Here is a 72,089-nt window from a genome sequence, read left to right as displayed (position 1 = left end):
CCCCAGTCATATCTGCACCAGTCATATCTGCACCAGTTATATCTGCACCAGTCATATCTGCTCCAGTTATATCTGCTCCAGTCATATCTGCACCAGTCATATCTGCTCCAGTCATATCTGCACCAGTCATGTCTGCTCCAGTCATATCTGCACCAGTCATGTCTGCTCCAGTCATGTCTGCACCAGTCATATCTGCACCAGTTATATCTGCACCAGTCATATCTGCACCAGTTATATCTGCACCAGTCATATCTCCTCCAGTCATATCTGCACCAGTCATATCTGCTCCAGTCATATCTGCTCCAGTTATATCTGCACCAGTCATATCTGCACCAGTTATATCTGCACCAGTCATATCTCCTCCAGTCATATCTGCACCAGTCATATCTGCTCCAGTCATATCTGCTCCAGTTATATCTGCACCAGTCATATCTGCACCAGTTATATCTGCACCAGTCATATCTCCTCCAGTCATATCTGCACCAGTCATATCTGCTCCAGTCATATCTGCTCCAGTCATATCTGCACCAGTCATATCTGCACCAGTCATATCTGCTCCAGTCATATCTGCTCCAGTCATATCTGCTCCAGTCATATCTGCTCCAGTCATATCTGCACCAGTCTTGTCTGCTCCAGTTATATCTGCTCCAGTCATATCTGCACCAGTCATATCTGCTCCAGTCATATCTGCACCAGTCATATCTGCTCCAGTCATATCTGCTCCAGTTATATCTGCACCAGTCATATCTGCACCAGTCATATCTGCACCAGTCATATCTGCTCCAGTCATATCTGCTCCAGTTATATCTGCACCAGTCATATCTGCACCAGTCATATCTACCCCAGTCATATCTGCACCAGTCATATCTGCACCAGTCATATCTGCACCAGTCATATCTGCACCAGTCATATCTGCACCAGTCATATCTGCTCCAGTCATATCTGCTCCAGTCATATCTGCTCCAGTCATATCTGCACCAGTCATATCTGCACCAGTCATATCTACCCCAGTCATATCTGCACCAGTCATATCTGCACCAGTTATATCTGCACCAGTCATATCTGCTCCAGTTATATCTGCTCCAGTCATATCTGCACCAGTCATATCTGCTCCAGTCATATCTGCACCAGTCATATCTGCTCCAGTCATGTCTGCACCAGTTATATCGACACCAGTCATATCTGCACCAGTTATATCTGCTCCAGTCATATCTGCACCAGTTATATCTGCACCAGTTATATCTGCACCAGTTATATCAGCACCAGTTATATCAGCACCAGTTATATCAGCACCAGTTATATCTGCACCAGTTATATCTGCACCAGTCATATCTGCACCAGTCATATCTGCACCAGTCATATCTGCACCAGTCATATCTGCACCAGTTATATCTGCTCCAGATCCAGAGCGGCTCCAGGTTTTCGTGGGCCCCTGTAACACATACCACGATACATTATGCACAGATAAGAAATATCGGTATAGTACAGTGGTCCCCAACTCCAGGCCTTGAGGGCCGCCAACAGTGCAGGTTTTCAGGATTTCCTTAGTATTGCACAGGGGTTGGAATCATCACCTGTGCAGATGATCACATTACCACCGATGCAATACTAAAGAAATCCTGAAAACCTGCACTGTTGGCGGCCCTCGAGGCCTGGAGTTGGGGACCACTGGTATAGTACAATGCCAAAGTTTTCACTTCTTATATTACATGAGTCATATCTATTGTAAATTTTACAATAGGTCAGTGTGTGCGAGGGGAGGGGGATGTAAAAGTCTGCTGTCATACAGAGTGACTACAAACCTTACATTTTAGATCAGACAGTATAGTCCACCATATAGTGTAATGAGCACCATATATTGCTCCATACAGTATAATGAGCTCCATAAATTGCTCCAAACAAAATAATGAGCCCCATATATTTCTCCACACAGAAAAATGGGCCCCATGTAATTCTCCATACAGTATATGATGTACACCATATAATGCTCCATATATATAGGGCCCCATATAGTGCTTAATAGGTAATTGTAAACAAAAACCACTGATACATCCTAAACATCCACATAAGCTGGCACTACCGATCTAAAAAAACCCAGCACAGAGTGTATAAGGACAATATGTAATTGGGCCCCATACACTGCTCCATATATAATGGGCCCCATATACTGCTCCATATATAATGGGCCCCGTACACTGCTCCATATATAATGGGCCCCATACACTGCTCCATATATAATGGGCCCCATATACTGCTCCATATATAATGGGCCTCATACACTGCTCCATATATAATGGGCCCCATACACTGCTCCATATATAATGGGCCCCATATACTGCTCCATATATAATGGGCCCCGTACACTGCTCCATATATAATGGGCCCCATATACTGCTCCATATATAATGGGCCCCGTACACTGCTCCATATATAATGGGCCCCGTACACTGCTCCATATATAATGGGCCCCATATACTGCTCCATATATAATGTGCCCCATATACTGCTCCATATATAATGGGCCCCGTACACTGCTCCATATATAATGGGCCCCATACACTGCTCCATATATAATGGGCCTCATACACTGCTCCATATATAATGGGCCCCATATACTGCTCCATATATAATGGGCCAAATATACTGCTCCATATATAATGGGCCCCATATACTGCTCCATATATAATGGGCCTCATACACTGCTCCATATATAATGGGCCCCGTACACTGCTCCATATATAATGGGCCTCATACACTGCTCCATATATAATGGGCCCCGTACACTGCTCCATATATAATGGGCCTCATACACTGCTCCATATATAATGGGCCTCATACACTGCTCCATATATAATGGGCCCCGTACACTGCTCCATATATAATGGGCCTCATACACTGCTCCATATATAATGGGCCCCGTACACTGCTCCATATATAATGGGCCCCATACACTGCTCCATATATAATGGGCCTCATACACTGCTCCATATATAATGGGCCCCGTACACTGCTCCATATATAATGGGCCTCATACACTGCTCCATATATAATGGGCCCCGTACACTGCTCCATATATAATGGGCCCCGTACACTGCTCCATATATAATGGGCCTCATACACTGCTCCATATATAATGGGCCCCGTACACTGCTCCATATATAATGGGCCTCATATACTGCTCCATATATAATGGGCCCCGTACACTGCTCCATATATAATGGGCCCCATACACTGCTCCATATATAATGGGCCTCATACACTGCTCCATATATAATGGGCCCCATATACTGCTCCATATATAATGGGCCCCGTACACTGCTCCATATATAATGGGCCCCATATACTGCTCCATATATAATGGGCCTCATACACTGCTCCATATATAATGGGCCCCGTACACTGCTCCATATATAATGGGCCTCATACACTGCTCCATATATAATGGGCCCCGTACACTGCTCCATATATAATGGGCCCCATATACTGCTCCATATATAATGGGCCCCATATACTGCTCCATATATAATGGGCCCCATACATTGCTCCATATATAGTGGGCCCCATATACTGCTCCATATATAATGGGCCCCATATACTGCTCCATATATAGTGGGCCCCATATACTGCTCCATATATAGTGGGCCCCATACACTGCTCCATATATAGTGGGCCCCATATACTGCTCCATATATAATGTGCCCCATATACTGCTCCATATATAGTGGGCCCCATACACTGCTCCATATATAATGGGCCCTAGTGGGCCCCATACACTGCTCCATATATAATGGGCCCCATATACTGCTCCATATATAATGGGCCCCGTACACTGCTCCATATATAATGGGCCCCATACACTGCTCCATATATAATGTGCCCCATATACTGCTCCATATATAATGGGCCCCATATACTGCTCCATATATAATGGGCCCCATATACTGCTCCATATATAGTGGGCCCCATATACTGCTCCATATATAATGGGCCCCATACACTGCTCCATATATAATGGGCCCTAGTGGGCCCCATACACTGCTCCATATATAATGGGCCCCATATACTGCTCCATATATAATGGGCCCCGTACACTGCTCCATATATAATGGGCCCCATACACTGCTCCATATATAATGGGCCCCATATACTGCTCCATATATAATGGGCCCCATATACTGCTCCATATATAATGGGCCCCGTACACTGCTCCATATATAGTGGGCCCCATACACTGCTCCATATATAATGGGCCCTAGTGGGCCCCATACACTGCTCCATATATAATGGGCCCCATATACTGCTCCATATATAATGGGCCCCATATACTGCTCCATATATAATGGGCCCCATATACTGCTCCATATATAGTGGGCCCCATACACTGCTCCATATATAATGGGCCCCATATACTGCTCCATATATAATGGGCCCCATATACTGCTCCATATATAGTGGGCCCCATACACTGCTCCATATATAATGGGCCCTAGTGGGCCCCATACACTGCTCCATATATAATGGGCCCCATATACTGCTCCATATATAATGGGCCCCGTACACTGCTCCATATATAATGGGCCCCATATACTGCTCCATATATAATGGGCCCCATATACTGCTCCATATATAATGGGCCCCGTATACTGCTCCATATATAATGGGCCCCATATACTGCTCCATATATAATGGGCCCTAGTGGGCCCCATACACTGCTCCATATATAATGGGCCCCATATACTGCTCCATATATAATGGGCCCCGTACACTGCTCCATATATAATGGGCCCCATACACTGCTCCATATATAATGGGCCCCGTACACTGCTCCATATATAGTGGGCCCCATATACTGCTCCATATATAGTGGGCCCCATACACTGCTCCATATATAGTGGGCCCCATATACTGCTCCATATATAGTGGGCCCCATACACTGCTCCATATATAATGGGCCCCGTACACTGCTCCATATATAATGGGCCCCATACACTGCTCCATATATAATGGGCCCCATATACTGCTCCATATATAATGGGCCCCATATACTGCTCCATATATAATGTGCCCTATAAGATGCTCCAAACATTAATAAAAATCTGAACTCCTCCGCTCTCCTCATCCTCCTCCGTCTCTCTGCACTGACTGCTCAGGCGGAGGACTCACAGACATGACATTATCGGCAGTCAGGAGATGGTGGAACAGGGAGAGGTGCCGAGGCCCGGAGTAAGCAGGGGACCCTCTTGTTGGTGCCGGCACTGGCACAGGCACCGGGCCCCCATAGCTTGTGTCACCAACAGCAAGTGGCCCCCGCCTCCTTAGGGCCCCGGCACTTGTCCAGATGCGCCCGATGCTGACGCCAGTCCTGTCCATGGGCTATATATCCATTGTGACCTAGTCTTGCTGCAGTCTGTAGGGATGAGTGGACCCGTGGAAGTTTGGACCCAAAATGCATTTTAAAGTTCGATTCAGGTACCAGAACTGTACCCGAACGTGAACCTGAACCTGAACCCCATTGAACACAATGGAGACCCGAACTTTGTAGCTGAAAAAGCAAAATCTCTCTGCCCCTGGAAGTCCAAACATTGCAATAGACCTCCAGGAGAAGTCCGGGTTCAGCGTTTAGCACACTGACTGTCCAGTACGAACCTCGAACTTCTAAGTTGGGCTTCGCTCATGTGTCGCACTGGCCAAGCCTCTAGTCTTAGGACCCACGGAGTGTGCACATTGGGGCCGGTTCACATTCTGCAGTTTTCTACGTCTCCGTTTTGCATCCGTGTTTGTGCTGGATTAGCGAGGAGCCTCGTTCTTCACAGTCGGTGAGTTTTCATGTTGGGGCGTAGGCTGAACCTGTCGCCCCGAATCTCCTCTACCAGGTGAGATCTCTGGAACGTGTCCTGCTCCTCACAGCGAATTCCTCCTGTTCAAGGGAGAATCCCATTATCAGCAGCCATGAGCACAATGGACGAGAGCCAGACTGGTGCTGCAGAAAGTGGCAGTGAGGATGAGGCTGCTTCTGCCACCGTCATCCACCACCAGGGACGGCACAAAGACGCCTGCGCCATTGTTAGACGTGTCTGCAGTGAGAACCGCACGGAGCATCCAGGAATCTGAGACAAGTCTTCAGTAAACGTCACTACAGCTGCAGCGCCACAGCATTGCGGTAAAACGGAGGCAATACTGCAACTCGCAGCTACACTGCATTCTGATCTGCAGGAAAGTTATGGCAGGCGCGGTACGGCATAAGGAACGTGCCTCTGACTCTGGAGCCCATATGACAAAACGCCAATAAAATACGTCAGTGCCCAGTTCCCCACCACTGGGGATGCCCTGCCGGCCAATGGTTCTTAAAGGGGAAGGGTCCTATGGACACACCTCTAGGGGTTAAATTCAGGTGTCCGGGCCGGTAACTTCCTCTTTCCCCAGGCGGACACCTGGAAGCTTGTTTGGTGGATAGATGTAAACGTGTTAAAAAAAAAAATAGTAATAGACTTAATGATTATGTGTATATAACTAACCATTGTTAACGTTACTAAGTCACAGCGGAAGAAGCGGAGGAGGGCAAAGATTCGTAACCGCTCGATGGCCAACTCGCCTGTCGATCGGGGACAGGAGCTCAGCGACGAGCAGCTCGTTACCAAATGTAATTGCCTTTCCTCTGCTGATGTAATTAATAAACTGTGACCGACCTGTTCTACCCACCGAGGACTGTGTGTGTTTCATGGCAGGATTGGCGGGAGGGGGGAAGGCGCTGGTCACGACACCCAGGTCTCCACAGTCTGAGGTCCCCTGCAGATTATCGAATATCAAACTGCAGCACGAGCAGCAATAGCATGGCGATACTACAGCGGCTCCACGACAGCGCCATGCCTGGTGTCCTGCATAGCATGCTGCTGCCTGGCACTGAGCTCTGTATTGAGGTGCGTAATAATAATAATTATTATTTATATAGCGCCGACATATTCCGCAGCGCTTTCCAGTTTCACAGTTCATACACAAGTCATAAGTTACAACGATAAAGATAATACAATGATTACAGCACAGTAAGCCGCCCCTGAGAGCTTACAATCTACAATGAGGTGGGGACGCACAGTGCAGGGGCTTATTTACAGTGGTGGTCCGGCCATGGTGGGGGATAGAGGCTGCAGGCGGTGGTCGCCGGCCACGATGTGTGGTGCTGTTGGGCGCGGTGGAGTTTGATGGAGGGTAATTCTCAGATAGATAGTGAATGGGCCACACACACACAAAAAGACTTTGGTTAGCAAATGTGATAGCCCTCTCTCAACAGATGTGTTTTGAGGGAGAGCCTGACACTGTGCACGTTGTGGATGGTCCTAATTTCTTGGGGTAGAGAATTCCAGAGGATTGGTGCAGCGCGGGAGAAGTTTTAGAGCCGGTAGTGGGAGGTACGGATTACTGCAGAGGTTAGTCAAAAGTCATTTGCAGAGCGTAACGAGCGGGTAGGCCGATAAACAGAATAGAGGGAGGAGATGAGGGGGGCCGCACTATGGAGAGGACGGGTAGGATGATAGACAGAAATGAGGGAGGAGATGTAGGGGGGCCACACTGTGGAGAGGATGGGTAGGTGGTAGACAGATGAGGAGGAGATGTAGGGGGCAGCACTGTGGAGAGGATGGGTAGGTGGTAGACAGATGAGGAGGAGATGTAGGGGGGCCACACTATGGAGAGGACAGGTAGGATGATAGACAGAAATGAGGGAGGAGATGTAGGGGGGCCACACTGTGGAGAAGATGGGTAGGTGGTAGACAGATGAGGAGGAGATGTAGGGCCGTACTGTGGAGAGGACGGGTAGGATGATAGACAGAAATGAGGGAGGAGATGTAGGGAGGTCCAGCACTGTGGAGAGGATGGGTAGGGTGATAGACAGAAATGAGGAGGAGATGTAAGGGGGCTGCACTGTGGAGAGGATGGGTAGGTGGTAGACAGATGAGGAGATGTAGGGGGCCACACTGTGGAGAGGATGGGTAGGTGGTAGACAGATGAGGAGGAGATGTAGGGGGCCGCACTGTGGAGAGGACGGGTAGGATGATAGACAGAAATGAGGGGGGAGATGTAAGGGGGTGCCGCACTGTGGAGAGCTTTGTGGGTAAGAACAAGTACTTTGAATTGTATCCTGTAATGAATGGGCAGCCAGTGTAACGACTGGCGAAGAGTGGACACGTCTGAGTAACGATTAGCCAGATGGACGACCCTGGCTGCTGCATTAAGGATGGACTGGAGAGGGGAAAGTCGAGTGAGGCAGAGGCCAATTAATAGAGCTTTACAGTAGTCCAGGCGGGAGTGGATTAGGGCGACAGTGAGGGTTTTTGTTGTTTCCATGGTGAGAAAAGGGCGGATTCTAGAGATGTTCTTTAGGTGTAAGCGGCACGAGCGGGCAAGAGATTGTATATGGGGGGTGAAGGAGAGATCGGAGTCAAACATAACACCCAGACAGCGCGCCTGCTGCCGGGGTGTTATTATGGTGCCACCCACGGAGAGGGAAATGTCAGATTTAGGGAGGTTAGTAGATGGCGGGAGCAGAAGAAGTTCAGTTTTGGAGAGGTTGAGTTTCAGATAGAGAGCGGACATGATGTTGGAGACTGCAGACAGACAGTCAGTGGTGTTCTGTAGTACAGCGGGGGTAAGGTCAGGGGATGACGTATATAGTTGTGTGCATTGAGTCCTGCTTTGAGTCCTGCATTTAGTTCTGCGTCGACTTCTGCATTAAGTTCAGCATTGAGTTCTGCTTTTAGTTCTGTATCAAGTTCTGCATTGAGTTCTGAATTTAGTGCCGCATTGACTTCTGCACTTAGGTCTGCATATAGTTCTGTGTTTAGTTCTGCGTTTAGTTCTCCTTTGGTTATGCGTTGAGTTCTGAATTGAGTTCCGAATTGAGTTCTGAATTGAGTTCTGAATTGAGTTCTGAATTGAGTTCTGAATTGAGTTCTGAATTGAGTTCTGCACTTAGGTCTGCATATAGCTCTGCGTTTAGTTCTGCATTGACTTCTGCATTGACTTCTGCATTGACTTCTGCATTGACTTCTGCATTGACTTCTGCATTGACTTCTGCACTTAGGTCTGCGTTTAGTTCTGCTTTTAGTTCCGCGTTTAGTTCCGTGTTTAGTTCTGCGTTTAGTTCTGCTTTTAGTTCCGCGTTTAGTTCCGTGTTTAGTTCTGCGTTTAGTTCTGCGTTTAGTTCTGCGTTTAGTTCCGTGTTTAGTTCCGTGTTTAGTTCTGCGTTTAGTTCTGCGTTTAGTTCCGTGTTTAGTTCCGTGTTTAGTTCCGCGTTTAGTTCTGCGTTTAGTTCTGCGTTTAGTTCCGCGTTTAGTTCTGCGTTTAGTTCTGCTTTTAGTTCCGCGTTTAGTTCCGTGTTTAGTTCTGCGTTTAGTTCTGCGTTTAGTTCTGCGTTTAGTTCCGTGTTTAGTTCCGTGTTTAGTTCTGCGTTTAGTTCTGCGTTTAGTTCCGTGTTTAGTTCCGTGTTTAGTTCCGCGTTTAGTTCTGCGTTTAGTTCTGCGTTTAGTTCCGCGTTTAGTTCTGCGTTTAGTTCTGTGTTTAGTTCCGTGTTTAGTTCCGTGTTTAGTTCCGTGTTTAGTTCCGCGTTTAGTTCCGCGTTTAGTTCCGCGTTTAGTTCTGCGTTTAGTTCCGTGTTTAGTTCCGTGTTTAGTTCTGCGTTTAGTTCCGTGTTTAGTTCTGCGTTTAGTTCCGTGTTTAGTTCTGCGTTTAGTTCCGCGTTTAGTTCTGCGTTTAGTTATGCGTTTAGTTCTGCATTTAGTTCCGCGTTTAGTTCTGCGTTTAGTTCCGTGTTTAGTTCCGTGTTTAGTTCTGCGTTTAGTTCCGTGTTTAGTTCCGTGTTTAGTTCCGTGTTTAGTTCTGCGTTTAGTTCCGTGTTTAGTTCCGCGTTTAGTTCTGCGTTTAGTTCCGTGTTTAGTTCCGTGTTTAGTTCTGCGTTTAGTTCCGTGTTTAGTTCCGTGTTTAGTTCCGTGTTTAGTTCTGCGTTTAGTTCCGTGTTTAGTTCCGCGTTTAGTTCTGCGTTTAGTTCTGCGTTTAGTTCCGTGTTTAGTTCCGTGTTTAGTTCCGTGTTTAGTTCTGCGTTTAGTTCCGTGTTTAGTTCTGCGTTTAGTTCCGTGTTTAGTTCCGCGTTTAGTTCTGCGTTTAGTTCCGTGTTTAGTTCCGTGTTTAGTTCTGCGTTTAGTTCTGCGTTTAGTTCTGCGTTTAGTTCCGTGTTTAGTTCCGTGTTTAGTTCCGTGTTTAGTTCCGTGTTTAGTTCCGTGTTTAGTTCCGCGTTGAGTTCTGCTTTTATTTCTGCATTGAGTTCTGCGTTGAGTTCTGTGTTTAGTTCTGCGTTTAGTTCCGTGTTTAGTTCCGTGTTTAGTTCTGCGTTTAGTTCCGTGTTTAGTTCCGCGTTTAGTTCTGCGTTTAGTTCTGCGTTTAGTTCCGTGTTTAGTTCCGTGTTTAGTTCCGTGTTTAGTTCTGCGTTTAGTTCTGCGTTTAGTTCCGCGTTTAGTTCCGTGTTTAGTTCCGTGTTTAGTTCCGTGTTTAGTTCCGTGTTTAGTTCCGTGTTTAGTTCCGCGTTGAGTTCTGCTTTTATTTCTGCATTGAGTTCTGCGTTGAGTTCTGTGTTTAGTTCTGCGTTTAGTTCCGTGTTTAGTTCTGCGTTTAGTTCCGTGTTTAGTTCTGTCTTTAGTTCCGTGTTTAGTTCTGCGTTGAGTTCTGCTTTTATTTCTGCATTGAGTTCTGCGTTGAGTTCTGCTTTTATTTCTGCATTGAGTTCTGCGTTGAGTTCTGTGTTTAGTTCTGCGTTTTTTTTTCTGCATTGAGTTCTGCATTGAGTTCTGCAATGAGTTCTGCAATGAGCTCTGCAAAGTCTCTGCCTATAGCTTCTTACTGTGTCATTTATTCCTACCGGTATTACTAGACATGGGTTGTTGTCTTTAGCACTGAAGAGCCCTGATACCTTATCAGACACATCTTTGATTTGGGCTTCTGGTACTCTCAGTAGGAAATCCCCCATGACCACCACTCTCCTTTTCTTCTTCACCACAGTGCTTCTTTTTCTCTTTTCTAGAGGCTTCTGATTCTTACTATGGTGTTCTTTTTGGGTAAAGCACTTTTTTGATGTTCGCCTTCATAGTTGTCCTGTGTGAGAGCCTGGTAGCGGTTCTTCAGCGGTATGGCTGCTGACGGCCTTATCCTCCTCCTGGTTCTTTGGTCGCAGGCTTCCATTTCTCTTCTTCTGCAGGTACATAGAAAGCTGCTTCTCTCCTGACATTATGAATAGTTATTTCTGCTCTGTCATTATCTTCTGCAGGAACAATGAGACGTTCCTCTCTTGGAACATTCTGACGAGATTCTTCTGCTCTGTCAGGAAATTCTCATCTTCTGTGATGAGCGTCAGTGTCACTCTTCTCTCCTGAAGACTTTGCCCCTTTTCCTCTAGCGGAGTCACAATCTGCATTTCTGGCAGTAAAGTTTGTCCTTTTCCTCTGACAAGTCAGTATTCATATAGCGCACATTGCAGCACCATGTCTCCGAAAGACATAAAGTTATGTGATGATCAGTAGTGTCCATCATACTGTACAAAGATCTACGGCAAGTCCAAGGGCAAAGCAAACAATTCACTCGGTCACAGAAGAATTATCCAATGTAAAGCGGAATAAATTAGTAATGGTCTGTGCATGTAGGAAGCGTCGCAGGGCGGCATGTTCAGGTCCAATGAGGGGGCAATTAGTGATGTCGGGGGCTGCGCTTGCCAGAACACGGCGTGAGCGTTTCATAATTAACCAAAGTAAAAATGAAGACAAAGCTATAAGTAGGAGCAAGATGTTATCTGCCGTGATCCCCTACAATGGCCAGAGTCGGAGAGTGCCCGAGGGCTCAGGCCATTTACATAATGACCCCAGTACTGAAGAAGCTGAGCGGGGGCTTTTGTCCGGACCCTCCTCTGCGGCCTCAGCGGCTCCAGCTCAGTCTATAAAATGGAGAATTCAGATCCCCACTAAAGGATGATGATAGGTGTGCGCCCCAGGCCACGGCCATGAATGATGCGATTATGAGCTGAGAACCCCACATGACCCCACAAGTGCCCATCATGGGCCGCACCAGGACAATGCATCCTCCTCATGTGAGGGCACACGGACAGAAGCTATGAAGGGTTAATAGGACCGCGTTCTACTCTGAATACTCATAGACAAAAATGGAGATATGGTCCTAAAGGGGTGATGGCATTCCACATACCACATGGTGGCGGCACTGAGCACCTTCCTATGTGCGCACGAGACGCTAGCGGGCACCTATCTGGGGATCACAATGAGGCATAAACATGGAGCCAGCGCCCCATGTAGCATCCCACACATGGAAGAACCTGCTCACCTGATTTAGAGATGGAAGAAGAGATGATGTGACATGTGTGCAGCTTTCTACCATTTGTGTTCTGCCCATCCTGATCCACCTGGTTCATAAACACAATGCAGAAAACTGGGTGACAGCAGCCACTAGATGTCAGCACCTCTAAATGGTCAGAACCAATGCTGCATCTTGCCCTGAATGCAAAGAAATATTATATTACGTATTGTCTGTATTATGATTAAGGTAATGACTGGTGCTGATATGACTAGACCCAATATGATTGGTGTAGATATGACTGGTGCAGATACACTACCGTTCAAAAGTTTAGGGTCACTTAGAAATTTCCTTATTTTTGAAAGAAAAGCACAGTTTTTTTCCAGTGAAGCTAACATTAAATGATTCAGAAATACACTCTATACATTGTTAATGTGATAAATGACTATTCTAGCTGCAGACGTCTGGTTTGTGATGCAATATCTTCATAGGTGTATAGAGGTCCATTTCCAGCAACCATCACTCCAGTGTTCTTATGGTACTTTGTGTTTGCTAACTGTGTAAGAAGGCTAATGGGTGGTTAGAATACCCTTGAATACCCTTGGGCAAGTATTTTAGCACAGCTGAAAACAGTTTGGCTGATTAGAGAACCTATAAACCTGACCTTCCTTTGAGCTAGTTGAGAATCTGGAGCATTACATTTGTTGGTTCCATTAAACTCTCAAAATGGCCAGAAAAAAAGAACTTTCATGTGAAACTCGACAGTCCATTGTTGTACTTAGAAATGAAGACTATTCCATGTGAGAAATTGCCAAGAAACTGAGGATTTCCTACAACGGTGTGTACTACTCCCTTCAGAGGAGAGCACAAACCGGCTCTAACCAGAGTAGAAGGAGAAGTGGGAGGCCCCGCTGCACAACTGAGCAACAAGACAAGTACATTAGAGTCTGTAGTGAGAAATCGACACCTCACAGGTCCTCAACGGGAAGCTTCATTAAATAGTAGACGCAAAACACCAGTGTCAACGTCTACAGTGAACAGGCGACTACGGGATGCTGGCCTTCAGGGCAGAGTGGCCAAGAAAAAGCCATATCTGAGACTGGCTAATAACAGGAGAAGATTAATATGGGCAAAAGAACACAGACATTGGACAGAGGAAGATTGGAAAAAAGTGTTATGGACAGACGAATCCACATTTGAGATGTTTGGATCACACAGAAGAACATTTGTGAGACGCAGAACAACTGAAAAGATGCTGGAAGAGTGTGACGCCATCTGTCAAGCATGGTGGAGGTAATGTGATGGTCTGGGGTTGCTTTGGTGCTGGAAAAGTGGGAGATTTGTACAAGGTAAAAGGGATATTGAATAAGGAAGGCTATCACTCCATTTTGTAACGCCATGCCATACCCTGTGGACAGCGCTTCATTGGAGCCAATTTCATCCTACAACAGGACAATGACCCAAAGCTACCTCCAAATTATGGAAGAACTATTTAGGGAAGAAGCAGCAGCTGGTATCTATGTGTAATGGTGTGGCCAGCACAGTCACCAGATCTCAGCACCATTGAGCTGTTGTGGGAGCAGCTTGACCATATGGTGAAGAAAGTGCCCATCACCCAAACCAACTTGTGGAGGGGCTTCTGGAAGCATGGGGGAAATTTCTCCAGATTAAAGGCTAGTTTCACACTAGCATTTTGCTGAGCTGCGGAGGGCTGCGGACTTCCTCTGTGAAGTCCCGCCCATGGCCGCACCTCCGCTGCTCATCTCCGCCCTCTTCCGCATGCGACCTGCGTACGTATCTTTAGCATTAGGTATGCAGGTCGTGCGGATGTATGCAGATGCCTCCGCATGCGTCGTTTTGACACTGCAGAGAAAAAAACAAATTCCAACCAGCTGCGCTTTACGCGGGTCGCCGCATCGTCAAAATGCACTGGTGCAGATATGATTGGTGCAAATCTAACTGGTACAGATATAACTGGTGCAGATATGACTGGAACAGATATGACTGGAGCAGATATTACTGGTGCAGATATGACTGGTGCAGATATGACTGGTGCAGATATGACTGGAACAGATATAACTGGTGCAGATATAACAGGTGCAGATATGACTGGTGCAGATATGACTGGAGCAGATATGACTGGAGCAGATATGACTGGAGCAGATATGACTGGAGCAGATATGACTGGAGCAGATATGACTGGAGCAGATATGACTGGAACAGATATTACTGGTGCAGATATAACAGGTGCAGATATGACTGGTGCAGATATGACTGGTGCAGATATGACTGGTGCAGATATAACTGGAGCAGATATGACTGGAACAGATATTACTGGTGCAGATATAACAGGTGCAGATATAACTGGAGCAGATATGACTGGAACAGATATGACTGGTGCAGATATAACAGGTGCAGATATAACTGGAGCAGATATGACTGGTGCAGATATAACAGGTGCAGATATGACTGGTGCAGATATGACTGGAGCAGATATGACTGGAGCAGATATAACTGGAACAGATATTACTGGTGCAGATATAACAGGTGCAGATATCACTGGAGCAGATATGACTGGTGCAGATATGACTGGTGCAGATATGACTGGTGCAGATATAACTGGAGCAGATATGACTGGAACAGATATTACTGGTGCAGATATAACAGGTGCAGATATAACGAGCAGATATGACTGGTGCAGATATGACTGGTGCAGATATAACTGGAGCAGATATGACTGGAACAGATATTACTGGTGCAGATATAACAGGTGCAGATATGACTGGAGCAGATATAACTGGAGCAGATATGACCGGTGCAGATATGACCGGTGCAGATATAAGTGGAGCAGATATGACTGGAGCAGATAAGACTGGTGCAGATATGACTGGAGCAGATATGACTGGTGCAGATATGACTGGTATAGATATGACTGGTACAGATATGACTGGAGCAGATATGACTGGAGAAGATATGACTGGAGCAGATATAACTGGAGCAGATATGACTGGAGCAGATAAGACTGGTGCAGATATGACTGGAGCAGATATGTCTGGTGCAGATATAACTGGAGCAGATATGACTGGAGCAGATATGACTGGTACAGATATGACTGGAGCAGATATAACTGGAGCAGATATAACTGGAGCAGATATGACTGGAGCAGATAAGACTGGTGCAGATATGACTGGAGCAGATATGACTGGTGCAGATATAACTGGAGCAGATATAACTGGAGCAGATATGACTGGTACAGATATGACTGGTACAGATATGACTGGAGCAGATATGACTGGAGAAGATATGACTGGTGCAGATATGACTGGAGCAGATATGACTGGAGCAGATATGACTGGTGCAGATATGACTGGTGCAGATATGACTGGTGCAGATATGACTGGAGAAGATATGACTGGTGCAGATATGACTGGTGCAGATATGACTGGTGCAGATATGACTGGTGCAGATATGACTGGAGAAGATATGACTGGTGCAGATATGACTGGAGCAGATATGACTGGAGCAGATATGACTGGAGAAGATATGACTGGTGCAGATATGACTGGAGCAGATATGACTGGAGCAGATATGACTGGAGAAGATATGACTGGTGCAGATATGACTGGTGCAGATATGACTGGTACAGATATGACTGGAGCAGATATGACTGGAGAAGATATGACTGGTGCAGATATGACTGGAGCAGATATGACTGGAGCAGATATGACTGGTGCAGATATGACTGGTGCAGATATGACTGGTGCAGATATGACTGGAGAAGATATGACTGGTGCAGATATGACTGGTGCAGATATGACTGGTGCAGATATGACTGGTGCAGATATGACTGGAGCAGATATGACTGGTGCAGATATGACTGGTGCAGATATGACTGGTGCAGATATGACTGGTGCAGATATGACTGGAGCAGATATGACTGGTGCAGATATGACTGGTGCAGATATGACTGGTGCAGATATGACTGGAGCAGATATGACTGGAGAAGATATGACTGGTGCAGATATGACTGGTGCAGATATGACTGGAGCAGATATGACTGGTGCAGATATGACTGGTGCAGATATGACTGGTGCAGATATGACTGGTGCAGATATGACTGGTGCAGATATGACTGGAGCAGATATGACTGGAGCAGATATGACTGGTGCAGATATGACTGGTGCAGATATGACTGGTGCAGATATGACTGGAGCAGATGTAACTGGTGCAGATATGACTGGTGCAGATATGACTGGAGCAGATATGACTGGTGCAGATATGACTGGTGCAGATATGACTGGTGCAGATATGACTGGTGCAGATATGACTGGAGAAGATATGACTGGAGCAGATATGACTGGTGCAGATATGACTGGTGCAGATATGACTGGAGCAGATATGACTGGTGCAGATATGACTGGAGCAGATATAACTGGTGCAGATATGACTGGTGCAGATATGACTGGAGCAGATATGACTGGTGCAGATATGACTGGTGCAGATATAACTGGTGCAGATATGACTGGAGGAGATATGAGTGGAGCAGATATGATTGGAGCAGATATAACTGGAGCAGATATGACTGGTGCAGATATGACTGGAGCAGATATGACTGGTGCAGATATGACTGGTGCAGATATGACTGGTGCAGATATGACTGGAGCAGATATGACTGGAGCAGATATGACTGGTGCAGATATGACTGGTGCAGATATGACTGGTGCAGATATGACTGGTGCAGATATGACTGGAGCAGATATAACTGGTGCAGATATGACTGGTGCAGATATGACTGGAGCAGATATGACTGGTGCAGATATGACTGGTGCAGATATGACTGGTGCATATATGACTGGAGCAGATATGACTGGAGCAGATATGACTGGTGCAGATATGACTGGAGCAGATATGACTGGAGCAGATATGACTGGTGCAGATATAACTGGAGCAGATATGACTGGTGCAGATGTGACTGGTGCAGATATAACTGGAGCAGATATAACTGGAGCAGATATGACTGGTGCAGATATGACTGGTGCAGATATGACTGGTGCAGATATGACTGGTGCAGATATGACTGGGGTAGATATGACTGGGGTAGATATGACTGGAGCAGATATGACTGGTGCAGATATAACTGGAGCAGATATGACTGGAGCAGATATAACTGGAGCAGATATGACTGGTGCAGATATGACTGGTGCAGATATAACTGGAGCAGATATGACTGGAGCAGATATAACTGGAGCAGATATGACTGGTGCAGATATGACTGGTGCAGATATGACTGGTGCAGATATGACTGGGGTAGATATGACTGGGGTAGATATGACTGGAGCAGATATGACTGGTGCAGATATGACTGGTGCAGATATAACTGGAGCAGATATGACTGGTGCAGATATAACTGGAGCAGATATAACTGGAGCAGATATAACTGGAGCAGATATAACTGGAGCAGATATAACTGGAGCAGATATAACTGGAGCAGATATGACTGGTGCAGATATGACTGGTGCAGATATAACTGGAGCAGATATAACTGGAGCAGATATAACTGGAGCAGATATAACTGGAGCAGATATGACTGGTGCAGATATGACTGGTGCAGATATGACTGGTGCAGATATGACTGGGGTAGATATGACTGGGGTAGATATGACTGGAGCAGATATGACTGGTGCAGATATGACTGGTGCAGATATAACTGGAGCAGATATGACTGGAGCAGATATGACTGGAGCAGATATGACTGGAGCAGATATGACTGGTGCAGATATGACTGGTGCAGATATGACTGGAGCAGATATGACTGGTGCAGATATGACTGGTGCAGATATAACTGGAGCAGATATGACTGGAGCAGATATGACTGGAGCAGATATAACTGGTGCAGATATAACTGGAGCAGATATGACTGGAGCAGATATGACTGGTGCAGATATGACTGGAGCAGATATGACTGGTGCAGATATGACTGGTGCAGATATGACTGGTGCAGATATGACTGGTGCAGATATGACTGGAGCAGATATAACAGGGGCAGATACAATGCCTACAAGTAGTATTCAACCCCCTGCAGATTTAGCAGGTTTAATAAGATGCAAATAAGTTAGAGGCTTCAAACTTCAAACAAGAGCAGGATTTATTAACAGATGCATAAATCTTACAAACCAAAAAGTTTTATTGCTCAGTTAAATTTTTATCAATTTTAAACATAAAAGTGTGGGTCAATTATTATTCAACCCCTAGGTTTAATATTTTGTGGAATAACCTTTGTTTGCAATTACAGCTAATAATCGTCTTTTATAAGACCTGATCAGGCCGGCACAGGTCTCTGGAGTTATCTTGGCCCACTCCTCCATGCAGATCTTCTCCAAGTTATCTAGGTTCTTTGGGTGTCTCATGTGGACTTTAATCTTGAGCTCCTTCCACAAGTTTTCAATTGGGTTAAGGTCAGGAGACTGACTAGGCCACTGCAACACCTTGATTTTTTGCCTCTTGAACCAGGCCTTGGTTTTCTTGGCTGTGTGCTTTGGGTTGTTGTCTTGTTGGAAGATGAAATGATGACCCATCTTAAGATCCTTGATGGAGGAGCGGAGGTTCTTGGCCAAAATCTCCAGGTAGGCCGTGCTATCCATCTTCCCATGGATGCGGACCAGATGGCCAGGCCCCTTGGCTGAGAAACAGCCCCACAGCATGATGCTGCCACCACCATGCTTGACTGTAGGGATGGTATTCTTGGGGTCGTATGCAGTGCCATCCAGTCTCCAAACGTCACGTGTGTGGTTGGCACCAAAGATCTCGATCTTGGTCTCATCAGACCAGAGAACCTTGAACCAGTCAGTCTCAGAGTCCTCCAAGTGATCATGAGCAAACTGTAGACGAGCCTTGACATGACGCTTTGAAAGTAAAGGTACCTTACGGGCTCGTCTGGAACGGAGACCATTGCGGTGGAGTACGTTACTTATGGTATTGACTGAAACCAATGTCCCCACTACCATGAGATCTTCCCGGAGCTCCTTCCTTGTTGTCCTTGGGTTAGCCTTGACTCTTCGGACAAGCTTGGCCTCGGCACGGGAGGAAACTTTCAAAGGCTGTCCAGGCCGTGGAAGGCTAACAGTAGTTCCATAAGCCTTCCACTTCCGGATGATGCTCCCAACAGTGGAGACAGGTAGGCCCAACTCCTTGGAAAGGGTTTTGTACCCCTTGCCAGCCTTGTGACCCTCCACGATCTTGTCTCTGATGGCCTTGGAATGCTCCTTTGTCTTTCCCATGTTGACCATGTATGAGTGCTGTTCACAAGTTTGGGGAAGGTCTTAAATAGTCAGAAAAGCCTGGAAAAAGAGATAATTAATCCAAACATGTGAAGCTCATTGTTCTTTGTGCCTGAACTACTTCTTAATACTTTAGGGGAACCAAACAGAATTCTGGTGGGTTGAGGGGTTGAATAATAAATGACCCTCTGAAAAGACTTTTCACACTTTAAAAAAAACAAAAATAAACAAAGAAATAACATTCTTTTTGCTGCAGTGCATTTCACACTTCCAGGCTGATCTACAGTCCAAATGTCACAATGCCAAGTTAATTCCAAATGTGTAAACCTGCTAAATCTGCAGGGGGTTGAATACTACTTGTAGGCACTGTATGACTGGAGGAGATATGACTGGTGCAGATATGACTGGTGCAGATATAACTGGTGCAGATATAACTGGTGCAGATATAACTGGTGCAGATATAACTGGTGCAGATATAACTGGTGCAGATATGACTGGAGCAGATATGACTGGTGCAGATATGACTGGAGGAGATATGACTGGTGCAGATATAACTGGTGCAGATATGACTGGAGCAGATATAACTGGAGCAGATATAACTGGAGGAGATATGACTGGTGCAGATATAACTGGTGCAGATATGACTGGTGCAGATATGACTGGTGCAGATATGACTGGAGGAGATATGACTGGAGGAGATATAACTGGTGCAGATATGACTGGAGCAGATATAACTGGAGGAGATATAACTGGTGCAGATATAACTGGTGCAGATATAACAGGTTCAGATATGACTGGAGCAGATATAACTGGAGCAGATATAACTGGTGCAGATATGACAGGTGCAGATATAACTGGAGCAGATATGACTGGTGCAGAAATAACTAGTACAGATATAACAGGTGCAGATATGACTGGAGCAGATATGACTGGAGAAGATATGACTGGTGCAGATATAACTGGTGCAGATATAACAGGTGCAGATATGACTGGAGCAGATATAACTGGTGCAGATATGACTGGAGCAGATATAACTGGAGGAGATATGACTGGAGGAGATATGACTGGAACAGATATGACTGGAGCAGATATGACTGGAGCAGATATGACTGGAACAGATATGACTGGTGCAGATATGACTGGAGCAGATATGACTGGTGCAGATATGACTGGAGCAGATATGACTGGTGCAGATATAACTGGTGCAGATATAACTGGTGCAGATATGACTGGTGCAGATATGACTGGAGCAGATATGACTGGAGCAGATATGACTGGTGCAGATATGACTGGAGCAGATATGACTGGAACAGATATGACTGGAGCAGATATGACTGGAGCAGATATGACTGGAACAGATATGACTGGAGCAGATATGACTGGTGCAGATATGACTGGAGCAGATATGACTGGAGCAGATATGACTGGTGCAGATATGACTGGAGCAGATATGACTGGAACAGATATGACTGGAGCAGATATGACTGGTGCAGATATGACTGTTGCAGATATGACTGGAGCAGATATGACTGGTGCAGATATGACTGGAGCAGATATGACTGGTGCAGATATGACTGTTGCAGATATGACTGGAGCAGATATGACTGGAGGAGATATGACTGGTGCAGATATGACTGGAGCAGATATAACTGGTGCAGATATAACTGGTGCAGATATAACTGGTGCAGATATGACTGGAGCAGATATGACTGGAGGAGATATGACTGGAGGAGATATGACTGGAGCAGATATAACTGGTGCAGATATGACTGGAGGAGATATGACTGGTGCAGATATGACTGGTGCAGATATGACTGGTGCAGATATAAGTGGTGCAGATATGACTGGTGCAGATATGACTGGTGCAGATATAACTGGTGCAGATATGACTGGAGCAGATATGACTGGAGCAGATATAACTGGTGCAGATATGACTGGAGCAGATATAACCGGTGCAGATATGACTGGTGCAGATATAACTGGTGCAGATATAACCGGTGCAGATATAACCGGTGCAGATATAACTGGTGCAGATATAACTGGAGCAGATATGACTGGTGCAGATATGACTGGTGCAGATATAACTGGTGCAGATATGACTGGAGCATATATATTTGGAGCAGATATGACTGGTGCAGATATAACTGGAGCAGATATGACTGGAGCAGATATAACTGGAGCAGATATGACTGGAGAAGATATGACTGGAGCATATATATTTGGAGCAGATATGACTGGTGCAGGTATAACCGGTGCAGATATGACTGGAGCAGATATAACTGGAGCAGATATGACTGGTGCAGATATGACTGGAGCAGATATGACTGGTGCAGATAATACTGGAGCAGATATGACTGGAGGAGATATGACTGGTGCAGATATGACTGGAGCAGATATGAATGGAGCAGATATAACTGGTGCAGATATGACTGGAGCAGAAATGACTGGTGCAGATATAAGTGGTGCAGATATAAGTGGTGCAGATATAACTGGTGCAGATATAACTGGTGCAGATATGACTGGTGCAGATATAACTGGTGCAGATATGACTGGAGCATATATATTTGGAGCAGATATGACTGGTGCAGATATAACTGGAGCAGATATGACTGGAGCAGATATGACTGGAGCAGATATGACTGGAGCAGATATGACTGGTGCAGATATGACTGGTGCAGATATGACTGGAGCAGATATAACTGGAGCAGATATGACTGGTGCAGATATGACTGGAGCAGATATGACTGGAGCAGATATAACTGGAGCAGATATAACTGGAGCAGATATGACTGGTGCAGATATGACTGGAGCAGATATGACTGGTGCAGACATGACTGGTGCAGATATGACTGGAGCAGATATGACTGGTGCAGATATAAGTGGTGCAGATATGACTGGTGCAGATATGACTGGAGCAGATATGACTGGTGCAGATATGACTGGTGCAGACATGACTGGTGCAGATATGACTGGTGCAGATATGACTGGTGCAGATATAAGTGGTGCAGATATGACTGGTGCAGATATGACTGGTGCAGACATGACTGGTGCAGATATGACTGGAGCAGATATGACTGGTGCAGATATAAGTGGTGCAGATATGACTGGTGCAGATATGACTGGAGCAGATATGACTGGTGCAGATATGACTGGAGCAGATATGACTGGTGCAGATATGACTGGAGCAGATATGACTGGTGCAGATATGACTGGTGCAGACATGACTGGTGCAGATATGACTGGAGCAGATATGACTGGTGCAGATATAAGTGGTGCAGATATGACTGGTGCAGATATGACTGGTGCAGACATGACTGGTGCAGATATGACTGGAGCAGATATGACTGGTGCAGATATAAGTGGTGCAGATATGACTGGAGCAGATATGACTGGAGCAGATATGACTGGTGCAGATATGACTGGTGCAGATATGACTGGTGCAGATATGACTGGTGCAGATATAACTGGAGCAGATATAACTGGAGCAGATATAACTGGAGCAGATATGACTGGAGCAGATATGACTGGTGCAGATATAACTGGTGCAGACATGACTGGTGCAGATATGACTGGAGCAGATATGACTGGAGCAGATATGACTGGAGCAGATATAACTGGAGCAGATATGACTGGTGCAGATATGACTGGAGCAGATATGATTGGTGCAGACATGACTGGTGCAGATATGACTGGAGCAGATATGACTGGTGCAGATATAAGTGGTGCAGATATGACTGGAGCAGATATGACTGGTGCAGATATGACTGGTGCAGATATGACTGGTGCAGATATGACTGGTGCAGATATAACTGGAGCAGATATAACTGGAGCAGATATAACTGGAGCAGATATGACTGGAGCAGATATGACTGGTGCAGATATAACTGGTGCAGACATGACTGGTGCAGATATGACTGGAGCAGATATGACTGGAGCAGATATGACTGGAGCAGATATGACTGGTGCAGATATGACTGGTGCAGATATGACTGGTGCAGATTTAACTGGTGCAGACATGACTGGTGCAGATATGACTGGAGCAGATATGACTGGAGCAGATATAAGTGGTGCAGATATGACTGGAGCAGATATGACTGGTGCAGATATGACTGGGGCAGATATGACTGGAGCAGATATGACTGGTGCAGATATGACTGGAGCAGATATGACTGGAGCAGATATGACTGGAGCAGATATGACTGGTGCAGATATAAGTGGTGCAGATATGACTGGTGCAGATATGACTGGTGCAGATATGACTGGTGCAGATATGACTGGGGCAGATATGACTGGTGCAGATATAAGTGGTGCAGATATGACTGGTGCAGATATGACTGGTGCAGATATGACTGGTGCAGATATGACTGGAGCAGATATGACTGGTGCAGATATAAGTGGTGCAGATATGACTGGAGCAGATATGACTGGTGCAGATATGACTGGAGCAGATATGACTGGAGCAGATATGACTGGAGCAGATATGACTGGAGCAGATATGACTGGAGCAGATATGACTGGTGCAGATATGACTGGAGCAGATATGACTGGAGCAGATATAAGTGGTGCAGATATAACTGGTGCAGATATGACTGGTGCAGATATGACTGGTGCAGATATGACTGGAGCAGATATGACTGGTGCAGATATGACTGGTGCAGATATGACTGGAGCAGATATGACTGGTGCAGATATAAGTGGTGCAGATATGACTGGAGCAGATATGACTGGAGCAGATATGACTGGTGCAGATATGACTGGAGCAGATATAAGTGGTGCAGATATGACTGGTGCAGATATGACTGGTGCAGATATGACTGGTGCAGATATGACTGGTGCAGATATGACTGGTGCAGATATAAGTGGTGCAGATATGACTGGAGCAGATATGACTGGGGCAGATATGACTGGTGCAGATATGACTGGTGCAGATATGACTGGAGCAGATATGACTGGTGCAGATATGACTGGTGCAGATATGACTGGTGCAGATATGACTGGAGCAGATATGACTGGTGCAGATATGACTGGTGCAGATATGACTGGTGCAGATATAAGTGGTGCAGATATGACTGGTGCAGATATGACTGGTGCAGATATGACTGGTGCAGATATGACTGGTGCAGATATGACTGGAGCAGATATGACTGGAGCAGATATGACTGGTGCAGATATGACTGGTGCAGATATAAGTGGTGCAGATATGACTGGAGCAGATATGACTGGAGCAGATATGACTGGTGCAGATATGACTGGAGCAGATATAAGTGGTGCAGATATGACTGGTGCAGATATGACTGGTGCAGATATGACTGGTGCAGATATGACTGGTGCAGATATGACTGGTGCAGATATAAGTGGTGCAGATATGACTGGTGCAGATATAACTGGTGCAGATATAAGTGGTGCAGATATGACTGGAGCAGATATGACTGGTGCAGATATAACTGGTGCAGATATGACTGGAGCAGATATGACTGGTGCAGATATGACTGGTGCAGATATGACTGGAGCAGATATGACTGGTGCAGATATGACTGGTGCAGATATGACTGGAGCAGATATGACTGGTGCAGATATGACTGGAGCAGATATGACTGGGGCAGATATGACTGGTGCAGATATGACTGGTGCAGATATGACTGGTGCAGATATGACTGGAGCAGATATGACTGGTGCAGATATGACTGGAGCAGATATGACTGGTGCAGATATGACTGGAGCAGATATGACTGGTGCAGATATGACTGGAGCAGATATGACTGGAGCAGATATGACTGGTGCAGATATGACTGGTGCAGATATAAGTGGTGCAGATATGACTGGAGCAGATATGACTGGAGCAGATATGACTGGTGCAGATATGACTGGAGCAGATATAAGTGGTGCAGATATGACTGGTGCAGATATGACTGGTGCAGATATGACTGGTGCAGATATGACTGGAGCAGATATGACTGGTGCAGATATGACTGGAGCAGATATGACTGGGGCAGATATGACTGGTGCAGATATGACTGGTGCAGATATGACTGGTGCAGATATGACTGGTGCAGATATGACTGGGGCAGATATGACTGGTGCAGATATGACTGGTGCAGATATAAGTGGTGCAGATATGACTGGAGCAGATATGACTGGTGCAGATATGACTGGTGCAGATATGACTGGTGCAGATATGACTGGTGCAGATATGACTGGTGCAGATATGACTGGAGCAGATATGACTGGTGCAGATATGACTGGAGCAGATATGACTGGGGCAGATATGACTGGTGCAGATATGACTGGTGCAGATATGACTGGTGCAGATATGACTGGTGCAGATATGACTGGGGCAGATATGACTGGTGCAGATATGACTGGTGCAGATATAAGTGGTGCAGATATGACTGGAGCAGATATGACTGGAGCAGATATGACTGGTGCAGATATGACTGGAGCAGATATAAGTGGTGCAGATATGACTGGTGCAGATATGACTGGTGCAGATATGACTGGTGCAGATATGACTGGTGCAGATATGACTGGTGCAGATATGACTGGAGCAGATATGACTGGTGCAGATATGACTGGAGCAGATATGACTGGGGCAGATATGACTGGTGCAGATATGACTGGTGCAGATATGACTGGTGCAGATATGACTGGTGCAGATATGACTGGGGCAGATATGACTGGTGCAGATATGACTGGTGCAGATATAAGTGGTGCAGATATGACTGGAGCAGATATGACTGGTGCAGATATGACTGGTGCAGATATGACTGGTGCAGATATGACTGGTGCAGATATGACTGGTGCAGATATGACTGGAGCAGATATGACTGGTGCAGATATGACTGGAGCAGATATGACTGGGGCAGATATGACTGGTGCAGATATGACTGGTGCAGATATGACTGGTGCAGATATGACTGGTGCAGATATGACTGGGGCAGATATGACTGGTGCAGATATGACTGGAGCAGATATGACTGGAGCAGATATGACTGGGGCAGATATGACTGGTGCAGATATGACTGGAGCAGATATAAGTGGTGCAGATATGACTGGAGCAGATATGACTGGAGCAGATATGACTGGTGCAGATATGACTGGAGCAGATATAAGTGGTGCAGATATGACTGGTGCAGATATGACTGGTGCAGATATGACTGGTGCAGATATGACTGGTGCAGATATGACTGGTGCAGATATGACTGGAGCAGATATGACTGGTGCAGATATGACTGGAGCAGATATAACTGGAGCAGATATAAGTGGTGCAGATATGACTGGTGCAGATATGACTGGTGCAGATATGACTGGTGCAGATATGACTGGTGCAGATATGACTGGTGCAGATATGACTGGTGCAGATATGACTGGGGCAGATATGACTGGTGCAGATATGACTGGTGCAGATATGACTGGTGCAGATATGACTGGTGCAGATATGACTGGAGCAGATATGACTGGGGCAGATATGACTGGGGCAGATATGACTGGTGCAGATATGACTGGTGCAGATATGACTGGTGCAGATATGACTGGTGCAGATATGACTGGTGCAGATATGACTGGAGCAGATATGACTGGGGCAGATATGACTGGTGCAGATATGACTGGTGCAGATATGACTGGTGCAGATATGACTGGTGCAGATATGACTGGAGCAGATATGACTGGGGTAGATATGACTGGAGCAGATATAACTGGTGCAGATATGACTGGTGCAGATATGACTGGGGCAGATATGACTGGGGCAGATATGACTGGTGCAGATATGACTGGTGCAGATATGACTGGTGCAGATATGACTGGTGCAGATATGACTGGGGCAGATATGACTGGTGCAGATATGACTGGTGCAGATATAAGTGGTGCAGATATGACTGGAGCAGATATGACTGGAGCAGATATAAGTGGTGCAGATATGACTGGTGCAGATATGACTGGTGCAGATATGACTGGTGCAGATATGACTGGTGCAGATATAAGTGGTGCAGATATGACTGGTGCAGATATGACTGGTGCAGATATGACTGGTGCAGATATGACTGGTGCAGATATGACTGGTGCAGATATGACTGGAGCAGATATGACTGGTGCAGATATGACTGGAGCAGATATGACTGGGGCAGATATGACTGGTGCAGATATGACTGGTGCAGATATGACTGGTGCAGATATGACTGGTGCAGATATGACTGGGGCAGATATGACTGGTGCAGATATGACTGGTGCAGATATAAGTGGTGCAGATATGACTGGAGCAGATATGACTGGTGCAGATATGACTGGTGCAGATATGACTGGTGCAGATATGACTGGTGCAGATATGACTGGTGCAGATATGACTGGAGCAGATATGACTGGTGCAGATATGACTGGAGCAGATATGACTGGGGCAGATATGACTGGTGCAGATATGACTGGTGCAGATATGACTGGTGCAGATATGACTGGGGCAGATATGACTGGTGCAGATATGACTGGAGCAGATATGACTGGAGCAGATATGACTGGGGCAGATATGACTGGTGCAGATATGACTGGAGCAGATATAAGTGGTGCAGATATGACTGGAGCAGATATGACTGGAGCAGATATGACTGGTGCAGATATGACTGGAGCAGATATAAGTGGTGCAGATATGACTGGTGCAGATATGACTGGTGCAGATATGACTGGTGCAGATATGACTGGTGCAGATATGACTGGTGCAGATATGACTGGAGCAGATATGACTGGTGCAGATATGACTGGAGCAGATATAACTGGAGCAGATATAAGTGGTGCAGATATGACTGGTGCAGATATGACTGGTGCAGATATGACTGGTGCAGATATGACTGGTGCAGATATGACTGGTGCAGATATGACTGGTGCAGATATGACTGGGGCAGATATGACTGGTGCAGATATGACTGGTGCAGATATGACTGGTGCAGATATGACTGGAGCAGATATGACTGGGGCAGATATGACTGGGGCAGATATGACTGGTGCAGATATGACTGGTGCAGATATGACTGGAGCAGATATGACTGGGGCAGATATGACTGGAGCAGATATGACTGGTGCAGATATGACTGGGGCAGATATGACTGGTGCAGATATGACTGGAGCAGATATGACTGGTGCAGATATGACTGGTGCAGATATGACTGGGGCAGATATGACTGGGGCAGATATGACTGGTGCAGATATGACTGGTGCAGATATGACTGGGGCAGATATGACTGGGGCAGATATGACTGGTGCAGATATGACTGGTGCAGATATGACTGGTGCAGATATGACTGGTGCAGATATGACTGGAGCAGATATGACTGGGGTAGATATGACTGGAGCAGATATAACTGGTGCAGATATGACTGGAGCAGATATGACTGGAGCAGATATAACTGGTGCAGATATGACTGGAGCAGATATGACTGGAGCAGATATAACTGGTGCAGATATGACTGGTGCAGATATAACTGGTGCAGATATGACTGGTGCAGATATGACTGGAGCAGATATGACTGGTGCAGATATGACTGGAGCAGATATGACTGGTGCAGATATGACTGGAGCAGATATAACTGGAGCAGATATGACTGGAGCAGATATGACTGGAGCAGATATAACTGGTGCAGATATGACTGGAGCAGATATGACTGGTGCAGATATGACTGGAGCAGATATGACTGGAGCAGATATGACTGGAGCAGATATGACTGGAGCAGATATGACTGGTGCAGATATGACTGGAGCAGATATGACTGGAGCAGATATAACTGGTGCAGATATGACTGGAGCAGATATAACTGGAGCAGATATGACTGGAGCAGATATGACTGGTGCAGACATGACTGGTGCAGATATAAGTGGTGCAGATATGACTGGAGCAGATATGACTGGTGCAGATATGACTGGAGCAGATATGACTGGTGCAGATATGACTGGTGCAGATATAAGTGGTGCAGATATGACTGGAGCAGATATGACTGGTGCAGATATGACTGGAGCAGATATGACTGGAGCAGATATGACTGGAGCAGATATGACTGGAGCAGATATGACTGGAGCAGATATGACTGGAGCAGATATAACTGGTGCAGATATAACTGGAGCAGATATAACTGGAGCAGATATGACTGGAGCAGATATGACTGGTGCAGACATGACTGGTGCAGATATGACTGGAGCAGATATAACTGGTGCAGATATGACTGGAGCAGATATGACTGGAGCAGATATAACTGGTGCAGATATGACTGGAGCAGATATGACTGGTGCAGATATGACTGGAGCAGATATAACTGGAGCAGATATGACTGGAGCAGATATGACTGGAGCAGATATGACTGGAGCAGATATGACTGGTGCAGATATGACTGGTGCAGATATAACTGGTGCAGATATGACTGGAGCAGATATAACTGGAGCAGATATGACTGGAGCAGATATGACTGGAGCAGATATGACTGGTGCAGATATAACTGGTGCAGATATGACTGGAGCAGATATGACTGGTGCAGATATGACTGGTGCAGATATAACTGGAGCAGATATGACTGGAGCAGATATGACTGGAGCAGATATGACTGGAGCAGATATGACTGGAGCAGATATGACTGGTGCAGATATATTTGGAGCAGATATGACTGGTGTATCTGCAGTTTCTGTCTGGTGTACCCCAGTTTATTGATTGGTTGTAATGAAGAGTGGTCACAGACAGGAGCTTCCCCTGTGATATTACGGAATATGGGCCCTGTGCAATCCAATGGCTCCTTATAATGCACAATTCCCCTTACCTCTTCATCATCTGTGTGATATCCAAAGGAATCTCCACCTCTGGTTGTGACATATATTTACTGTACAGATACCTCTTTGCATCTGCGGTATGGATACCCCTATAAATATAAGGTATGAACACCGCTATATGTCGGCGATACAGAACTGCTATATATCTGCAGTATGAATGTCTCTGTAGACCTGTGGCCCCTATGGCAGGCTAAGGCTGCTCCAGGTCCTGGGGTGAGAAGATCTGACTCAGCTGATGAGACAGATCCCAGGAATGCCGGAGCTGGTATCACTGAGGAGAGAAGGACTCCGCCCTGGAGGACTCAATCAGGCTCAACAGAAACTTACATTTGCATGGAGACTTTCCAGCTTTCCCTCAACCATCAAAACTTGTCTCCTGGAGGGAAATGTCATAATAACATCATTATTACCCCACATCCTCCACCACTGAACTTCACCATCACACGAACCATCATCATCAGAAAGAAGAAAACTCTGCGCAACTGCAGAGCAAACAAACAAAGCAGAAATAATTAATATGCTCTGCACCAGACGGCAAGGAGAGCGGTGATGTCACCGCTGTATAATATAACTGATATCTGGGGAGCGGTGATGTCACCGCTGTATAATATAACTGATATCTGGGGAGCGGTGATGTCACTGCTGTATAATATAACTGATATCTGGAGAGCGGTGATGTCACTGCTGTATAATATAACTGATATCTGGGGAGCGGTGATGTCACCGCTGTATAATATAACTGATATCTGGAGAGCGGTGATGTCACCGCTGTATAATATAACTGATATCTGGGGAGCGGTGATGTCACCGCTGTATAATATAACTGATATCTGGAGAGCGGTGATGTCACCGCTGTATAATATAACTGATATCTGGAGAGCGGTGATGTCACCGCTGTATAATATAACTGATATCTGGGGAGCGGTGATGTCACTGCTGTATAATATAACTGATATCTGGAGAGCGGTGATGTCACCGCTGTATAATATAACTGATATCTGGAGAGCGGTGATGTCACCGCTGTATAATATAACTGATATCTGGGGAGCGGTGATGTCACTGCTGTATAATATAACTGATATCTGGAGAGCGGTGATGTCACCGCTGTATAATATAACTGATATCTGGGGAGCGGTGATGTCACTGCTGTATAATATAACTGATATCTGGAGAGCGGTGATGTCACTGCTGTATAATATAACTGATATCTGGGGAGCGGTGATGTCACCGCTGTATAATATAACTGATATCTGGGGAGCGGTGATGTCACTGCTGTATAATATAACTGATATCTGGAGAGCGGTGATGTCACTGCTGTATAATATAACTGATATCTGGAGAGCGGTGATGTCACTGCTGTATAATATAACTGATATCTGGGGAGCGGTGATGTCACTGCTGTATAATATAACTGATATCTGGAGAGCGGTGATGTCACTGCTGTATAATATAACTGATATCTGGGGAGCGGTGATGTCACCGCTGTATAATATAACTGATATCTGGGGAGCGGTGATGTCACTGCTGTATAATATAACTGATATCTGGGGAGCGGTGATGTCACCGCTGTATAATATATCTGATATCTGGGGAGCGGTGATGTCACCGCTGTATAATATAACTGATATCTGGGGAGCGGTGATGTCACCGCTGTATAATATAACTGATATCTGGGGAGCGGTGATGTCACTGCTGTATAATATAACTGATATCTGGGGAGCGGTGATGTCACTGCTGTATAATATAACTGATATCTGGGGAGCGGTGATGTCACCGCTGTATAATATAACTGATATCTGGGGAGCGGTGATGTCACTGCTGTATAATATAACTGATATCTGGGGAGCGGTGATGTCACCGCTGTATAATATAACTGATATCTGGGGAGCGGTGATGTCACCGCTGTATAATATATCTGATATCTGGGGAGCGGTGATGTCACCGCTGTATAATATAACTGATATCTGGGGAGCGGTGATGTCACTGCTGTATAATATAACTGATATGTGGAGAGCGGTGATGTCACTGCTGTATAATATAACTGATATCTGGAGAGCGGTGATGTCACTGCTGTATAATATAACTGATATCTGGGGAGCGGTGATGTCACTGCTGTATAATATAACTGATATCTGGGGAGCGGTGATGTCACTGCTGTATAATATAACTGATATCTGGAGAGCGGTGATGTCACTGCTGTATAATATAACTGATATCTGGGGAGCGGTGATGTCACTGCTGTATAATATAACTGATATCTGGGGAGCGGTGATGTCACTGCTGTATAATATAACTGATATCTGGGGAGCGGTGATGTCACCGCTGTATAATATAACTGATATCTGGAGAGTGGTGATGTCACTGCTGTATAATATAACTGATATCTGGGGAGCGGTGATGTCACTGCTGTATAATATAACTGATATCTGGGGAGCGGTGATGTCACTGCTGTATAATATAACTGATATCTGGGGAGCGGTGATGTCACCGCTGTATAATATAACTGATATCTGGGGAGCGGTGATGTCACTGCTGTATAATATAACTGATATCTGGGGAGCGGTGATGTCACCGCTGTATAATATAACTGATATCTGGGGAGCGGTGATGTCACCGCTGTATAATATATCTGATATCTGGGGAGCGGTGATGTCACCGCTGTATAATATAACTGATATCTGGGGAGCGGTGATGTCACCGCTGTATAATATATCTGATATCTGGGGAGCGGTGATGTCACTGCTGTATAATATAACTGATATCTGGAGAGCGGTGATGTCACTGCTGTATAATATAACTGATATCTGGGGAGCGGTGATGTCACCGCTGTATAATATAACTGATATCTGGGGAGCGGTGATGTCACCGCTGTATAATATAACTGATATCTGGGGAGCGGTGATGTCACTGCTGTATAATATAACTGATATCTGGGGAGCGGTGATGTCACCGCTGTATAATATAACTGATATCTGGGGAGCGGTGATGTCACCGCTGTATAATATATCTGATATCTGGGGAGCGGTGATGTCACTGCTGTATAATATAACTGATATCTGGGGAGCGGTGATGTCACTGCTGTATAATATAACTGATATCTGGGGAGCGGTGATGTCACCGCTGTATAATATAACTGATATCTGGGGAGCGGTGATGTCACCGCTGTATAATATATCTGATATCTGGGGAGCGGTGATGTCACCGCTGTATAATATAACTGATATCTGGGGAGCGGTGATGTCACCGCTGTATAATATATCTGATATCTGGGGAGCGGTGATGTCACCGCTGTATAATATATCTGATATCTGGAGAGCGGTGACGTCACCGCTGTATAATATAACTGATATCTGGGGAGCGGTGATGTCACTGCTGTATAATATAACTGATATCTGGGGAGCGGTGATGTCACCGCTGTATAATATAACTGATATCTGGGGAGCGGTGATGTCACCGCTGTATAATATAACTGATATGTGGGGAGCGGTGATGTCACTGCTGTATGATATAACTGATATGTGGGGAGCTGTGATGTCACCGCTGTATAATATAACTGATATCTGGGGAGCGGTGACGTCACTGCTGTATAATATATCTGATATCTGGGGAGCGGTGATGTCACCGCTGTATAATATAACTGATATCTGGGGAGCGGTGATGTCACCGCTGTATAATATATCTGATATCTGGGGAGCGGTGATGTCACTGCTGTATAATATAACTGATATCTGGGGAGCGGTGATGTCACTGCTGTATAATATAACTGATATCTGGAGAGCGGTGATGTCACTGCTGTATAATATAACTGATATCTGGGGAGCGGTGATGTCACCGCTGTATAATATAACTGATATCTGGGGAGCGGTGATGTCACCGCTGTATAATATATCTGATATCTGGGGAGCGGTGATGTCACCGCTGTATAATATAACTGATATCTGGGGAGCGGTGATGTCACCGCTGTATAATATATCTGATATCTGGGGAGCGGTGATGTCACCGCTGTATAATATATCTGATATCTGGAGAGCGGTGACGTCACCGCTGTATAATATAACTGATATCTGGGGAGCGGTGATGTCACTGCTGTATAATATAACTGATATCTGGGGAGCGGTGATGTCACCGCTGTATAATATAACTGATATCTGGGGAGCGGTGATGTCACCGCTGTATAATATATCTGATATCTGGGGAGCGGTGATGTCACTGCTGTATAATATAACTGATATCTGGGGAGCGGTGATGTCACTGCTGTATAATATAACTGACATCTGGGGAGCGGTGATGTCACTGCTGTATAATATAACTGATATCTGGGGAGCGGTGATGTCACTGGTGTATAATATAACTGATATCTGGGGAGCGGTGATGTCACTGCTGTATAATATAACTGATATCTGGGGAGCGGTGATGTCACTGGTGTATAATATAACTGATATCTGGAGAGCGGTGATGTCACTGCTGTATAATATAACTGATATCTGGAGAGCGGTGATGTCACTGCTGTATAATATAACTGATATCTGGAGAGAGGTGATGTCACTGCTGTATAATATAACTGATATCTGGGGAGCGGTGATGTCACTGCTGTATAATATAACTGATATCTGGGGAGCGGTGATGTCACTGCTGTATAATATATCTGATATCTGGAGAGCGGTGATGTCACCGCTGTATAATATAACTGATATCTGGGGAGCGGTGATGTCACTGGTGTATAATATAACTGATATCTGGAGAGCGGTGATGTCACCGCTGTATAATATAACTGATATCTGGGGAGCGGTGATGTCACTGCTGTATAATATAACTGATATCTGGAGAGCGGTGATGTCACTGCTGTATAATATAACTGATATCTGGGGAGCGGTGATGTCACTGCTGTATAATATAACTGATATCTGGAGAGCGGTGATGTCACTGCTGTATAATATAACTGATATCTGGGGAGCGGTGATGTCACTGCTGTATAATATAACTGATATCTGGAGAGCGGTGATGTCACTGCTGTATAATATAACTGATATCTGGGGAGCGGTGATGTCACTGCTGTATAATATAACTGATATCTGGGGAGCGGTGATGTCACCGGTGTATAATATAACTGATATCTGGAGAGCGGTGATGTCACTGCTGTATAATATAACTGATATCTGGAGAGCGGTGATGTCACTGCTGTATAATATAACTGATATCTGGAGAGAGGTGATGTCACTGCTGTATAATATAACTGATATCTGGGGAGCGGTGATGTCACTGCTGTATAATATAACTGATATCTGGGGAGCGGTGATGTCACTGCTGTATAATATATCTGATATCTGGAGAGCGGTGATGTCACCGCTGTATAATATAACTGATATCTGGGGAGCGGTGATGTCACTGGTGTATAATATAACTGATATCTGGAGAGCGGTGATGTCACCGCTGTATAATATAACTGATATCTGGGGAGCGGTGATGTCACTGCTGTATAATATAACTGATATCTGGAGAGCGGTGATGTCACCGCTGTATAATATAACTGATATCTGGGGAGCGGTGATGTCACTGCTGTATAATATAACTGATATCTGGAGAGCGGTGATGTCACTGCTGTATAATATAACTGATATCTGGGGAGCGGTGATGTCACTGCTGTATAATATAACTGATATCTGGAGAGCGGTGATGTCACTGCTGTATAATATAACTGATATCTGGGGAGCGGTGATGTCACTGCTGTATAATATAACTGATATCTGGAGAGCGGTGATGTCACTGCTGTATAATATAACTGATATCTGGGGAGCGGTGATGTCACCGCTGTATAATATAACTGATATCTGGGGAGCGGTGATGTCACTGGTGTATAATATAACTGATATCTGGAGAGCGGTGATGTCACTGCTGTATAATATAACTGATATCTGGAGAGCGGTGATGTCACCGCTGTATAATATAACTGATATCTGGGGAGCGGTGATGTCACCGCTGTATAATATAACTGATATCTGGAGAGCGGTGATGTCACTGCTGTATAATATAACTGATATCTGGGGAGCGGTGATGTCACTGCTGTATAATATAACTGATATCTGGGGAGCGGTGATGTCACTGCTGTATAATATAACTGATATCTGGAGAGCGGTGATGTCACTGCTGTATAATATAACTGATATCTGGAGAGCGGTGATGTCACCGCTGTATAACTGATATCTGGGGAGCGGTGATGTCACTGCTGTATAATATAACTGATATCTGGGGAGCGGTGATGTCACCGCTGTATAATATAACTGATATCTGGAGAGCGGTGATGTCACCGCTGTATAATATAACTGATATCTGGAGAGCGGTGATGTCACTGCTGTATAATATAACTGATATGTGGGGAGCGGTGATGTCACCGCTGTATAATATAACTGATATCTGGGGAGCGGTGATGTCACTGCTGTATAATATAACTGATATCTGGAGAGTGGTGATGTCACCGCTGTATAATATAACTGATATCTGGGGAGCGGTGATGTCACTGCTGTATAATATAACTGATATGTGGGGAGCGGTGATGTCACTGCTGTATAATATAACTGATATCTGGGGAGCGGTGATGTCACTGCTGTATAATATAACTGATATCTGGGGAGCGGTGATGTCACTGCTGTATAATATAACTGATATCTGGGGAGCGGTGATGTCACTGCTGTATAATATAACTGATATCTGGAGAGCGGTGATGTCACTGCTGTATAATATAACTGATATCTGGGGAGCGGTGATGTCACTGCTGTATAATATAACTGATATCTGGGGAGCGGTGACGTCACTGCTGTATAATATAACTGATATCTGGGGAGCGGTGATGTCACTGCTGTATAATATAACTGATATCTGGAGAGCGGTGATGTCACCGCTGTATGATATAACTGATATCTGGGGAGCGGTGATGTCACTGCTGTATAATATAACTGATATCTGGGGAGCGGTGATGTCACTGCTGTATAATATAACTGATATCTGGGGAGCGGTGATGTCACTGCTGTATAATATAACTGATATCTGGGGAGCGGTGATGTCACTGCTGTATAATATAACTGATATCTGGAGAGTGGTGATGTCACTGCTGTATAATATAACTGATATCTGGAGAGCGGTGATGTCACTGCTGTATAATATAACTGATATCTGGAGAGTGGTGATGTCACCGCTGTATAATATAACTGATATCTGGGGAGCGGTGATGTCACCGCTGTATAATATAACTGATATCTGGAGAGCGGTGATGTCACTGCTGTATAATATAACTGATATCTGGAGAGCGGTGATGTCACTGCTGTATAATATAACTGATATGTGGGGAGCGGTGATGTCACTGCTGTATAATATAACTGATATCTGGGGAGCGGTGATGTCACTGCTGTATAATATAACTGATATCTGGAGAGCGGTGATGTCACCGCTGTATAATATAACTGATATCTGGGGAGCGGTGATGTCACCGCTGTATAATATAACTGATATCTGGGGAGCGGTCATGTCACTGCTGTATAATATAACTGATATCTGGAGAGCGGTGATGTCACTGCTGTATAATATAACTGATATCTGGGGAGCGGTGATGTCACCGCTGTATAATATAACTGATATCTGGGGAGCGGTGATGTCACCGCTGTATAATATAACTGATATCTGGGGAGCGGTGATGTCACTGCTGTATAATATAACTGATATCTGGGGAGCGGTGATGTCACTGCTGTATAATATAACTGATATCTGGGGAGCGGTGATGTCACTGCTGTATAATATAACTGATATGTGGGGAGCGGTGATGTCACCGCTGTATAATATAACTGATATCTGGGGAGCGGTGATGTCACCGCTGTATAATATAACTGATATCTGGGGAGCGGTGATGTCACTGCTGTATAATATAACTGATATATGCTGCAATAGACTCTAATGGTATAAACTCCCACCTCTGCTTGCTGTCTGTCATCTGCTGCTTTATCATCTAAAAACATAATTTAATGTGTTTGCTAATTCATCGGTATAATTCATTTTTTGCATTGTACTTAAAACTCACTGTTGCATATCCATGACTTTGATCAGTGTAGATCTTATCTGGTGGAAGGTGTGAAAGTAGATTTTACCAGGCTGAGTGTCTTTGATCATCTTTTAAAAGAAAAAAAAAAAAAAAAGCCCCTGGTGTGCAAGCCAGCTGCCAAATTATCCTCAACCAGTTCCCACAATCCATCTCTTCTGGGCTATAAATTTAGAACCTTCCTTAGGGGTGCACGTTAGCGTCCCAGAAGCAAAGCGTCACAGAAGATAAGCGTCGTGATACCACAGTTATTCCATGGCAGGAGTCAGGTAACCCACACTCTGCTCTCTCTGTTATTCATGTTCTTTATTCCTATCCTCCTATGTTCCCTTGCAGTCCAGTTTCACCTCCCAATCCCCCCTCCACCCTGACTCATATACATCAGCCCCTCTCTCCTTCCCTCTCCCATGTACAGCTCCCATGCACATCTCACCTTCTTGAAAAACCTCAGTCCATCTTACCCAAACACACTGCATAAAAAAAACTTCATACAATTCCAATAGCTACTTGCTTTTTATCTTCCTTCTCCTGCTGATTTCAGGGGACATCTCCCCAAACCCCGGTCCACCATCCACCAACCTCAACCCCTACCCTACCTCACATCGAAAACTTAACAATCTTACTAATATTAATTGCGCTGCTTCATCCCCTTCTTTTAATTGTGCCCTTTGGAATCCACGGTCTGTATGTAACAAGCTTCCTTTCCTGCACAACTACTTTCTGAAAACTCTCTGAATCTGTTGGCCCTCACGGAAACCTGGATTCAGGATTCGGACACTGTCTCTCCTGCTGCCATTTCCCATGGTGGCCTACAATTCTCCCATTCCCCGAGACCCACAATCAGACCTGGTGGTGGAGTCGGCATACTCCTGTCCCCACAATGCACTTTCCTGGTCATCCCCTCTCCCCCCAGTTCCATCACTCTCATTCCCTTCTTTTAAAGTCCACACCATCAGGCTCTTTCGTCCCCTCTCCTGTTGTGAATTCCGCTCTTGGGCTCCCTCCGGTGGTTGTAAGTAGCATTTTTGTGACTTCTGCTCTTGGGCTCCCTCCTGTGGTTTTGAGTGGTATGGCTGCTTCTTGGATTTAGCTTCAGCAGCTGTTTTCACTGATCGTCTTTCTGGCTCGGCTATATTAGTCTGGCCTTATCCCTCATTCAATGCCAGTTGTCAATTGTTCCAGCCTGGAGTCATTGCTCTTAGGACTTTCCTGACACTCTGACCAGTTCATCAAAGCTAAGTCCTTGCTTGTCCTTTTGTGGTTCACTTGTTGTGGACTTTGTTGTTCAGCACTTTCTATGTTTTTGTTAATTTGTCCAGCTTTTCAGTATGGATCTATTCAGCTAAGCTGGAAGCTCTGGGCAGCAGAGTTTGCCCTCCACACCTTTAGTCAGGTGTGAAGATTTTTGCATTTCTCTGCGGTGGACTTTTTCTAGTTTTTTTTTTACTGACCGCACAGCGTTCTGTTCTGTACTATTTCTATTTAGCTAGACTGGCCTCCTGTGCTAAATCTTGTTTCATACTACGTATGTCATTTCCTTCTCCTCTCACAGTCATTATTTGTGGGGGGCTAATCTATCCTTTGGGGATTTTCTCTGAGGCAAGATAGTTTTCCTGCTTCTATCTTTAGGGGTAGTTAGCTCTTAGGCTGTGACGAGGTGCCTAGGGAGAGTTAGGAGCATCCCACGGCTACTTCTAGTGTTGTGTTGAGCTTAGGGACTGCGGTCAGTATAGTTACCACCTGCTCAGAGCTAGACGCATGTCGCTCCTTAATCACCAGATCATAACACTCTCCCTCAGAGTAGCGGTCATATACAGGCCCCCAGGCTCACCCACCCACTTCCTGGACCATTTCTCTGCCTGGCTGCCGCACTTCATGTCCTCAGAACTTCCAACCCTTATCCTGGGAGACTTCAACATCCCCATTAACAGCCCCACTTCCACATCTGCATCACAGCTTTTATCACTAACCACTTCTCTCGGCCTCTCACAGCTCTCAACCTCTGAAACACACAAAGACGGTAACACCCTGGACCTGGTTTTCGCCCGGCTCTGCTCAAACTCCTACCTAGATAACTCACCGCTTCCCCTCTCTGACCACAACATTCTATCCTTCACACTCACAATTCCTTGCTCACCCCAGCACCCTCCTACCTACCATTCAGTCAGAAATCTACAAGCCATTAACCCTCATACACTTTCAGACTCCCTACACTCATTATTGTCCCCAATCTCTTCATTTTCCTGTCCTGATCAGGCGGTACATGACTACAATGACACTCTTAGAAGCATCCTTGACCAAGTAGCTCCCCTCACCCTCAGAACCTCCAAACACAGCCCTGAAACAGCCCTGAAACAGCCCTGGCTCACATCGCAAACCCGATTTCTCCAGCGATGCTCTAGGTGTGCTAAATGCTTATGGAGGAAAACACGCACACCAGAAGATTTCATACACTTCAAATTTATGTTAAGGACCTATAATTCTGCCCTTCACGTCACCAAACAGACATACTTCACCACCCTGATCTCCTCACTATCCAATAACCCCAAGAAACTTTTTTACACCTTTCACTCCCTCCTCAGGCCAAAAGCACAAGCCCCTATCAGACACTTGTGCTGATGACCTGGCCTCCCACTTTATAGAGAAAATAGAAAATATCGTCAGGAAATCCGCTCCCAACCACTAAGTTCAGTGACTCCCATCCCTCCCCTCATTTCCCCTGGCTCACTCTCCACATTCGATCCCATCACAGAAGAAGAAGTCTCCAAGCTCCTCTCCTCTTCTCGTCCGACTACATGCACTACCGACCCCATTCCCTCACATCTCCTCCAGTCGTCACAAGTCACCTAACTACAATCTTTAATCTCTCCATCTCCTCTGGCATTTTCCCCTCCTCCTTCAAACACTCTATCATTACTCCATTACTAAAGAAACCCACCCTTGACCAATCCTGCACAAACAACTACAGACCGGTCTCCAATCTCCCCTTCATCTCTAAACTCTTGGAGCACCTGATATACTCCCGCCTTACCCGTTACCTCTCCACTCACTCCCTCCTAGACCCTTCACAGTCCGGTTTCCGCCCCCTACATTCGACAGAAACTGCACTCATCAAGGTGACCAATGACCTTCTGACAGCAAAACGTAATGGTGACCACTCTCTGCTCATTCTTCTCGACCTTTCTGCAGCTTTTGACACTGTTGACCACCCTCTCCTGCTCTCTAGGCTCCAGTCACTAGGCAATAAGGACACTGCTCTCTCCTGGTGCTCCTCCTATCTTTCTGACCGCTCCTTCAGTGTTCTGTTCTCTGGCTCCACTTCATCTCCTCTTCCTCTCACTGTCTGGGTACCTCAGGGCTCAGTCCTTGGCCCCTTCTCTTCTCCCTCTACACGGCCCCAATTGGACAGACCATCAGCAGATTTGGCTTTCAGTAGCATCTTTACGCTGATGACACAACTATACACGTCATCCCCTGACCTTACCCCCGCTGTACTACAGAACACCACTGACTGTCTGTCTGCAGTCTCCAACATCATGTCCGCTCTATCTGAAACTCAACCTCTCCAAAACTGAACTTCTTCTGCTCCCGCCATCTACTAACCTCCCTAAATCTGACATTTCCCTCTCCGTGGGTGGCACCATAATAACACCCCGGCAGCAGGCGCGCTGTCTGGGTGTTATGTTTGACTCCGATCTCTCCTTCACCTCCCATATACAATCTCTTGCCCGCTCGTGCCGCTTACACCTAAAGAACATTTCTAGAATCCGCCCTTTTCTCACCATAGAAACAACAAAAACCCTCACTGTCGCCCTGATCCACTCCCGCCTGGACTACTGCAATGCTCTATTAATTGACCTCGCTTTCCCCTCTCCAGTCCATCCTTAATGCAGCAGCCAGGGTCGTCCATCTGGCTAGTCATTACTCGGACGCGTCCGCTCTTCGCCAGTCGTTACACTGGCTGCCCATTCATTACAGGATACAATTCAAAGTACTTGTTCTTACCCACAAAGCTCTTCACAGTGCGGCACCCCCTTACATCTCCTCCCTCATTTCTGTCTACCTCCCACTCCCGACTCCAAGACTTCTCCCGTGCTGCGCCAATCCTCTGGAATGCTCTACCCCAAGATATTAGAACCATCCACAATTTGCATAGTTTTAGGCGCTTGCTCAAAACACATTTGTTGAGAGCGGCCTATCACGTTCACTAATCAAAGTCATTTTATGTTTGTGTGTAGCCCATTCACTATCTCCATCTATCCCCCACCCCCTGAAGATGGCTGGACCATCATTGTAAATACATCATTGTAAATATACACCTGTACTTTGTATCTCCCCCTCCTCGTTGTAGATTGTAAGCTCTCACGAGCAGGGTCATCTTATTTAGCTTTAATTATTGTATATTGTATTGTTAACGTTGTTACTTATGACTTTTGTGTTTTAAACTGTAAAGTGCTGCGGAATATGTTGGCGCTATATAAATAAAGATGATTATTATTATTATATCTGGAGAGCGATGATGTCACTGCTGTATAATATAATTATCTGGAGAGCGGTGATGTCACGATTCACACAGTGCTGACACCACTATGTCACAAATCGGAGAGACCTTTAGCTAGCACCTGGCTATCACATGTGCAGGTGGCTTATCTTAGTTATCCCCCCACTGCTACAATGTGATGAAAACACAAACAAAGGATATTGACCTATCAATTTACCGCAGGGTCTTATTTTAGTTATCCCGCTGCTGCTACAATATCACGAACTGCAGGGATTTATGTATATCCCACTTCTCCAATTCTGTTTTGGAACTTGCAACTCTCCGGCACCCCCCCCCCCCCTTACCCTCAGGTCAGTCAAAGAACTACACCTGGGATAATAAGTCGACGAACAGGCCGCTTCACTGTGGACTGGCTAGCAGGCACGCTGCAGCGATGGAATTATAAGTGCTCAGGCCGCAACCAGACAATAGCTTATACACACACATCTCAGCAAGCAGGAACACAGAGAGAAGGGGGGTCAGAGCCCACGGTATGTGTGCTAACAGGGAAAACTAAAAATCATATTATGCTTTATCATCACACCTCCCCGTTCTGGTGTGCACTACAGAGGCAGGACCTCTCGGTACTCCGCCATGCGCACCTCAGCAGGTTCACCCTGGTGGGACAACCCATCCGCATTGCCATGCTCTCTTCCCATTTTGTGTTCGATGGTGAAGTCGAACTGCTGAAGGATAGGGCTTCAGCGTAGCAACCTTCCATTGGTTCCGCACATAACATTTAGCCAGCACAGAGGGTTATGGTCAGTCATCACAGTAAAGGTGCGACCGTATAAGTAGGGCTGCAAGCGCTGCAGGGCCCAGACTATGGCCAGGCAGTCCTTCTCGATGGTGGATTGGCCCCTTCCCTCAGCAGAAGTTTCCAGCTCAGGTACAACACGGGGTGCTCTTGGTCCTCCAAGTCAACTTGGCTGAGCACAGCACTGAGGCCAAACTCATTGGTGTCGGTCTGCACCAAGAATGGTTGGCTGCTGCTGACTGCTTTCAACACAGTGGCGTTGCACAGTGCTGTTTTCAATGCCTGGAAGGTCCCCTTCAGCCGTCAGCCCAGTTGACAATGTGGGGTAGATTCTTCCTGGTGAGGTCCATCAAGGGTTTTGCCAGGCTACTATAGTGCTGTACGAAGCGCCTATAGTACCCTGCGGTGCCCAGGAAGGATATCACCTGTTTATTGGTCCTGGGAGTGGGCCAGTTCACGATTGCTCCCACTTTCTCAGGCTCTGGCTTTAGGGTGTCCCCGCCTACCCGGTGCCCCAGGTAGTGGACCTCACTCATGCCCATCTTGCACTTTCCCGGCTTGATAGTCAGTCCAGCTTGGTGCACATCATGATATTAGTATCTCCAGCAGGCACATCATGGTATCAATATCTCCATCAAGCACATCATGGTGTCAGTGTCTCCATCAGGCATATCATGGTATCAATGTCTCCATCAAGCACATCATAGGGTCAGTATCTCCATCAGGCACATCATAGTATCAATGTCTCATCGAGCACATCATGGTTTCAGTATCTCCATCATGCACATCATGGTATCAATGTCTCCATCAAGCACATCATGGTGTCAGTGTCTCCATCATGCACATCATGATATCGGTGTTTCTCGCAGTCACATGTTGTTATCAGTGTTTCCATCATGCACATCATGGTATCAATGTCTCCATCAAGCACATCATGGTGTCAGTGTCTCCATCATGCACATCATGATATCGGTGTTTCCTGCAGTCACATGTTGTTATCAGTGTTTCCATCAGGCACATCATGGTATCAGTGTCTCCATCAAGCACATCATGGTGTCAGTGTCTCCACCTGGCATATCATGGTGTCAATGTCTCCATCAGGCACATCATGGTATCAATGTCTCCATCAAGCACATCATGATGTCAATATTTCCAGAAAGCACATCATGGTGTCAGTGGTGAAAGCTGCTCTACCAGTTTTAGCAGGTATCAGGAGGGAGGGGGGATGAGGGGTTTAGAATTACACAGAGCTGGGAAGCAGAGTGAGAGGAAGAATTTTCTAGGCAGAGCGAAGGAGAGGGTCAGAAAGCCCACAGCGTGTGTCTAGGCCGCATGTCACTTACAAAGGCAGTGAGATGCAGCAGCAGCCCTGAATTTAGGGAGATGAAGCAGCCCTGAATTTGTGTGTGTGTGTATTCATGACAATACCATAATGTGCTTGATGAAGATACTGAAACCATGATGTGCTTGATGGAAACACTGATACCATGATGTGCCTGATGAAGATATTGAAACCATGATGTGCTTGATGGAGACATTGATACCATGATGTGCTTCATGGAGACATTGACACCATGGTGTGCTTGATAGAGACATTGATACCATGATGTGCCTGCTCGAGATACTGACATCATGATGTGCTTGATGGAGATAATGACACTATGATGTGCCTGATGGAGACGTTGCCACCATGTTGTGCCAGATGGAGACACTGACACCATGATGTTCTTGATGGAAACACTGATACCATGAAGTGCCTGATGGAGACACTGACATCATGATGTGCTTAATGGAGACATTGATACCATGATATGCTTGATGGAAACATCGATACCATGATGTGCCTGATGGAGACACTGACATCATGATGTGCTTGATGGAGACTTTGATACTATGATGTGCCTGATGGAGATACAGAAACCATAATGCGCTTGATGTAGACATAGATACCATGATGTGCTTGATGGAGACATTGATTCCATGATGTGCTTGATGGAGACATTGATACCATGATGTGCCTGATGGAGATACTGAAACCATGATGTGCTTGATGGAAACATTGATACCATGATGTGCCTGATGGAGATACTGACATCATGATGTGCTCGATGGAGACATTGATACTATGATGTGTGTGATGGAGATACTATATAAAGTGACTAGCACACTCCAGGGTGTTGTGATGCAAAAAAGTGGGGATTTATTACATACAGTAAATCACAAACGTTTCGCTCGATACTGGACCTTCATCAGTGTGCTAGGTATAATTGTATACTAGTATGGCCCCAAAAACAATAGAATACTCGGATTTGCATCAACTGACGGTGAGTCAGAATAATAGGTGGCACTGAGGCTTAAAAGAGCTGTCAGTACTCCGGGACACTAGGGATAAATGCGGTATCCACCGCTAATAGAGTGATGGAGATACTGACACCATGATGTGCTTGATGGAGACATTGATACTATGATGTGCCTGCTCGAGATACTGAAATCATGATGTGCTTGATGGAGATAATGACATCATGATGTGCTTGATGGAGACATTGATACCATGATGTGCCTGATGGAGACATTGACACCATGATATGCCAGGTGGAGACACTGACACCATGATGTGCTTGATGGAGACACTGATACCATGATGTGCCTGATGGAAACACTGATAACAACATGTGACTGCAGGAAACACTGATATCAAGATGTGACTGCGAGAAACACCGATATCATGATGTGCATGATGGAGACACTGACACCATGATGTGCTTGATGGAGACATTGATACCATGATGTGCATGATGGAGATACTGAAACCATGATGTGCTCGATGAGACATTGATACTATGATGTGCCTGATGGAGATACTGACCCTATGATGTGCTTGATGGAGACATTGATACCATGATATGCCTGATGGAGACACTGACACCATGATGTGCTTGATGGAGATATTGATACCATGATGTGCCTGCTGGAGATACTAATATCATGATGTTCTTGATAGATATACTGACACCATGATGTGCCTGATGGAGACATTGATACCATGATGTGCTTGCTGGAATTACTGACATCATGATGTGCCTGATGGAGACCTTGATACAATGATGTGCTTGATGGATATACTGACACCATGATGTGCCTGATGGAGATAATAACACCATGATGTGACTGATGGGGACATTGATACCATGAATTGCTTACTGGAAATACTAACATCATGATGTGCTTGATAGAGACATTGATACCATGATGTGACTGATGGAGACATTGACACCACGATGTGCCAGATGGAGACACTGACACCATGATGTGCGTGATGGAAACACTGATAACAACATGTGACTGCGGGAAACACTGATATCAAGATGTGACTGTGAGAAACACCGATATCATGATGTGCATGATGGAGACATTGACACCATGATGTGCTTGATGGAGACATTGATACCATGATGTGCCTGCTGGAGATACTAATATCATGATGTTCTTGATGGATATACTGACACCATAATGTGCCTGATGGAAATACTGATACCAACATGTGACTGCGGGAAACGCTGATATCAAGATGTGACTGCGAGAAACACCGATATCATGATGTGCATGATGGAGACGCTGACACCATGATGTGCTTGATGGAGACAATGAAACCACGATGTGCCTGATGGAGATATTGATACAATGACGTGCCTGATGGAGGCACTGATGGCACAATGTGAATGCCAGATTCGATGTTGTGATTTTCTCACCTGCCCTGTAATCTTCATTGCCCACTGATGAGACTCCTTCCCATCATGTTACACTCACTGTTATCACGCTTCTTGGTTGCGTTGCACAGTTCTGATCTGTGATGGGCCTCCTGTATGATGGGCCTCCTGTATGATGGGCCTCCTGTATGATGGGGCCCTGTATGATGGGCCTCCTGTATGATGGGGCCCTGTATGATGGGCCTCCTGTATGATGGGGCCCTGTATGATGGGCCTCCTGTATGATGGGCCTCCTGTATGATGGGGCCCTGTATGATGGGCCTCCTGTATGATGGGCCTCCTGTATGGTGGGCCTCCTGTATGATGGGCCTCCTGTATGATGGGCCTCCTGTATGATGGGGCCCTGTATGATGGGCCTCCTGTATGATGGGGCCCTGTATGATGGGGCCCTGTATGATGGGCCTCCTGTATGATGGGCCTCCTGTATGATGGGCCTCCTGTATGATGGGGCCCTGTATGATGGGCCTCCTGTATGATGGGCCTCCTGTATGATGGGGCCCTGTATGATGGGCCTCCTGTATGATGGGCCTCCTGTATGATGGGCCTCCTGTATGATGGGGCCCTGTATGATGGGCCTCCTGTATGATGGGGCCCTGTATGATGGGGCCCTGTATGATGGGCCTCCTGTATGATGGGCCTCCTGTATGATGGGGCCCTGTATGATGGGGCCCTGTATGATGGGGCCCTGTATGATGGGCCTCCTGTATGATGGGCCTCCTGTATGATGGGCCTCCTGTATGATGGGCCTCCTGTATGATGGGGCCCTGTATGATGGGCCTCCTGTATGATGGGCCTCCTGTATGATGGGGCCCTGTATGATGGGCCTCCTGTATGATGGGCCTCCTGTATGATGGGCCTCCTGTATGATGGGGCCCTGTATGATGGGCCTCCTGTATGATGGGCCTCCTGTATGATGGGCCTCCTGTATGATGGGCCTCCTGTATGATGGGGCCCTGTATGATGGGCCTCCTGTATGATGGGCCTCCTGTATGATGGGCCTCCTGTATGATGGGCCTCCTGTATGGTGGGCCTCCTGTATGATGGGGCCCTGTATGATGGGCCTCCTGTATGATGGGCCTCCTGTATGATGGGCCTCCTGTATGATGGGCCTCCTGTATGGTGGGCCTCCTGTATGATGGGGCCCTGTATGATGGGCCTCCTGTATGATGGGCCTCCTGTATGATGGGGCCCTGTATGATGGGCCTCCTGTATGATGGGCCTCCTGTATGATGGGGCCCTGTATGATGGGCCTCCTGTATGATGGGGCCCTGTATGATGGGCCTCCTGTATGATGGGCCTCCTGTATGATGGGCCTCCTGTATGATGGGCCTCCTGTATGATGGGCCTCCTGTATGGTGGGCCTCCTGTATGATGGGGCCCTGTACGGTACGACTGGAAGCTGCTGGGGCCCCATTACAAATTTTGCATTGGGGCCTTGTGTGACATCTGCATGCGCCATGCTCCAGGGCTGACCAGGTCCCTGTACTTAGTCCTGGCTGCACTTTTCATGGCCTGACACCTGTCTCCTCACCTTCGCACTTGTGGCCCCTAGACGCAGGACTGGGGCAGGTTCCCTGCGCTCTCCCCATTCTCTGTGCACATCTGCTAATCTCTATTTTCCTGTTGTAGTGAAAGTTGCAGGAAATGATCTGTGGACGGGATTGAGCTCTGAAGACACAGAATCAGCACGGCGTGCGTGTCTGCGGTCCGACTCCATGGACTGTAGGGATTTTTTCGTCCTGTTCAGGAAGCTGACCCTCATCCCCTCTTCCCGTTTGGCGGAGCCGCTTGCTCACTCCGGAACTGGATTTGCGTAGGCAAAGTTAAAAATAGAGCAGGTATATAAGAAGGAAAGGAGAGGCCCTCTGCCCAAAAGAGAATGCAAGAGCCCCCGATAACAGAGCCCAGTCCACGAGGGTGGTGCACGGGTGACTCCGGCCATATCTACCTGTGGAGCACATAAGGGCGTCATGTGACCCTCACCAAATACCTGACTCTGTACCTGAAGCGGTCAATCCAATAGGACAGCAATATAGAGCCCACATAGTGCTGCAATATAGAGCCCACATAGTGCTGCAATACAGAGCCCACATAGTGCTGCAATACAGAGCCCACATAGTGCTGCAATACAGAGCCCACATAGTGCTGCAATACAGAGCCCACATAGTGCTGCAATACAGAGCCCACATAGTGCTGCAATATAGAGCCCACATAGTGCTGCAATATAGAGCCCACATAGTGCTGCAATACAGAGCCCACATAGTGCTGCAATACAGAGCCCACATAGTGCTGCAATACAGAGCCCACATAGTGCTGCAATATAGAGCTCACATAGTGCTGCAATATAGAGCCCACATAGTGCTGCAATATAGAGCCCACATAGTGCTGCAATATAGAGCCCACATAGTGCTGCAATATAGAGCCCACATAGTGCTGCAATATAGAGCCCACATAGTGCTGCAATATAGAGCTCACATAGTGCTGCAATATAGAGCCCACATAGTGCTGCAATATAGAGCTCACATAGTGCTGCAATATAGAGCCCAAATAGTGCTGCAATATAGAGCCCACATAGTGCTGCAATATAGAGCCCGCATAGTGCTGCAATATAGAGCCCACATAGTGCTGCAATATAGAGCCCACATAGTGCTGCAATATAGAGCCCACATAGTGCTGCAATACAGAGCCCACATAGTGCTGCAATACAGAGCCCACATAGTGCTGCAATACAGAGCCCACATAGTGCTGCAATATAGAGCCCACATAGTGCTGCAATATAGAGCCCACATAGTGCTGCAATATAGAGCCCACATAGTGCTGCAATACAGAGCCCACATAGTGCTGCAATACAGAGCCCACATAGTGCTGCAATACAGAGCCCACATAGTGCTGCAATATAGAGCCCACATAGTGCTGCAATATAGAGCCCACATAGTGCTGCAATATAGAGCCCACATAGTGCTGCAATATAGAGCCCACATAGTGCTGCAATATAGAGCTCACATAGTGCTGCAATATAGAGCCCACATAGTGCTGCAATACAGAGCCCACATAGTGCTGCAATACAGAGCCCACATAGTGCTGCAATACAGAGCCCACATAGTGCTGCAATACAGAGCCCACATAGTGCTGCAATATAGAGCCCACATAGTGCTGCAATATAGAGCCCACATAGTGCTGCAATATAGAGCTCACATAGTGCTGCAATATAGAGCCCACGTAGTGCTGCAATATAGAGCCCATGTAGTGCTGCAATACAGAGCTCACATAGTGCTGCAATATAGAGCCCACATAGTGCTGCAATACAGAGCCCACATAGTGCTGCAATATAGAGCCCACATAGTGCTGAAATACAGAGCCCACATACAATAGTGCTGCAATACAGAGCCCACATAGTGCTGCAATACAGAGCCCACATACAGTAGTGCTGAAATACAGAGCCCACATAGTGCTGCAATACAGAGCCCACATACAGTAGTGCTGAAATACAGAGCCCACATAGTGCTGCAATACAGAGCCCACATACAGTAGTGCTGAAATACAGAGCCCACATAGTGCTGCAATACAGAGCCCACATAGTGCTGCAATACAGAGCCCACATAGTGCTGAAATACACAGTCCACATAGTGCTGCAATACAGAGCACACATAGTGCTGAAATACACAGTCCACATAGTGCTGAAATACAGAGCCCACATAGTGCTGCAATACAGAGCCCACATAGTGCTGAAATACACAGTCCACATAGTGCTGCAATAGAGAGCACACATAGTGCTGAAATATAGAGCCCACATACAGTAGTGCTGCAATACAGAGCCCACATAGTGCTGAAATACACAGTCCACATACAGTAGTGCTGCAATACAGAGCCCACATAGTGCTGAAATACACAGTCCACATACAGTAGTGCTGCAATACAGAGCCCACATAGTGCTGAAATACACAGTCCACATACAGTAGTGCTGCAATATAGAGCCGACATGGTGCTACAATACAGAGCCCACGTAGTGCTGCAATATAGAGCTCACATAGTGCTGCAATACAGAGCCGACATAGTGCTGCAATACAGAGCCCACATACAGTAGTGCTGCAATATAGAGCCCACATAGTGCTGAAATACACAGTCCACATACAGTAGTGCTGCAATACAGAGCCCACATAGTGCTGAAATATAGAGCCCATGTAGTGCTGCAATACAGAGCCCACATACAGTAGTGCTGCAATACAGAGCCCACATAGTGCTGAAATATAGAGCCCACATAGTGCTGCAATACAGGGCCCACATACAGTAGTGCTGCAATACAGAGCCCACATACAGTAGTGCTGCAATATAGAGCCCACATAGTGCTGAAATACAGAGCCCACATACAGAAGTGCTGCAATATAGAGCCCATGTAGTGCTGCAATACAGAGCCCACAGAGTGCTGCAATACAGAGCCCACATAGTGCTGAAATATAGAGCCCACATAGTGCTGCAATACAGAGCCCACATAGTGCTGCAATACAGAGCCCATGTAGTGCTGAAATATAGAGCCCTCGTATTGCTGCAATACAGAGCCCACATACAGTAGTGCTGCAATATAGAGCCCACATAGTGCTGCAAGAGCCCACATAGTGCTGCAATATAGAGCTCACATAGTGCTGCAATTCAGAGCCCACATAGTGCTGCAATACAGAGCCCACATAGTGCTGCAATACAGAGCCCACATAGTGCTGCAATACAGAGCCCACATAGTGCTGCAATATAGCACCCACATAGTGCTGCAATACAGAGCCCACATAGTGCTGCAATATAGCACCCACATAGTGCTGCAATTCAGAGCCCACATAGTGCTGCAATACAGAGCCCACATAGTGCTGCAATACAGAGCCCACATAGTGCTGCAATACAGAGCCCACATAGTGCTGCAATATAGCACCCACATAGTGCTGCAATACAGAGCCCACATAGTGCTGCAATATAGCACCCACATAGTGCTGCAATACAGAGCCCACATACAGTAGTGCTGCAATATAGAGCCCACATAGTGCTGCAATACAGAGCCCACATAGTGCTGCAATACAGAGCCCACATAGTGCTGCAATACAGAGCCCACATAGTGCTGCAATATAGCACCCACATAGTGCTGCAATACAGAGCCCACAAACAGTAGTGCTGCAATAAAGCACCCACATAGTGATGCAATACAGAGACCACATAGTGCTGCAATATAGAGCCCACAAACAGTAGTGCTGCAATATAGAGCCCACATAGTGCTGCAATACAGAGCCCACATAGTGCTGCAATACAGAGCCCACATAGTGCTGCAACACAGAGCCCAAATAGTGCTGAAATACAGAGCCCACATAGTGCTGCAATACAGAGCCCACATAGTGCTGCAATATAGCACCCACATAGTGCTGAAATATAGAGCCCTCGTAGTGCTGCAATACAGAGCCCACATACAGTAGTGCTGCAATATAGAGCCCACATAGTGCTGAAATATAGAGCCCACGTAGTGCTGCAATCTAGAGCCCACATAGTGCTGAAATACAGCACCCACATAGTGCTGCAATACAGAGCCCACATAGTGCTGAAATATAGAGCCTACATAGTACTGCAATATAGAGTCCACATAGTGCTGCAATACAGAGCCCACATACAGTAGTGCTGCAATATAGAGCTCACATAGTGCTGCAATATAGAGCCCACATAGTGCTGCAATACAGAGCCCACATAGTGCTGCAATATAGAGCCCACATAGTGCTGAAATAAAGAGCCCACATAGTGCTGAAATATAGAGCCCACATAGTGCTGCAATACAGAGCCCACATAGTGCTGCAATATAGAGCCCACATAGTGCTGCAATATAGAGCCCACATAGTGCTGCAATATAGAGCCCACATAGTGCTGCAATATAGCGCCCACATAGTGCTGCAATACAGAGCCCACATACAGTAGTGCTGCAATACAGAGCCCACATAGTGCTGCAATATAGAGCCCACATAGTGCTGCAATATAGAGCCCACATAGTGCTGCAATATAGAGCCCACATAGTGCTGCAATATAGAGCCCACATAGTGCTGCAGTACAGAGCCCACATAGTGCTGCAATATAGAGCCCACATTGTGCTGCAATATAGCGCCCACATAGTGCTGCAATAGAGCCCACAGAGTGCTGCAATACAGAGCCCACATACAGTAGTGCTGCAATATAGAGCCCACATAGTGCTGCAATACAGAGCCCACATAGTGCTGCAATACAGAGCCCACATAGTGCTGCAATACAGAGCCCACATAGTGCTGCAATATAGCACCCACATAGTGCTGCAATATAGAGCCCTCGTAGTGCTGCAATACAGAGCCCACAAACATTAGTGCTGCAATATAGCACCCACATAGTTCTGCAATACAGAGCCCACATAGTGCTGCAATATAGAGCCCACAAACAGTAGTGCTGCAATATAGAGCCCACATAGTGCTGCAATACAGAGCCCACATAGTGCTGCAACACAGAGCCCAAATAGTGCTGAAATACAGAGCCCACATAGTGCTGCAATACAGAGCCCACATAGTGCTGCAATATAGCACCCACATAGTGCTGAAATATAGAGCCCTCGTAGTGCTGCAATACAGAGCCCACATACAGTAGTGCTGCAATATAGAGCCCACATAGTGCTGAAATATAGAGCCCACGTAGTGCTGCAATCTAGAGCCCACATAGTGCTGAAATACAGCACCCACATAGTGCTGCAATACAGAGCCCACATAGTGCTGAAATATAGAGCCTACATAGTACTGCAATATAGAGTCCACATAGTGCTGCAATACAGAGCCCACATACAGTAGTGCTGCAATATAGAGCTCACATAGTGCTGCAATATAGAGCCCACATAGTGCTGCAATATAGAGCCCACATAGTGCTGAAATAAAGAGCCCACATAGTGCTGAAATATAGAGCCCACATAGTGCTGCAATACAGAGCCCACATAGTGCTGCAATATAGAGCTCACATAGTGCTGCAATATAGAGCCCACATAGTGCTGCAATATAGAGCCCACATAGTGCTGCAATATAGCGCCCACATAGTGCTGCAATACAGAGCCCACATACAGTACTGCTGCAATACAGAGCCCACATAGTGCTGCAATATAGAGCCCACATAGTGCTGCAATATAGAGCCCACATAGTGCTGCAATATAGAGCCCACATAGTGCTGCAATATAGAGCCCACATAGTGCTGCAATATAGAGCCCACATAGTGCTGCAGTACAGAGCCCACATAGTGCTGCAATACAGAGCCCACATAGTGCTGCAATACAGAGCCCACATAGTGCTGCAATATAGAGCCCACATAGTGCTGCAATACAGAGCCCACATAGTGCTGCAATACAGAGCCCACATACAGTAGTGCTGCAATATAGAGCCCGCATAGTGCTGCAATATAGAGCCCACATAGTGCTGCAATATAGAGCCCACATAGTGCTGCAATACAGAGCCCACATAGTGCTGCAATACAGAGCCCACATAGTGCTGCAATACAGAGCCCACATAGTGCTGCAATATAGAGCCCACATAGTGCTGCAATATAGAGCCCACATAGTGCTGCAATATAGAGCCCACATAGTGCTGCAATATAGAGCCCACATAGTGCTGCAATATAGAGCCCACATAGTGCTGCAATATAGAGCCCACATAGTGCTGCAATATAGAGCCCACATAGTGCTGCAGTACAGAGCCCACATAGTGCTGCAATATAGAGCCCACATAGTGCTGCAATATAGCGCCCACATAGTGCTGCAATAGAGCCCACATAGTGCTGCAATACAGAGCCCACATACAGTAGTGCTGCAATATAGAGCCCGCATAGTGCTGCAATATAGAGCCCACATAGTGCTGCAATATAGAGCCCACATAGTGCTGCAATATAGAGCCCACATAGTGCTGCAATATAGAGCCCACATAGTGCTGCAATATAGAGCCCACATAGTGCTGCAATATAGAGCCCACATAGTGCTGCAATAGAGCCCACATAGTGCTGCAATACAGAGACCACATACAGTAGTGCTGCAATATAGAGCCCGCATAGTGCTGCAATATAGAGCCCACATAGTGCTGCAATATAGAGCCCACATAGTGCTGCAATACAGAGCCCACATAGTGCTGCAATAGAGCCCACATAGTGCTGCAATATAGAGCCCGCATAGTGCTGCAATATAGAGCCCACATAGTGCTGCAATATAGAGCCCACATAGTGCTGCAATACAGAGCCCACATAGTGCTGCAATAGAGTCCACATAGTGCTGCAATATAGAGCCCACATAGTGCTGCAATATAGCGCCCATATAGTGCTGCAATAGAGCCCACATAGTGCTGCAATATAGAGCCCACATAGTGCTGCAATAGAGCCCACATAGTGCTGCAATATAGAGCCCACATAGTGCTGCAATACAGAGCCCACATAGTGCTGCAATAGAGCCCACATAGTGCTGCAATATAGAGCCCGCATAGTGCTGCAATATAGAGCCCACATAGTGCTGCAATATAGAGCCCACATAGTGCTGCAATACAGAGCCCACATAGTGCTGCAATAGAGCCCACATAGTGCTGCAATATAGAGCCCACATAGTGCTGCAATATAGCGCCCATATAGTGCTGCAATAGAGCCCACATAGTGCTGCAATATAGAGCCCACATAGTGCTGCAATATAGAGCCCACATAGTGCTGCAATACAGAGCCCACATAGTGCTGCAATATAGAGCCCACATAGTGCTGCAATAGAGCCCACATAGTGCTGCAATATAGAGCCCACATAGTGCTGCAATATAGAGCCCACATAGTGCTGCAATATAGAGCCCACATAGTGCTGCAATATAGAGCCCACATAGTGCTGCAATATAGCGCCCACATAGTGCTGCAATAGAGCGCACATAGTGCTGCAATATAGCGCCCACATAGTGCTGCAATAGAGCCCACATAGTGCTGCAATATAGAGTCCACACTGCATAAACCGCTCAGGAAAACAATCAAAAGGAGAGCCTTTTCCGGCACAAAGTGAAAACACAAAGTAAAAAGTCCATACAATGTAGCAGGTCCGCCTGCTCAGGATAGTGTCCGGTTATTTAGACCTTAGCACAGACCAACACACAAGAGATCCTCACAACTCCAGACCCAGACACTGAATGAGACTCATCTCCATTTTATCTGTAAAGCCACACTCCTGGGGTGGGGATATCTGAGCCGTCGTTCCCACCCATCTCTTTTGACTGCTTGTAAAACCCGGCACTGGAATGGCCTAATACGCTCTCAGCACTATTTATGCTTGCGCATGCTTTTCGAGCCCTCATCACCGAAGCTACCAACCACGATGACACATATCTTCCCTCAAGGACCAGTCCGGAGGCCAAGTTAGGCTACGTTCAGACTAGCGTTGCGCCTCCCTGCGTCGGCGACGCAACGCGCGACGCACGAAAAAACGTGCGCAAACGCGCGCAAAAACACGCGTTTTGCGACGCGTGCGTCGTTTTTTGACCAAAATCGGACGCACAGAAAATGCAACTTGTTGCATTTTCTTGCGTCCGACGCTAGCGTCGGAAACGATGCAAGTGTCGAAAAACGCCACCCTAAAAACGCACGCGTCCCCTATGTTAAACATAGGGGCGCGTCGCCACTGCGTCGCCGGCGCAACAGCGACGCACATTGGCGGAACGCCAATGTGAACGTAGCCATACATACCCCCTCTGCCAAAGCCGAGGAACCTTCTGCCATCAGTGGACTCTCGACAGAGCGTCATCATTGCCATGCAGTTTCCCTGGCCTATGCTCCACATGGACGTTAAAATCCCCAAGTGCTAGGAACCATCTGGTCACTCAAGCATTGTTCCCCTTCTTCTCCCTAATCCATTTCAGTGGGGCATGGTCTGACATTAGTCTGAACTTCCTGCCTAAGAGGTAGTACCTTAGACTTTCCATCGCCCACTTGATGGCCAAACATTCCTTCTCCACTATGGAGTAATTCTTCACAGGATGAGAACTTCTGACTCAGATACATTATGGGATGCTCTTCCCTGTTCACCTCTAGTGATAAGACAGCGCCCAGCCTGACATCTGATGCATCCATCTGGACCACAAACTCCTTGGAGAAATCCGGTGCCACCAGCATCGGCTTTTTACACAGGACTACTCATTTTCTGGAGACCACTTAGCCATAGCCGACTTTGTCACATTAAGGAGGTCTATCAGAGAGGCAGCTATCATGGCGAAGTTAGGGCTAAACCGGCGATAATATCCCACAATGCCCAGGAACACTCTGGCCTGCTTCTTTGAGAGGCGTTGGGGCCAACTCTGGATCGCTTTATCTTTATTTACTTGGGGATTTATTTTGCCCCTGCCAACGACATAGCCCAAGTATTTATCTTCCTCCATTCCTAAGGCACATTTCTTCGGGTTTATAGAAAACTCCGCCTTCCGTAGAGCATCAAGTATCGCCTGGACTTTGCTCAGATGGCTTCCCCAATCCTGGCTGAAGATCCCGATATCATCCAGGTAGGCCGCTGCATACCTCTTGTTGGGAAATAGGATGCGGTCCGTGGTTCTCTGGAATGTGGCTGGAGATCCTTGTGGAGCTCCCCCAGACGCAGGGCCGCGGGGTACTCGGTACCGGTCCTCTCTGTTTCGGTCCTGGGGTTGTCACGGTGGCTGGACCCGGTCCGTGACCCTGCTAAGGGGCTTCCAATGAAAGGTGATGCAAGTTTGTCAAGGTTTCGTGACGCCACCTGTGGTATTCGGTCAGGGTGACCGACGCTGCTTGGGGTCCGCGGGGGTGGTGTTATGGCAGCTAGATGGTATACCTTCCCACAGGTGAAGTATATCCCCAGTATAGGTAGTGATGATGTGAGGCGCGGTTAATAACGAGGACACAGGGTTGCAGTCTCTTTACCTTTTACTGAAGGCTTCGGGATCCGCAATCCAGAGCACTGTTAACAGGGCTGTCTGAGACCGGCCGGTCCGAAGGCACATCCAGAGTTCCCTTTGCAGGTGGAAATCAGTGCCTACCAACTAGCGCCTGTGTGTTGTAGTCCTTCCCTGCTGAGCACCACGGGATAGTCCTCACAACTCTCGTATCAGTTCTTTCTCTTCTCCGTCCCCTAAGTTTATCTGGCTAGGACGCACCCGTATGACGGGTAGGCTCGGAGCTATTCTGGGACCCTAGAGACGCCCCTCTCCATGTTTGCCCCCTATGTCTGCTTAGGTGATTTAAGGTAGACAGCCAACCTGTAATCAACTGTCCTGCCGCTGTTTGAAGTAATGCTTGAAGTCTGTTACTTCCTCGGCGTTCTGGCCACTGGCTACGCGCCTCAGTAGGATGTTGCCGTTCTCGGGGCACGACTCCTACTGGTTCTATCTCCTTGTGCTGTGATCTTGTTTCTCACTTCTCCACAATATACTTCTCTTCGTGTCCTTTCTTAGCATGCCGCCGCAAGGTAGTGCAGGCGCGGCTCCGTCACGTTCTGTCCTTTCTGCTAGGTACCTGCCAGGAACCCACCCCTGACAGGTCTTCCCTGGAGCTCTCCCAGGCTGCGTTCTCCCTAACTTCCTATTCAACCCCCAGTTTTACCAAAGTGTGAGGAGTGGCCTAATACATAGTGCCTTTTGCTCCCCCTGGTGGCCGGAGTGTGAAGTGTAATGTGTGACTGTGATACCTGTTCAGGTGAACTCTTTTAGTGCAATCAGACATAACATCACTCCCCTTAGTGGCAGAGCGACATTACTGCAACGACCAGGACTCTGGGGCGCTGCACTTGTAACTCGAACCACATCCTTGTATACTGCAAGCATCCATGTTGCGTTGAAAACTCAGTCTTCTCCTTGGCATCTTGGGACATGGGAATTTGCCAATACCCTTTTGTGAGGTCAAGGGTAGTAATGTACGGAGCCAGGCCTAGCCTCTCAATTAATTCATCGACATGGGGCACTGGGTATGTATCAAACTGAGAGCCCTCATTCAGCTTCCTATAGTCATCGTAAAACTGCGATTCTCCATCTTGTTTTGGCACTAAAACTATTGGACTGGACCAGCCACTCTTGGATTCCTCAATGACTCCCAGGCTCAGCATCCGCTTTACCTCTTTTGATATCACCTCTCGGTGGGCTTCGGGAATCCGATATGGCTTCAAGTTGACCCGGACATGAGGCTCCGTCAGAACCTCATGCTCTATGATCTTTGTACAACTGACAGTTCTGAGAACAGGTCTCCATTCCCATGTAGCAACTCTCTGCACTGTTGCTTTTGGGCATGTGACAGCATCTCTGCTACCTTAACTTCTTTCATGTCAGCTCCAGGCTTAGCCACCAAACATGGAGCTCCCACGGGCTCCCTATCAGGCCAAGGCTCAATCAGTTTGATGTGGTATACCTGGTAGGGCTTCCTTCTCCCTAGTTGGTGGACTTTATAGTTGACATCTCCAACCATTTCATTTATTTTGGGGCCCTGCCATTTGCCAAGAATATGCACTCCACTGTAGGTATCAGCACCAGTACTTGATCCCCAGGGTCGAAGTGTCTCATCCTTTCCGACCTATTGTATACTCTCGACTGTGCCTCTTGTGCTTTGAGGAGGTGGTCTCTCATAATGGGCATCACCTCAGCAATCCTCTCTTGCATCTGGGTCACATGCTTGATTACACTGTGGTAGGGTGTAGACTCCACCTCCCATATCTCCTTTGCTACGTCGAGGATCCCTCGGCCATACAATAGTTCAAAAGTGGAAAACCCAGTAGAGGCCTGTCACAAATCACAGGGGATAACTTTATCATCCCCACCTCTGACACCAATATGTCATGAACTGGGGTTGTTTGGTTGCCCCGATTCTGTTCTAAAGGGGATTTATCTATATCCCACTTCCCAGTTCCGGTTTGGAACTTGCAGCTCTCTGGCGCCCCCATACCCTCAGTTGCAGCTCTCTGGCGCCCCCTTTACCCTCAGGTCAGACAGGGATAATTAGTCGCCAGAAAGGCTGCCTTCTATGTACTGGCTAATGGGCACACTGCAGCGAGGGCGATATAACTACTCCCACTCAGGCAGGAACAATAATTATCAACGCCGTCCGTCCCTACCAGGTTTCCTAAAGGCCAGGACAAATCCGCTGCCACTAGCTCCGATTTCTTAATTAATAACGGGTCTGGAGCCAACCCAATTAGTAGTGTAATTCACTTCAGAGGATGTGACCGTACGTTATATAGCAAGGAGAACCAAAGCTAGTAATTTTATATATTTACTCCAAAAGGGTAGGCAGTGTTTACAAAAGGGTAAAAAAGATATTATAAAAGAAGACAAGTACCGCATGTACAGACAATTACAAATAAAAAGGGATTAACGTAAGAAAATAGACTTACAGTTCTTTCATATCATTTCATAGCAGACCATGTGGTTTGGGGGAAGGGCGACACATCAAGACGACACTCAGAGATTGAATACTCCCCTTTCTTAAAGTTATGACAAGCCATCACTAAGCCCAGCAAGTCCTGGGAGTTCATTTAAGTGTAAACACGTCTTGGCTAGGAGCCCCAGTTAAGCAGCAATTTGTTTCTCAATTTCTGCTAAGGGCTGAGCTCCCAAAACCCCCCAGTTGGGAGCCCTGTACCTACGGTTTCCAGAAATATGAACTGCCTATTTCTGCGAATATCCTGTTTTGATATATTTGGTCTTAAAGGACCACTGTAGCTACATAAAGGGATTGCCATGCGCTGCTACTCTTTACTTTTGGTGTCACAGCTGCGAACAAAGACATTCCTGAGGGAGGGGAGAAAAGAGTGGCTTAGAATTCCACCATGCTGCCATGCAGAGAGAAGAGAGGGGTCAGAGGGCCCACAGCATGTGTCTGCCACTATAGTACCGTCTAAAAAATTACTCAGAACATGGCATTTTTACATTATCGTTACAAGGCCTGTGGAACTTCTCTGATGGAGAATAGAAGGTACGGTAGTAGACAGCCCCAGTCACGGCCGTCCTTCTCTATGACTTTCCTCAACATGGCCTTCAAGGTTTTATTTAACCTTTCCACCAAACCATTGGACTGTGAATGACAAAGGTCGTGATTTGCAGAGTTGGCACAATTCCCTCATCACCTTTGACATGAATGGAGTCCCTTGGTTCGTTAGGCTCTCTTTTGGCAACCCTTTTCTTGTGGCAACCCCTTTCTTGAAAAGATGTGGACCAACTCCCGGGCTATACACTTGGTGAAGTTTCGTAGTGGTATGGCCTCCGGGTACCGTGTAGCATAGTCCAGTACCACCAAGATATACTGATGCTCTCTTGCGGACTTGACAATGGGTCCCACTAGATCCATGGATGTGCGATCAAATGGCACCTCAATAATAGGTAATGGCACTAAGGGGCTACGGAGGTGGGCCACTGGGAAGGTCAGCTAGCAGGTGGGACATGACCTACAATAATTTTAGATTTCTCTGTGACATCTGGGCCAATAGAACCTATGGAGTATCCGTTCCTGGGTTTTCTCTAAGCCCAGATGACTACCTAACGCATGTGTATGGGCCATGTCTAACACCTTGCGTCTACATGGTCCTGGCACCAGTAACTGCTCAATTACCTCCCCTCTCAGCTTGGTGACCCAGTATAGTAACTCCCCATTTACAGCAAAGTATGGGTGTCGGGTGTCAGCCCTCAGCTCTTGAGCAACCCCACTAAGTACCATCACACTATCAAACGCCCCTTTTAGAGTTAAATTCCTGAGCTGGGTGGTCTCAAAGTTTCCCCTGGACACCTCCAGCTCAGGGACGTTGTCCTAAGTGGATGCTGCTTCATCCTCATCGCCAACAAGCACACAAAAAGGCAATCTGTCAGCTGCGGCCTACGACGAGGTTTCTTTAGGAGCGACCTGGCTGTTGTCCGGGCAACCAGATGTCCTCCCTTTTCCCCACAAGTCCCAAAATATTGTGAAGTCCCGCCCCATTATAAACAGGGTGCAACAAGTCCTTGACTATGCCGACCTCATGGGACTCGGTGCCACCATGCCACAGTTTGGGTCTATGACCACTCGGGCCACAGGGTAATTCTTAGCGTCACTATGGATACAGTGGACGCCCAGCATCTTCCCAGGAATCAGCCGATGGGGAATGGTGGCCCTCACTAGGGTTACCAAACTCCCCGAGTCCAGCAGACCTGTGGCCTGGTTGAGGGACAGCACTGCAGGCAGGATATGCAAAATACGAGCAGTGGCGTCTTATGCTGCAGTCCATTGTCTCAGTGGTTATGGGACAACAGGCAGCTATGCGACCTATGGTATGACCCCTCCAACAAATTACACTATTAGATTGAACCTTTGACAATAACTCAGACACCTCTTAGGCTCTTGGATGCCCCCAGATGTGGCTCTAATTCCCCTATTTTGAGTGCCCCCCTTTGGGAACCCCATTATGGACATGCTAAGACTCCTTGCTTCCCCAAGGACCTCTCGACCGCCTGGTACCTTTCGACCAGACCCACCAGTTTATCAGCATTCCGGGGATCTCCCTGGGCAACCCAGGATTGCACCGGCCTCGGAAGGGAATGTATTATCTTGTCCATGATGACCCCTTCCATCATTTGTGCTGGGGAGGAAGATTCAGGTTGTAACCATTTTTGGACCAGGTGTAGGAGGTCAAACATTTGGGACCAGGGAGGTTTGTTACCGCAATAGGACCAGTGGTGCACCAGCTGCGCCCTGACAGTCCGAGTTACTCCTAAGTGTGCCAACATCTCAGTCTTCAACTTAGCATACTCCTTTGCGTCCTGCAAGGCCAGGTCAAAATAGGCCTTCTGTAGTTCACCTGTTAAATATGGCGACAGAACTTCCGCCCACTGCTTCAGATGCAATTTCTCCCGTTCTGACACCCTCTCGAAAGCTGTCAGGAATGCCTCAACATCATCTGGGGTAATCTTTTGCAACACTCTTCTTACCGTCTTGCTTATGTGTGACTCATCACCTGGATTCAGGGTTGGGGCGATTGCCCTGCCACGGATCGCCTCGGCTAGGACTTTCATCTGCTGTCTGTGCTGCTGTTGCTGCATCTACTACTGCTGTTGCCACTACTGCTGTTGATGCTGCTGCCATATCTGTTGCTGTTGGAGATTAGCCTTCACCAGTTGCTTTATCAACTCTTCCATGTCGTCGACTTTCACCTGCGACCTGCGGTATCTCTGCGGCAGTCACACTGCCCCTTGGGATTCGTACCTGTATAACGGAGGCCAGGAGGGTAGTCATAGCTGAGGGTGGCATTACTGGCACACCCTAGCCCTCCATCACGTAAACACATTGGCCCTTCTGTGGTGCACTTGGTAGTCCACTTACTTGTAGATCAGGGTCCATCTCGGTCTGCTGGGGCTCCTTTCCTTTAAGCACCATGTAATGACAGGCAGAGTTCAAATCCAGTGTCATCAACTTTACCCAGTTCGTCCAGTCCAGTCACAGAAACAGCACAAGGTTCCATGCAGAACATCAACATTCCATTCCCTCTACTGTCCCTCACTTCTCCAGGAATATCGCAGGGTCGTACCATCGCCTTCGGTACCGCAGCTTCTCGACTGGCCAGACTAACTCACTTCAGGAGTTCCCCGTCCGTTTCGCCCTGGACATTTAAGGTAGATCCCACGAAATTAGCTGCTACCATTTTGATGCTGCCCTGTATTCCTTCACCACATTGTGACTGTCAGCCCATAAGCCCTGGACAACTGGGCTCTTCCCATTGAACGTTGCGGGACTCAATTGTCCAGTCCGAGCTTTCAGCTCCTGCTACCTGAACCACGGAAGCTCCCCAAACTATTCTAAGTTGGCCCCTCCTAACTAACTAGATCACTTTGGTCTATCTAATTATTATGGTGCCCCCCCTAGTGGGCTAATCCTATGCTTTCCCTACATCTACACAATACAGTAATATATATATATATATATATATATATATATACATTATAAGACACATGAGGCATATCAGCTTTTACAGGAACATATCGAAACATGGGCATGGAGAGTGGGGCACAGGCTAGCCCTTGTACACCCAATACACCCGTGCTTCTAGCACCAATTGTAGAGTTTCGTACTCAGCTGCTGCTGAGGTAGGCATAGGAGGCGGCATTGCTGAAATAGCCAGGCAGGTTTATTATAACTGCAAAAACCTAAGGAAAACAAACAAGTTAAAAGTCCAGACAATATAGCGGGTCCGCCTGCTCAGGATAGTGTCCGGTTCCTTAGGCCTTAGCACAGACCACACATCTCCAGAACCAGACGGTTCTGGGGCGGCTCTGCTGCATCTGAGACATGGAGGAGCTTGGATTTGTTCTGGGGCGGCTCTGCTGTATCTGACCCATGGAGGATCTTGGGAATATTCTGGGGTGGCTCTGCTGTATCTGGCCCATGGAGGATCTTGGGAATATTCTGGGGTGGCTCTGCTGTATCTGGACCATGGAGGAGCTTGGGAATATTCTGGGGTGGCTCTGCTGTATCTGGCCCATGGAGGATCTTGGGAATATTCTGGGGTGGCTCTGCTGTATCTGGTCCATGGAGGAGCTTGGGAATATTCTGGGGTGGCTCTGCTGTATCTGGTCCATGGAGGAGCTTGGGAATATTCTGTGGTGGCTCTGCTGTATCTGGTCCATGGAGGAGCTTTTGGATGTTCTGGGGCGGCTCTGCTGTATCTGGTCCATGGAGGATCTTGGGAATATTCTGGGGTGGCTCTGCTGTATCTGGTCCATGGAGGATCTTGGGAATATTCTGGGGCTGATCTGCTGTATCTGGTCCATGGAGGATCTTGGGAATATTCTGGGGTGGCTCTGCTGTATCTGGTCCATGGAGGAGCTTGGGAATATTCTGGGGTGGCTCTGCTGTATCTGGTCCATGGAGGAGCTTGGGAATATTCTGTGGTGGCTCTGCTGTATCTGGTCCATGGAGGAGCTTTTGGATGTTCTGGGGCGGCTCTGCTGTATCTGGTCCATGGAGGATCTTGGGAATATTCTGGGGTGGCTCTGCTGTATCTGGTCCATGGAGGATCTTGGGAATATTCTGGGGCTGATCTGCTGTATCTGGTCCATGGAGGATCTTGGGAATATTCTGGGGTGGCTCTGCTGCATCTGGTCCATGGAGGATCTTGGGAATATTCTGGGGTGGCTCTGCTGTATCTGGTCCATGGAGGAGCTTGGGAATATTCTGGGGTGGCTCTGCTGTATCTGGTCCATGGAGGATCTTGGGAATATTCTGGGGCGGCTCTGCTGTATCTGGTCCATGGAGGATCTTGGGAATATTCTGGGGTGGCTCTGCTGTATCTGGTCCATGGAGGATCTTGGGAATATTCTGGGGCTGATCTGCTGTATCTGGTCCATGGAGGATCTTGGGAATATTCTGGGGTGGCTCTGCTGTATCTGGTCCATGGAGGAGCTTGGGAATATTCTGGGGTGGCTCTGTTGCATCTGAGACATGGAGGATCTTGGGAATATTCTGGGGTGGCTCTGCTGCATCTGGTCCATGGAGGAGCTTGGGAATATTCTGGGGTGGCTCTGCTGTATCTGGTCCATGGAGGAGCTTGGGAATATTCTGGGGTGGCTCTGCTGTATCTGGTCCATGGAGGAGCTTGGGAATATTCTGGGGTGGCTCTGCTGTATCTGCTCCATGGAGGATCTTTTGGATGTTCTGGAGCGGCTCTGCTGTATCTGGTCCATGGAGGAGCTTGGGAATATTCTGGGGTGGCTCTGCTGCATCTGGTCCATGGAGGATCTTGGGAATATTCTGGGGTGGCTCTGCTGCATCTGGTCCATGGAGGAGCTTTTGGATGTTCTGGGGCGGCTCTGCTGTATCTGGTCCATGGAGGAGCTTGGGAATATTCTGGGGTGGCTCTGCTGTATCTGGTCCATGGAGGATCTTGGGAATATTCTGGGGTGGCTCTGCTGTATCTGGTCCATGGAGGATCTTGGGAATATTCTGGGGTGGCTCTGCTGCATCTGGTCCATGGAGGATCTTGGGAATATTCTGGGGTGGCTCTGCTGTATCTGGTCCATGGAGGATCTTGGGAATATTCTGGGGTGGCTCTGCTGCATCTGGTCCATGGAGGATCTTGGGAATATTCTGGGGTGGCTCTGCTGTATCTGGTCCATTGAGGATCTTGGGAATATTCTGGGGCGGCTCTGCTGTATCTGGTCCATGGAGGATCTTGGGAATATTCTGGGGTGGCTCTGCTGTATCTGGTCCATGGAGGATCTTGGGAATATTCTGGGGTGGCTCTGCTGTATCTGGTCCATGGAGGATCTTGGGAATATTCTGGGGTGGCTCTGCTGCATCTGGTCCATGGAGGATCTTGGGAATATTCTGGGGTGGCTCTGCTGCATCTGGTCCATGGAGGATCTTGGGAATATTCTGGGGTCGCTCTGCTGCATCTGGTCCATGGAGGATCTTGGGAATATTCTGGGGCGGCTCTGCTGTATCTGGTCCATGGAGGATCTTGGGAATATTCTGGGGTGGCTCTGCTGTATCTGGTCCATGGAGGATCTTGGGAATATTCTGGGGTGGCTCTGCTGTATCTGGTCCATTGAGGATCTTGGGAATATTCTGGGGCGGCTCTGCTGTATCTGGTCCATGGAGGATCTTGGGAATATTCTGGGGTGGCTCTGCTGCATCTGGTCCATGGAGGATCTTGGGAATATTCTGGGGTGGCTCTGCTGTATCTGGTCCATGGAGGATCTTGGGAATATTCTGGGGTGGCTCTGCTGCATCTGGTCCATGGAGGATCTTGGGAATATTCTGGGGTCGCTCTGCTGTATCTGGTCCATGGAGGATCTTGGGAATATTCTGGGGTGGCTCTGCTGTATCTGGTCCATGGAGGATCTTGGGAATATTCTGGGGTGGCTCTGCTGTATCTGGTCCATGGAGGATCTTGGGAATATTCTGGGGTGGCTCTGCTGTATCTGGTCCATGGAGGAGCTTGGGAATATTCTGGGGTGGCTCTGCTGTATCTGGCCCATGGAGGATCTTGGGAATATTCTGGGGTGGCTCTGCTGTATCTGGTCCATGGAGGATCTTTTGGATGTTCTGGGATGGCTCTGCTGTATCTGGTCCATGGAGGAGCTTGGGAATATTCTGGGGTGACTCTGCTGTATCTGGTCCATGGAGGATCTTGGGAATATTCTGGGGTGGCTCTGCTGTATCTGGCCCATGGAGGATCTTGGGAATATTCTGGGGTGGCTCTGCTGTATCTGGTCCATGGAGGATCTTTTGGATGTTCTGGGATGGCTCTGCTGTATCTGGTCCATGGAGGAGCTTGGGAATATTCTGGGGTGACTCTGCTGTATCTGGTCCATGGAGGATCTTGGGAATATTCTGGGGTGGCTCTGCTGCATCTGGTCCATGGAGGATCTTGGGAATATTCTGGGGTGGCTCTGCTGTATCTGGTCCATGGAGGATCTTGGGAATATTCTGGGGTGGCTCTGCTGCATCTGGTCCATGGAGGATCTTGGGAATATTCTGGGGTGGCTCTGCTGTATCTGGTCCATTGAGGATCTTGGGAATATTCTGGGGCGGCTCTGCTGTATCTGGTCCATGGAGGATCTTGGGAATATTCTGGGGTGGCTCTGCTGTATCTGGTCCATGGAGGATCTTGGGAATATTCTGGGGTGGCTCTGCTGTATCTGGTCCATGGAGGATCTTGGGAATATTCTGGGGTGGCTCTGCTGCATCTGGTCCATGGAGGATCTTGGGAATATTCTGGGGTGGCTCTGCTGCATCTGGTCCATGGAGGATCTTGGGAATATTCTGGGGTCGCTCTGCTGCATCTGGTCCATGGAGGATCTTGGGAATATTCTGGGGCGGCTCTGCTGTATCTGGTCCATGGAGGATCTTGGGAATATTCTGGGGTGGCTCTGCTGTATCTGGTCCATGGAGGATCTTGGGAATATTCTGGGGTGGCTCTGCTGTATCTGGTCCATTGAGGATCTTGGGAATATTCTGGGGCGGCTCTGCTGTATCTGGTCCATGGAGGATCTTGGGAATATTCTGGGGTGGCTCTGCTGCATCTGGTCCATGGAGGATCTTGGGAATATTCTGGGGTGGCTCTGCTGTATCTGGTCCATGGAGGATCTTGGGAATATTCTGGGGTGGCTCTGCTGCATCTGGTCCATGGAGGATCTTGGGAATATTCTGGGGTCGCTCTGCTGTATCTGGTCCATGGAGGATCTTGGGAATATTCTGGGGTGGCTCTGCTGTATCTGGTCCATGGAGGATCTTGGGAATATTCTGGGGTGGCTCTGCTGTATCTGGTCCATGGAGGATCTTGGGAATATTCTGGGGTGGCTCTGCTGTATCTGGTCCATGGAGGAGCTTGGGAATATTCTGGGGTGGCTCTGCTGTATCTGGCCCATGGAGGATCTTGGGAATATTCTGGGGTGGCTCTGCTGTATCTGGTCCATGGAGGATCTTTTGGATGTTCTGGGATGGCTCTGCTGTATCTGGTCCATGGAGGAGCTTGGGAATATTCTGGGGTGACTCTGCTGTATCTGGTCCATGGAGGATCTTGGGAATATTCTGGGGTGGCTCTGCTGTATCTGGTCCATGGAGGAGCTTTTGGATGTTCTGGGGTGGCTCTGCTGTATCTGGTCCATAGAGGAGCTTTTGGATCTTCTGGGGCGGCTCTGCATTCCAGAGCTTCTCCTTGTGCATGATGCACATGTCCGCTGCGTCCAAAGCGCTGCTGGCTATTGAACGCAGTTGAATCCTCTGTGATCACTGAACAATGCGGATTCACCGCGTCCGATACATTGTGCAGGTGAGATTTCTTTTGCAGAGACCTTGCAAGAATAATTGACATGCTGCGGTCTGGAATAGAGAGCACAATTAATGCTGCCGTATAGAGCCCAATGAATGCTGTCATACAGAGTCCAGGTTGTGTAGTAAAGCTCATGTAATTCTACTGCTCCCATATACAACTGAATTCCCCCTTTGTATGCGAGGAAACAAAGGCTTACTCCAAAGAATAAAATTGAAAAAACTTTATTGAATATTGCACTAAACAACAATAAAAGCTATGAAAATAATCAAGCAAGAAAATCTCGATAAAAACAAGCAGCAATTGCAAACACAATACACCAATCACATTGTATGGGTATTGATTGCGACAATGTTGTGAACACTCTCAATGAACACCAACAATAATTTTATGAAGGCTGAGAGCTAGTCATGTGGTGTATGTAAATACCCACAAACTTTAAAGGGCACGATGTAAAAATTGCAATAATCCAGTATCATATTATGCAGGCCAAAATAGCCAAAAGCACATGTGGCAAAAACTAATTCAATGGAAATGGTAAACTGGAACATTTGCTGCTTGTTTTTATCGAGATTTTCTTGCTTGATTATTTTCATAGGTTTTATTGTTATTTAGTGCAATATTCAATAAAGTTTTTTCAATTTTATTCTTTGGAGTATGCCTTTGTTTCCTCGCATACAAAGGGGGAATTCTGTTCTATAATATTTTGGTAAAAAGGTATTCATTATATTTGGGATTTTGTTATTCATCCCCTATACAACTGTCATGGTTCACAGGGAAGATACCTTATCATCCCCACCGCTCACACCAATTTGTCATGAACCGGGGTTGTTTGGTTGCCCCTGGTTCTTTTCTGAACGGGATTTATCTATATCCCACTTCCCAATTCCGGTTTAGAACTTGCAGCTCTCTGGCGCCCCCTTTACCCTCAGGTCACACAGGGTACTGCACCTAGAATACTTAGTCGCCAGAAAGGCAGCCTTACTTTGTACTGGCTAATGGGCACGCTGCAGCAAGGGCGATATAACTACTCCAACTCAGGCGGGAACAATAATTATCAAAGCTGTCCATCGCTACAAAGCCTCCCAAACACACAGTTAAAATCCGCTGTCACCAGCTCCGAATTCTTAATTAATAACGAGTCCGGAGCCAACCCACATTAGTAGCGTAATTCACTTCAGAGGACGTGACAGTACGTTATAGAGCAAGGAGAGACAAAGCTAGCAATTTTATATATTTTACTCCAAAATGATAGGCAGTGTTTACAGAAGTATAAAAAAGGTATTATAAAAGCAGACAAGTATCGTATGTACAGTACAATTACAAATTACAAACACTTACATTTCGTTAATATCATTTCATCTCATGGCTGACCGTGTGCTGTGGGGGAGGGGGACACATCTAGATGCATCACACATCTGTCTCGCAGCTAGACCCAGGAAAAAGACTACTGAAGACTAATGTCTCACTTATCTCCCTGCCCCAAACCAAGGCACTCCTCTTGTGGTGACCTCACTCAGAGGCTGAATCCTCCCCTTTCTTAGAGTTATGACAAACCATTTCTATACATAACTCGCTGTATGAACTTCGTATACAAACGACACAATGATCAGGCTGTTCACCACATCAGGGGGGTTCTTTTAAGTATAAACACGGTGTAGCTACATGACCCATTTATGGAGAAATCGGCTCCTTGCAACTCGTTGGGTTTAGCTCCTAGCGATTTCAGTGAGTTATAGATCTCTTGGTGGACATCCGGAATATATAATCCTTATATCTCTAGCCCTGATTGGTGCCAGTATGCATAGCTTTAACAGAACAATAGAGTCCCATGCAGTTTTGGAATCGCTGTACCAGTTTTAGCTAGTATTAGGCGGGAGGGGGGATGAGAGATTTAGGGAGAGACGGGCTTTTGCAGCACAGAACCATAAAAATTCCTCTTGCTGGCACACTGGTCTCCCATTACCACTATATTGCAGGGGGGAGGGAGTTGCCTGCAGGCTAAGAGAGCAGAAGAGCTTTCTAGGCAGAGTGAAGAGGGGGGTCGGAAAAGCCCACAGCGTGTGTCTGAAAAGCCATGGACCTTTTAGGTATATACTCAAAACATGGCATATTCATATTATCGTGGCAACAACTATTATTCTTTTAGTTGGCTTCTTGGGATGCCGTCCTTGCCTAGTGTGCCCGACACTAAAACTGTCCTTGAACGTGGATCTGTCCCACAATGATAAGAAGTCTGAGAATATCAGAATCTGAAGAGAAGGCTCATTACTACTCAACAGTTTATAAATCCTGACATACATCATGTCTCATCCTCCAGTCACCTCCCGAGCTGCAGTCACTATTCTGCTGTTACATCATGTCTCATCCTCCAGTCACCTCCAGAGCTGCAGTCACTATTCTGCTGTTACATTTCAACTTATCCTCCATTCACCTCCAGAGCTGCGGTCTCTATTCGGCACATGATACATAATAAACGTCGGTCAGCTGCGGATTTTGGGTTTTCTTGTCTCCTTTGGTTTCTGCACATTTTATCACCAGGCTGCAGAGTGGGCGGGGCCTCCTAAGTGTGATGTCACAGCTGTTTTGTGCTCTTAACCAATCACCTTCCCTTGCAGTCTCACGCACACAGATTTCCTGCAGCTGCATTCCCTCCTCTCCCCGATAAAACTATTTATCAAACTCAATCTGTTCTTATTGTACAAGAATAAAGTGAGGTGAGAATGAGCCGGCAGTTTTAGGCCATGTTCACACGTTGCG

The 72,089-nt window shown here is 46.9% G+C and overlaps 1 protein-coding gene across 1 annotated transcript; it reads left to right on the top strand.

The window, feature by feature from the left end:
• The first annotated feature begins 14,486 nt into the window (after positions 1-14,486).
• LOC138648156 (uncharacterized protein slr1819-like) lies at positions 14,487-49,371 on the top strand. The gene is made up of 6 exons (XM_069737660.1): positions 14,487-14,748; positions 14,815-15,003; positions 15,053-15,271; positions 20,267-20,380; positions 20,447-20,740; positions 49,184-49,371. Exons 1-6 carry the CDS (start codon positions 14,487-14,489, stop codon positions 49,369-49,371), a joined length of 1,266 nt encoding a protein of 421 aa, XP_069593761.1.
• The last annotated feature ends 22,718 nt before the right edge of the window (positions 49,372-72,089 follow it).

The sequence above is a fragment of the Ranitomeya imitator genome, chromosome 8 (genome assembly GCF_032444005.1).
Source record: "Ranitomeya imitator isolate aRanImi1 chromosome 8, aRanImi1.pri, whole genome shotgun sequence".
In the NCBI taxonomy this organism is placed as follows: Eukaryota; Metazoa; Chordata; class Amphibia; order Anura; family Dendrobatidae; genus Ranitomeya; species Ranitomeya imitator.
The sequence above is the reverse complement of the archived record's forward strand: the minus strand, read 5'-3'. Positions and strand labels throughout refer to the sequence as shown.

Bases quoted from the DNA above. Each gene is read 5' to 3' on its own strand.
- LOC138648156 (XM_069737660.1), top strand. From the start codon at position 14,487: ATGACTGGAGCAGATATGACTGGAGCAGATATGACTGGAGCAGATATG. The intron at 14,749-14,814 runs GTGCAGATATAA...TGACTGGTGCAG, and splicing joins GACTGGTGCAGATATAACAG to ATATGACTGGAGCAGATATG. The intron at 15,004-15,052 runs GTGCAGATATAA...TGACTGGTGCAG, and splicing joins TACTGGTGCAGATATAACAG to ATATAACTGGAGCAGATATG.